This window comes from Enhydra lutris, unplaced genomic scaffold, assembly GCF_002288905.1.
Source record: "Enhydra lutris kenyoni isolate GAN:26980312 unplaced genomic scaffold, ASM228890v2 scaffoldscaffold90, whole genome shotgun sequence".
In the NCBI taxonomy this organism is placed as follows: Eukaryota; Metazoa; Chordata; class Mammalia; order Carnivora; family Mustelidae; genus Enhydra; species Enhydra lutris.
The window spans coordinates 6,858,807-6,927,878 of NW_019154174.1; the positions used below are offsets into that span (position 1 = coordinate 6,858,807).

The following is a 69,072-nucleotide window of genomic DNA, read 5'->3' on the forward strand; positions in this document are numbered from 1 at the left end:
GAGACCTTCATCTGACAGGTGGTGCCCTTATATAAAGAGAAAGACACTAGAGCTCACTTTCTCTTCATCTCTCTCTCTCTCCCTTTCTCCCTCCCACTACCTCTCTCTTTCTATCTCTCTCTCCCTTTTTCTCATCTCTCCTTCTCCTCCCCCTCCTTCCCTCTCTCTCTCCATTTCTCCATCTTTCCCCTTTCCCTCTCTCCTCCACTTCCCCCTCCTCTACCTCCTTCCCTCCTCCTACTCCCCCCTTCATCCTCCACTTCTTCTCCTTCTCCTCCTTTCCCTTCCCCTTCTTCTCTTTCTTCTTCTACTTCTTCTCTCCCTCTCTCCTTATGAAGACAGAGCAAGAATGCAATTATCTGCTAGCCAGAAAGAGAGCTCTCACCAGAAACCCATCTTGATCTTGAAATTTTCAGTCTCCAGAACTCTGATAAAATAAATTTCTGTTGTCTGGACCACCCAGTCTATCATATTTGTTAGATATTTGATCTGTACATGTAGAGGAGCCTGAGCAGTCTGAGCAGACAAAAACAGGTGATTGTGACTTTGTAACTAAAGTATCTATATAGAGGGCTACTTTGGGGGTAATAATTTTTTTTTCGGCTTAGTACACTTTCTATTTATTTTTATTTTTTTCTCTTAAGGGAACACATTTTAAAAATTATATTCAGTTAGTCACTGTATAGTTCACCATTAGTCCTTGATGTAGTGTTCAGTGATTCATTAGTTGTGTACAACACCCAGTGCTCATCACAACATGTGCCCTTCTCAATATTCATCACCCGGCTACCCCATTCCCCCCTCTTCTGAAACCCTCAGTTCGTTTCCTGGAGTCCATAGTCTCTCATGGTTTCTCTCCATCTCTGATTTTTCCTTCTTCAGTTTTCCCTCCCTCCCCCTATGGTCCTCTGTGCTATTACTTATGTTCCACATATGAGTGAAATCATATGATAATTGTCTTTCTCTGCTTGACTTACTTCACATAGCATAATCCCTTCCAGTTCCATCCACGTTGATGCAAATGGTGGGTATTCATCTTTCCTGATGGCTGAGTAATATTCTATTGTATATATGGACCACAACTTCTTTATCCATTCATCTGTTGAAGGGCATATCAGCTCCTTCCACAGTTTGACTATTGTGGACATTGCTGCTCTGAATATTGGGGTGCATATACCCTTCTTTTCACTATGTCTGTATCTTTGGGGTAAATCCCTAGTAGTGCAATTGCTGGGTAGTAGGGTAGTTCTATTCTTAACATCTTGAGAAACCTCCCTACTGTTTTCCATAGTTACTGTACCAGCTTGCATTCCCACCAACAGTGTAAGAGGGTTCCTCTTTCTCCACATCCTCGCCATTACTTGATGTTTCCTGTCTTATTTATTTTAGGCATTCTGACTGATGTGAAGTGACATCTCATTCACCTGAGATGGTTCTGATTTGAACTTTTTTGATGGCTAGTGATGTTAAACATTTTTTTATGTGTCTGTTCGCCATTTGTATGTCTTCTTTGGAGAAGTGTCTGCTCATGTCTTCTGCCCATTTTTTTGATTTGATAATGTGTTTTTTGGGTGTTGAGTTTGAGAAGTTCTTTATATATCTTGGATACAGCCCTTTGTCTGTAGTGCCATTTGCAAATATTGTCTTTCATTATGTAGGTTGCCTCTTTGTTTTGTTGATGGTTTCCTTTGCTTTGCAGAAGCTTTTTCTCTTGATGAAGTCCCAAAAGTTCATTTTCACTTTTGTTTCCCTTCCCTTTGGAGATGTGTCTTGAAAGAAGTTGTGTGGCTGATGCTGACCACAACATAGGCAGTATGTTCTACCTATGTTCTTCTCTAGGATTTTGATGGATTCCTGTCTCACACTGAGGTCTTTCATCCATTTAGAGTTTATCTTTGTGGATGGTGTAAGAGAATAGTCGAGTTTCATTCTTCTACATGTGGCTATCCAGTTTTCCCAGCACCATTTGTTGAAAAGACTGTCTTATTTCCATTGGAGACTCTTTCCTGCTTTGTTAAATATAAGTTGACCATAGAGTTGAAGATCCATTTCTGGGCACTCTATCCTGTTCGATTGATCTATGTGTCTGGTTTTGTGTGAACACCATGTTGTCTTGATTATTACAGCTTTGTAATATATCTTGAAGTCAGACAACATGATGACCTAGCTTTGGTTTTATTTGTCAACATTTCCTTGGTGATTCAGGCTTTTTTCTGGTTCCAGACAAATTTTAGGATTGTTTGATCCAGCTCTGTGAAAAAAGGTCAATGGTATTTTGATAGAGATTGCATTGAATATGTAGATTGCTCTGAGAAGCATAGACATTTTAATAATGTTTATTCTTCCAATCCATGAGCATGGAATGCTTTTCCATTTCCTTTTGCCTTCTTCAATTTCTTTCATAAGTATTCTGTAGTTTCTAGAGTACAGATCCTTTACCTCCTTGGTTAGGTTTGTTCCTAGGTATCTTATGATTTTGGTGCAATTGTAAATGGGATCGATTCCTTAATTGCTGTTTCTTCAGTCACTCTGTTAGTGTATAGAAATGCAACTGATATTTGTGCACTGATTTTGTATCTTGCCACGTTGCTGAATTGCTGTATGAATTCTAGCAATTTGGGGGTGGAGTCTTTTGGGTTTTCCACATAAAGTATCATGTCATCTGCAAAGAGAGAGAGTGTGACTTCTTCTTTGCCAATTTGAATGCATTTTATTTCTTTTTGTTGTTTGATTGCTGAGGCTAGGACTTCTAGTACTATGTTTAACAATAATGGTGAGATGGGCATTCCTGTCATGTTCCTGACCTTAAGGGAAAAGCTGTCAGTTTTTCCCCATTGAGAATGATATTTGCTGTGGGCTTTTCATAGATGGCTTTTATGATGTTGAGGTATATTGCCTCTATCCCTATATCTAAAGAGTTTCAATCAGGAATGCATGCTGTATTTTGTCAAATGTTTTTTTCTGCATCAATTGAGAGGACCACGTGGTGCTTGTCTCTTCTTTCATTGATTTGTTCTATCACATTGATTGAATTGTGAATGTTGAACCATCCTTGCAACCCAGGGATAAATCCCACCTGGTCTTGGTATATAACCCTTTTGATGTACTCTTGGATCCTATTAGCTAGGATCCTGTTGAGAATTTTAGCAACCATATTCATCAGGGATATTGGTCTGTAATTCCCTTTTTGATTGGGTCTTTGCCTGCTTTTGGGATCAGGGTAATGCTGGCCTCATAGAAAAAATTTGGAAGTTTTCGTTCAGTTTCTATTTTTTGAAACAGTGTCAGGAGTATAGATATTACTTCTTCTTCTTTGAATGTTTTGTAGAATTCTCCAAGGAATCCGTCAGGTCCTGGACTCTTATTTTTGGGGAGGTTTTTGATCACTGCTTCAATCTCGTTACCAGATATTGGTCTATTCAAGTTGTCAATTTCTTCCTGTTTCAGTCTGGGAAGTTTATAGGTTTCCAGGAATGCATCCATTTCCTCTAGGTTGCTAACCTTATCAGCATATGGCTGTTGATAATAATTTCTGGTGATTGTTTCTATTCCCTTGGTGTTAGTCATGATCTCTTCCCTTTCATTCATGATTTTATTAATTTGGATCCTTTCTATTTTCTTTTGAATAAGTCTGGCCAGTGGTTTATTGATCTTATTAATTCTTTCAAAGAACCAACTTCTAGTTTCATTGATGTGTTCTACTATATTTCTGGTTTCTACTTCCTTGATCTCTATTCTAATCTTAGTTATTTCCCTTCTTGTGCATGGGTTAGGTTTAATTTGTTGTTATTCCACAGTTCTTTAAGGTGTAAAGAGAGTTTGTGTATTTGGGATTTTTCCATTTTTTTGAGTGAGGCTTGGTTGGCTATGTATCTCCCCCTTAGGACCACCTTTGGAGCATCCCATAATTTTTGGACCAATGTGTTTTCTTTCTCATTGGTTTCCATGAATTGTTTAAGTTCTTCTTTGATTTCCTGGTTGACCCAAACATTCTTGAGCAGGATGGTCTTTAGCTTCCAAGTGTTTGAATTTCTTCCAAACTTTTTCTTGTGATTGAGTTTCAGTTTGAAAGCATTGTGGTCTGAGAATATGCAAGGGATAATCTCAATCTTTTAGTATCAGTTGAGCCCTGATTTGTGATCCAGCATGTGTCTATTCTGGAGAATGTTCCACATGCATTCGAGAAGAATGAGTATTCTGTTACTTTAGGGTGGAATGTTATGTATATATCTATGAGGTCCATCTGCTCCAGTGTGTCATTCAAGCTCTTGTTTCTTTATTGATTTTCTGCTTAGATGATCTATCTGTTGCTGAGAGTGGAGTATTAAGGTCTCCTACAATTAACATACTATTATTATCAATATGTCTCTTTATTTTGGTTAACAGTTGGCTTGTAGTTGGCTGCTCCCATGTTGGGGGCATAGATATTTACAATTGTTAGGTCTTCTTGTTGGATAGACCATTTAGAATGACATAATGTCCTTCTGTATCTCTGACTACAGTCTTTAGCTTAAAATCTAGTTTGTCTGATATGAGAATTACTACTCAGCTTTCTTTTGAAGTCAGTTGGCATGAGAGATGGCTCTCTGTCCCTTCACTTTCAGTCTGGATGTATCTTTAGGTTCAAAAACAAGTCTCTTGTAGACAGCATATGGATGGGTCCTGTCTTTTCATCCGATCTGCAACCCTGTGCCATTTCATGGGAGCATTTAGGCCATTCATGTTGAGAATGCTTATTGATAGATATGATTTTATTGTCATCATGTTGCCTGTGAGGCCCTTGTTTGTATAGACTGTCTCTGTAAATTTCTGATCTGTATCACTCTTGACGTCTTTCCCCTTTTTTAAAACTCCCCTAATATTTCTTGCAGGGCGAGCAAGTGGTCACATATTCTTTCAGTTTTTGCTGGTCTTGGAAGCTCTTTATGTCTCCATCCATTCTAAATGACAGCCCTGCCAGGTGAAGTATTCTTGGCTGCATGTTCATCTTATTTAGCACCTTGAATATGTCTTGCCAGCTCTTTCTGGCTTGCCAGGTTTCTGTGGACAGATCTGATGTTATTCTGATGTTCTTCCCTCTGTACATAAGGATTCTCTTCCCCCTAACTGCCCTTAAGATGGTTTCCCTGGTTTTAAGATTTGTGAATTTCACTATAACATGCCTGGGCATTGGTCTGCTCTCCTTGATCTTGGGAAGTGTTCTCTCTGCCTCTAGGACACAAATGCTCATTTCATTTCCCAGATCAGGGAAGTTCTCAGCTAGGATTTGGTCAAATATATCTTCTACTCCTCTCTCTCCATCCACCCCCTTAGGGATAATTAGGGATAATTCCCACATCGGAATGTTTTGTGGAATCATTTATTTCTCTAATTCTGTTTTCATGGATTCTAAGCTACTTGTTGCAAGCCTTCTCCTGATTCTTCTTTTCTATCAGTTTGTCTTCTAGGTGACTAATTCTTTATTCTGCCTCATTTATCCTAGCTGTTAGAGTATTTAGATTAGATTGGATCTCATTGATAGTATTTTTAAGTTCTGCCAGATCAGCTCTCACTTCTGCCTTTAGAATCTATATTGCCATTAATGGTTTTCTCCAACCTTGCTATTGTCTGCATAACTGTTACCCTGAAGTCTATATCCAACATCTTGCTTGTATCCATATCCATTATTTCTGTGGCAGGGGTCACAGTCTGAATTTTTCCTGTGTTGGGAGTTCCTCCTCTTAGTCATTCTGTTGAGGAGTGGTTGAGGGAATGTACAGAATCCAGATTATTGACCACAATTGAAGCAAGATGCACCCATTTTATAGTGACCTTAGGGTTCTCAGCCTCTTGATCTTTCAGTCTGTCTTCTGGGGGAGGAGCCTGCTGTGCTGGTACCCAGGTAACCCTGTTTGGGCAGAGTTGCTCTGCCCCCTGTGGGTGGGGGATGGACTCAGTGAAACCTGGTTTTTTTGGGGCTTTTGTTCTCTGGAGTCTCTCCCTGGAGCTTTCCATGTATCTTCCAAGAGTCAGAGCAGGGGTGACTATAACCAAACTTCTATCTCAGAATAGAGAGATCACAGTCTGTTTTTCAGTGAGCCCTGTAGGCCACACTGCCTCTATTTTGTCTGTCCTGCTCAAAACCTCAGCGTCCTACAATGTGTGCCCCACAGCAGTACTCCCAGTCCTTGCTTCCAGGTTCAGGTAAGTCTCTAGCCTTTATGCTTCTAAAACCACCAGCCACCCCCAGTTTGTACACACACCCCCTCAGCTCCAGGTTTCAGTTTGGGGGCTTCCCTAAAGTCCTTTACCCACCACTACTGGTCTGCAAGCCTGTGCCCAGTCCCCAGTGGCAGGAGACTTTTGCACTCCAGCACAAGAACATATCATACATGGCAGGACATTCTCTTTATCAGTTATGGAACCTCTAGGAACTTAGGGTCTGTGGTTAGCTCAGAGAGCTGACACTGGTGGAGAGAGGTAGATGAGTTGTGTTGGTGGGACCCGTGGGGTCCAGGAGAGAAGTGTGGGATTCTTTGGTGGCAGGTATCCTGAGCTATGGGTGCTGGAATTCCAATCCTGGCATCTTCCAGCTAACCCTAGGGAGAAACAGGGAGCCCTCTGGGTCAGAACTTTGCTCAGAGATGATAACAGGAGTGAGGGCTACTTCTCTTTCATGAAGCTTCTCCATCCTCAAGTTCTTCACAGTCATGGCCCAAATGGAGGCTCTGTCACTCCTCACCTCCCTTCCAACTCTGAGCAACTGCAGCACAAGGGCTAAAGCAGGAGGAGAGATGCAGTATGTTCAGGACTTGGAACAGCATGTGGGGGGAGACAGGCTCCATGAGTATTTCCCAGAAATCAGAGATTCTTAAGCCATGAGTTCTAGCCCTTAACCTAGGACCTACCTCAGACATTCCCAGAAATCTTCATACCACTAAGATTAAAATCAGACAGAAGGTAAGGTGGAGAGGGGAGTGTCCTACTACATTAGAGGAGGCTGTCTTATTCCTGGACTTCTTTGCCCCTTCTCCCTCTCCCACCCTCCATGAATAGCTGGGATCAGGAAAATCCCTGAGCCCCCCTCTTTGTATGTTTTAGATCTGAATCTAAATGATTCAGATTCTGAATCATTTGCTTCTTCTGAATGATCGCCTAGTCTTTACCCCTGCCCAAGGATTCACCTGAAGTTCATAGCCCTGGGAACTTCAACCCTGCCCAAGGATTCACCTGAAGTTCATAGCCCTGGGAACTTCAACCCTGCACCTGGAGTGAGTTATTTTCTGGTCCTCCTCCCCACTCTCCTCCCCGAAACACCAAGCTAGAAATCTAGATTGGGATGTGAAATCTCCTGATTTAAATGTTGGCTCCATTGTGTAAATATGCACGTAGGCGCACACACACACACACACACACACACACACACACACACACACACAGTGCTTAGGCCAGAGACAGCAAATTTCACTGTGTGTTTTGAATTTTACTCTGTGTGTGTGTTTATTTAAACAATTATTCTTGGGGCGCCTGGGTGGCTCAGTGGGTTAAAGCCTCTGCCTTCGGCTCGGGTCATGGTCCCAGGGTCCTGGGATCAAGTCCCACATCAGGCTCTCTGCTCAGCAGGGAGCCTGCTTCCCTCGTCTCTCTGCCTGCCTCTCTGCCTACTTGTGACCTCTGTCTGCCAAATAAATAAATAAAATCTTTTAAAAAATAAATAAATAATTATTCTTCTTGTAGTAAAAACCATTTAAAATAAACACTGATGTATTTTAATTTCTCCATAGATGAGGGATAAATGGATAACAGTCATCATATGAATTTAATGTTTTTTAAAAGATTTATTTATTTTAGAGGGGCTGGGGAGGGGCAGTGGGAAAGTGAAAGAGAAACTCAATCAGACTCCCTGCTGAGTGCAGAGCCCAATGTGGGTCTCCATCTCACAACCCAGAGATCAGACCTGAGTCAAAACCAAGAGTTGTACACTTAACTGACTGTACCAACCAGACACCCCAACTTTAATCTTTTTAGGATTATAAAAGCAATACACACACTAAAAAAAAAAAAATTAAACATTACCTAAAGGAGGAGATAAGAGATTTACTAGCACATAGCAATTTGAGAGGAGATGGAGCCCAGCAATACTTGCCTTAATGTGAGAAATTAGCTTCCAAAGATTTGCAAACAAATCTCCCAGGCCTAACTCTACCATATACCTAATATTTGTATGTAATTACAGATTTTGTAGCACATGTAATAGAGCTTTGAAGAAGGAAAGACCCAACACAGGTAAGCAGTATAAACAGGACCCTATCATAACAACTACTTACTGAGTGCCAATTATGCATGTGCTGGGGACTCAGGCCTTCAACTCAGACCCTAGCTTGTGCTCTTTGAAGTGCCATTGATGGAAAACATAGCAAGAATCCTTCCCTTCATCAAGGGAAGTCCCCATGCCCATCCCCATGTTGCTCCCAGCTTGAGGAGACAGGTAGTGTTAATCAGATGTTACCTCAGTGAAGCCTCTCAGACTTGGTCCTGGTGAAGTTCTTTCTCCACTGCCAGGATTGTCCATTCCGTGTTGTTAATGGTCCTGAGTCCATCTCCTTCATGACACCAAGCTACCCCAGGACAAGGGCTGCTTGCTCATTTCTGTAACTTTATGGAGGAGCTAGCACACAAGCTGGCATGGTGCTTTCCTTGACTGATACTACTAGCGAAAATGCTCCAGACTTGAAGGATATAGGAGAGCTGGGGTTTAGAGTCACCCCTTTGACCCAGGTACATTATGAACATGATCCCATGGGATCCTCAACACAATGTTGTGAGGTAGCCATCATCATTCCTGTATTATACATGAAGAAACTGAAGATCAGAAGAGGTAGACCTGTCCAAGCTCACATAGCTAGGAAGAGATAGACCTGGACATTCTGTTAGAAGCTGAGAGAGGGGTTGCTCCATATTCCTTTCCTTTACTCCTATTATACCTAAGTACAATTCTAGGTACAGCAAACCTGATAAAAGGAGGCAAAATTTGGGGATAGTGTGCTACATGCATGGGGCTAATGGTGGAAGGATGGTTACGCAAGGGTGGGCATTAAGCCTCCTCCAACCTCATAAAGACTAGTCTGGGCTTCTCCCAGGAGCACAGGCAGTTATGGGAAGGAAAAAGAAGTCCCTCACATCTTGGACTCTGGTCTGGGCATAGATTATGTAGTGCTTTGGGAAGCCTCCCTCTGGCTTCTGTAAGTTTTACCAATAAAAGTGCATTTATTTAGGAAGCTCTCTCCAATGCCCAAGCAAAAGAGCCACAGTCAGTTCTCAATGTGAACTTTATGAGATGCACAAGTGAAACTTTACCACCTTTTCTCTGTGGAGGGATCTGACAAAGGATCTGCGGCCCCACACAGAAGGGATTAGAGTAGGGAAAGGGGCAGATGGCAAACCTTGGGCCTTTTGTTACTGCCTAGAAATGTCACAACAGACAGGTCTCCTGGTCCTTTGCTTTGGCTCTGGGCCCACCAGCCCTAGCTTTACTCCATAAAGACTGTCCTTTCACAGGGTCACATACCCCAGAGTTCACATAGCATTCCCAGGTACAAATTCTCTGGTCCTTCTGCCAGAACCCAGCCTTCCTTTTGATCCCCTCTGGAGGTTAGGTACCCCCCACAAACTGTGTTCCTCACAGGAGTGCCTCACATCTGGTTCCACTCCTCTGGGAGGAGGCAGTTGTTACTCTTGGAATGATTAATCCCATCATTCCTTAGGCCCGTAAAGGGATCTGGTTAGCAGCTGCCAAAGGTCTCCTACATCTGGAAGCAGCTGGGCCAGTAAAGGATAGCTCCTACTATGCAAAACCCTCCCTCCAGCTGGGGTTCTGTCTCTGGGGCCTCAAAAAACAGGGTTAAACCTTCTTTTGGGGGAAGGCTCTTTGAAGGCTCTACTGTTCTAATTCTTCCAGCCTGGCTTTCCCTGATTCAGTTCATGAATCAACAGCCCTAGAGGAGCAGAAAGAAGATTTACTTAGAGATGCTCAGGCTCCTTGAGGACTGGACCAAAGTTAGAACTGAAGTTTGGGTTGAAACTGAAGTCAGGGATATTGGCAGGGGCAGCTGCCCTGCTGCATCTGTTGGTGCTGGCCCAGGTTGGAGCTGCTGGTAAATGCCACATTGCAGACAAACATAGGGCTTCTCATCACTGTGGGCCAGCTGGTGGATGAGCCGGTGGGAACTCCGGGTGAAGCTCTTGCCACACTCACTGCAAGTGTAAGGCTTATGGCTTGTGTGAGTATGTTGGTGCTGAAGCAGATCTGAACTGTCTACAAAACTCTTGCTGCAACAGGAGCATTTATAGGGCATCTGGCCTGTGTGCGAGCTCTGGTGTTTAAGGAGCATGGAGCTGTGGTAGAAGCTTTTGCCACATTCTGAGCAGGCATAGGGTTGTTCACCCAAGTGGATGCACTGGTGCTCAATGATTTGGGTGTGCTCACCAAGGCCACGACAATGCTTAGTCATTTATGAGTATGCTGGTGCCATAGGCAGTATGAGCTATTGGTGAACTTCTTGCCACATTCACTGCAATTACAAGGAGTCTCCCCAGTGTGTGAATTCTGGTACTTGAGCATATAAAAGCTGTGCCCAAAGCTGGCACCACACCAGGCACAGCAGTAAGGGCTGCACATCCCTGTGTGAGTGCTGGATCTACAAAAAATTAGAGCTAAGACTGAAGCTCTTACTGCAGTCCCCATAGCAGTAGGGCTTCTTGCCCCTGTGTGTGAGCTGGAGCTGGATTAGAATGGACCTAATGCTGAAAGTCTTATCACACTCAGCAGATATGGGGCTATTCACTGATGTGCTTTGTTGGTGTTTACCCAGGTTGAAGCTGCAGCCAAAAGCCTCCCTGTACTCCAGGAGCTTATGGAACTTGTAGGGCTGGAGGCCTGAGTGGGAAACCACGGTGTTGCACAGGGTTGGAGCTGAGGCTGAAGCAATGGCCAGACTCTGGGCGGAGGTATAGTCTCTGACCAGTGTGTACCTGGTAGCGCTTAACTAGATCTGAGCCATGTTGGAAACTTTTGTCACACTCCGAACAACTGTAGGGATTCTTACCTGCGTGGCTGCTTTTGATGTGTAGGAGAGAAGGTTAGGGTTCAAAGCTGATGGCCAAGAAAGAATTCTTGAAACATGTCTGGTGCAAAAAGGTAGTTTTATTTAAAGCACAGGGACATGACCTGTGAGCAGAAAGAGCTGCCATGGGGTCATGAGGAGTGGCCCATTATATACTTTCAAATTGGGAGAGGGTTAGGGCTAGTGTAAGCCTCCCAGGTATTTTGGAAACAAGGATTCCAGGATCCTGAGGGGGCTAGCTATTACTAGGAAAGATCATTACTGTTTAGTAGAAACTTAGACATGAGGCCCTTCAGATGTGTATCAGTGGGTCATATGCTTGGGGGATGATTGCTAACATGTATCCCAGGGGACAGAGCTAAAGGAATTTTTATATGTTAAAATAGATTTACAGGATCCTAGGCAAGGGGGTGGGGGGTGGTGGAGCTAGGATTGTCTTTTGCCCTTAGCAAAGTATTAACACTGAGGCAGTTGAGTCCCTAGAGGAATGTCACTTTGCCTCTTTCAAGGACTTGTCAGTGGGCTGTAGGTATTAAGAAAGTTTAACAATTTCTCTTCCGCTTGTTTCCCACATCACTTTTGTGGTGAAAGAGGTCAGGGAAGTAGGCTACGGTCAGTCCACTTCCCAGCACTCCAAGGCTTTGGGGAATGCAAGAGAGTTGGTCCTGTTAAAGGCTTCCTCCCTGGGCCAGAGCCTGACCTACATCGGTATTTCCGGATCAGCAGTATTTCCCAGGAGGTTGGCTGTCGCATGCACACGGTGGGGGGCGGGGTGCGCTCTTGTGGAACTCCGCTAACGAGGGCGCAGAGCTCTGGGCTCCCCAGGATACTGATGTCCAATTCCCCTATAACTCCGCACCCTCTGGGCTCTCCCTTGCCCACTTCTGGCGACGTGTACTACAGCGCAGTGAAGAAAGATCTGTTTCCTAGAAACCAGCCACTCAGTTCAAAAGTTGAGGGTCACCGGGAGACATTCCCCACCTGAGATGGGGTGGGGTGGGGACCGGGTCCAGCACCGGAACCGGAAATGCCCAATAGCCTGTGCCGCTCTAGGAAGTGGCAGCGACCGGTCTCGGTAGGTTTAACCCTCTCATTCACCTAACTGAGCAAGAGCTTCCCATCTGCCGCCGCTGTCAGGAGCTTCATACTTTGGGCCTGGCTTCCGAGTCTGAGCCCGTCAGTGCGGATTTCGGTGGCCGGGCCATCACTGTGGGGCAGGGAAGCGAGCTGGAAGGAAAAGGCGGTCGCTGTTGTGAACACGCCGGGTGGTGGTGGTGGTGGGGGGTGGTTGGAGTAGCCATGCCACCTGGAGCAGCACGGTACTGAGTCTCCATGTCGGATGTCCGGGTTCTCCAAAGGAACCAGCCCACTGCGAGCCCCCTGAATTTCTCCTCTGTTCTAAAGCAGGCGTGCTAAGCAAGGCGCCGACCACATATCTCAGCGTACACCACATGCGCCTCTTGGGTTCATTCAGCGATTAGATAACCACTACTCTCTACGTGCCTTCCGCGACTGTCTAGAGTACCGGGATCGAGAACTACAACTTCCAACTTGCAAAATAACTGCGGTGGCGCTACTTAAAAAGCGTCAGAGAGGAGGTGCCTGGCCACGCCCCTCTCCTCCAGTTCCGCTCCTTTGGACCAGCGGCGAGGAGGGGGGCGGAGCCTTAGGCTTGAGCCAAGATGGCGGCTGCGAAACCGACCCTCACGGACTCGCTCTCGTTCTGCCTCGCGCAGCTCACGGCGGCGGCCGGGGAGGGTCTAGGTGGGGGAAAGGACACAGCTACCAACGAGACACCCTTGGGCCGTGCGCTCTTAGCCCTCCGCACGCGCCACGTCAAGGCTGCAGGGGGAATCGAGCGCTTCCGGGCGCGCGGCGGGCTCCGCCCCCTTCTCGCTCTGCTACGGCGAGCGGCTGCAGCGGGTCCCGCCCCGTCCCAGGCTGGCCCCGGCTCCGCCCCCTCGTCCGTCGAGTCAGCGACTTCTGCTGGCTCCGCCCCCTCGCCGGGCCCTGCCCCCTCCGCTGTGGCGTCGTCGGCGCCCTCGCCACCAGCGCGCCTGCGCAAGACTCTGGACTTGGCGCTCAGCATCTTAGCCAACTGCTGTACGGAAGGGGCGTGCCGGGCTGAAGTGCGCAGACTCGGAGGCATTCTCCCTTTGGGTAAGTGCTCCGCCCTCATTTCCTAGAAGGATTCCACGCATTGCAACTTCTTTCTCTGGGACTGGGCGGAGTTTTGAGTTCTTTGTGTTGTAGCTGGAAAGAATGTACTTTCTGACCGGGCAACACCCGTACCTCTCAAACCCTCAAGCCTCCTTTATAGATTACACCTGAACCTGACCAGATCAGATAATTACAGCCATGACCTGGGTATTGATTGCTTCCTCGAATCTGGGCCAGTGGAGACCAAGGGGTTATGTGGGGACTTCTAGGTGATTTATGAGGTTTATAGCAGACACTTAATGCCTAATAGGTGGCCCTGTAGAGGGCTACCATTTCACGAACTTGGGCCGGAAAGTGTCATGTTTCTTTGCAGTGAGAATTCATTGTAAAATGGAATAATAGCTACCTCACAAAATTGAAGTAGGGAGAAAATGAAATAGACAATGCAGGCATTCTAAGAATGGACTGGGCACTTTGAGTTATTAAAAACTAGTACAATAAGAACAAATCCTAACGAAAGATAACAAGCGGGGCCCCTGGGTGGTTCAGTCGGCCCGCCTTCCGCTCAGGTCATGATCCGAGTCCTGGGGTCGAGTCCCGCATGGGCTTTCTGCTCAGCAGGGTGTCTGCTACTCCCTCTGTCTGCTGCTTCCCCTGCTTGTGCTCGCCCTATCTCTCTCTCTCTCCAATAAATAAAATCTTAAAAAAAAAAAGGCTTTTCTGTTTACCAGCTAAGTTGGCGCCTCCTAGTGGCAATGTTGGGAACACAGTTTACACTCTGCTGACGAAATCTTAATTTTTTTGATAAAATGAAACTTTAACATATTTTATACTGGCCTAAAGTGCATTTGGGCCATAACAAGAGGCCTGGCACATTAATAAGTCCTCAATAAATTACTGGTTTTGTTATTAGCATGTGATGCACATCATCAGTCGCTGTTCAACATTTTAAATATCTCCTTAGTCCATCTGCATTCATCCTTCTCCCATCATGTGCTCAGGGACTGGTGCCCATGTTATGGGCTGTGCTGGTAGCTGACTTGGTTTAGGCCACTCTCCTTTCTCACCTTAACAATTGGGACAGCCTCCTTGCTGCTTCCCTTGCCTTATTCTTTCTCTATAATCCGTTCTTCTCAATCTGGTTACCAGATTGCATCACAGCACTACTATTCTTAAAATCCTGTGTGGTTCCCAGTGCCCTCATATTCAAGTCCTGCCTGATCCCTTGGCCTGGTATTTGAGGCCCAGCACAGACAATGGATCTCAATTGTGGGCCTTTGCAAAGGCTGCTTCCAAATCTGAAATGCCCTGTAACATCCCCATCCACCGTCTTCCTAACAAGTATCGACCCATTTAACCTTTCAGACCTATTAAGTATTAGCTTCTTCCAGAGGCCCTCCCTGACCATCTCAGGTCACATTCTTGAGGTCATTAATGAGAGAGACAAGAAGAGGTAGGACCCTCAAGAGGCCAAATTCTCTTGCAGTGACTATTCTTCAATGTGTGAAGACAGACAGCATCCAGAACCGAACAGCCCGGGCTCTGGGGAACTTAGCCATGGAACCTGAGAGCTGTGGGGACATCCATTCTGCTGGTGAGAAGGCTATGAGTGTGGCGTTAGCTAGGGCTTGGGGTGGCAGAGGGGCTTGGTTATCTCCTTGCTTACTCTGTCATCCTCTTCCCTCTCCAGGTGCTGTTCCTCTGCTCGTTGAGAGCCTGACAGCCTGCCAGGACTCACAATGCCTGCAGAGTGTGGTGCGTGCCCTCCGCAACCTGGCGGACTCACCCCAGCACCGCCTGGCCCTGGCACAGCGGGGAGCAGTACGCCCTCTGGCTGAGCTTCTGGCCGCTGCCCCAGACCCTGCGCTGACCTTGGCCTTAGTCCGTGCACTCTTGGAGCTGAGTCGAGGTTGCTCCCGGGCCTGTGCTGAGCAGCTAAGTCTGGGTGGGGGGCTAGGACCACTGGTCAGTTTGGCCTCCCACCCCAAAAAGGCAGTACGAGAGGCAACTATCCTGATCCTTGCCAACCTGTGTGCCCAAGGCCTTGTACGGCCTGCACTGGGCAATGCTGGTGGTGTGGAGGTACTACTGGGTGAGCTCCGGCGGCGCAGGGGGCCTAATGGAGCTGGCCCAGCCTCCCAGCAGCCCCTGGTGCGGGCTGTGTGCCTGCTGTGCCGGGAGGCCATCAACCGGGCCCGGCTGCGGGATGCAGGTGGTTTGGAGCTATTGATGGGTCTGCTGCGGGACCCTCGTGCCAGTGACTGGCACCCTCGTGTCGTGGCTGCCCTTGTGGGCTTCCTGTATGATACTGGAGCCCTGGGCAGGCTACAAGCTCTGGGACTTGTACCGCTCTTGGCTGGGCAGCTGTGTGGCGATGCTGGTGATGAGGAAGAAGAGGGAAGAGAAGCTGCTTCTTGGGACTTCCCTGAGGAGCGGACCCCTGAGCGGGCAGAGGCTGGAAGCTTCCGAAGCCTAAGGTGAGTCTCCACCTGATTGCTGAGGATGGAGGGCTCTGGCTCTCTTCACTACCCTCATCCCCCACTCTGTCTCAGTAGGACTCTTATTGACTCATTCTCCCTGGATAAGACCACCGGGTCTACCTTTGGCCTTGGCTCTACCCCAGCACTTCTGAACTTTGGACCCAGACAGGTTCACTGGGCCTTTTTTGTTTTCTGTTTGCCCCTCGCTAGAATATAAATTCTAGGAGGATGGGGACTTTAGTTTTGTTCATTGTTTGTGCCCAGTACGTAATACTGGGCTTGGCACATAATTGGCACATAGGCATCAGTAATTGCTAAATGAGTTGGGTGGTTTTTTGCCCCCATTTCTCTTTCTTTCCTATATCCCCTTGGCCCCACTTCTTCTTCCTGGCTTCAGGCACCTGTTTTTGCATGACAGCTCTTTTGTCCCTGCTCCATTACCTTGGCTCTGGGTTCAGTCTCTCCTTTCTCCCTCTGCAGGTCGTGGCTGATCTCTGAGGGCTATGCCGCAGGCCCGGGAGACATCTCTCCTGACTGGTCCCCTGAGCGATGTCCCCCGCCTCCACCACCCCCAGAGCCAGCTGAGCCAACCAGCCCCACCCTGGGTCCAACCTCACTGCGGACGCCTCGCATGCCACGCACACCAGGGCGGAGCCCTGCAGCCACCTCTGAGGAGCCTTGGGGCCGTGAGGGGCCAGCGCTGCTGCTACTGTCGCGATTCTCCCAGGCTCCCGACCCAAGTGGGGCATTGGTGACCGGCCCAGCCCTGTGTGGCCTGCTGGCCTATGTGACAGGCTCGCCAGGCCCACCGAGCCCACGTGCACTGCGCATCCTGGCGCGCCTTACCTGCAACCCTGCCTGTCTCGAGGCCTTCGTGCGCAGCTATGGTGCTGCACTGCTGCGTGCCTGGCTTGTGTTAGGCGTTGCCCCAGATGACTGGCCCACACTGCGTGCCCGGCCGGCTCGACGCCAGCACCGGGAGCTGGGTGTGTCTCCCATAAGAGGTCCCATCCCCCTCTAGTTCTGGACTGAGAACCTCACCTTGCTACTCATGGCTCTCACTGCCTTCTCCAGCCTACCATCAACTTCAGTCACCACATGGGAGGAGGACAGGGACTTCCAGGATGCAAAGTTCTGCCCCATCCTCTGCCCAAGTCTTGGGGCCCAGATACCCCAACACCAGGTGTAGCCCCAACAATTTAGAATTGTGCTTGTCTGTATTTCTTTACCTAATCTGCTCTTGGTTCTGCATTGTCCTGATTGCCTTCCCACTGGGCATACTGATTTGAAAACCCACAGCTGAGGCCCCATGTCCTCCCAGGCCTCCCACTCCTCCCAGCACTGCAAGGGAATGCCCTATCCGGTGTTCCGACTGCACTTCCTGACCATCACACTTTGTTCTTGTCCTTGACCTCTATTTCCTAGCATCTGGACCCTTTCCCTCCAGGGCCTGCAGTCATCCCCTCTTCCGTTCCCTAAGGTTTTTGCCAGAGTTGGGACATCAACTCTCAAGCTGATCTGCTCTGTTCATCTCCGCAGGAGAGATGTTGCTGCAGAACTTGACCGTACAGGCTGAATCACCCTTTGGAGTGGGTGCCCTCACTCACCTGCTGCTCTCTGGAAGCCCTGAGGATCGTGTGGCCTGTGCACTGACCCTGCCCTTCATCTGTCGGTGAGGAGGATGTGGGTGTCTCATAGGGGTCAGGGGAGCAAAGTTACTATTCTGCAGTGTCACCCTTTTTCACCTTTCTTCCCAAAGGAAACCCTCTCTGTGGCGCCGGCTACTTTTGGACCAGGGTGGCCTCCGGCTCCTCCTCTCGGCACTAACTCGGCCAGCTCCACATCCACTGTTCCTCTTCTTTGCTGCAGACTCCCTTTCCTGCCTCCAAAGCCTGGTGTCTCCCACTGTGACTCCAGCCCTTCCATCTCCAATCCCCCTGGACCTAGATTCCCCATCCCCTTGCCTCTATGAACCTCTGCTGGGCCCAGCCCCCATCCTAGCCCCTGACCTGCACTTCCTACTGGACTCAGGCCTACGGCTCCCTGCCCAGCGAGCTGCCTCAGCTACTGCCTCACCTTTCTTCCGGGCTCTGCTAGCTGGCAGCTTTGCCGAAGCCCAGATGGACCTGGTGCCACTTCGAGGCCTGTCACCCAGTGCAGCCTGGCCTATCCTGCATCACTTGCATGGTTGCCGGGGCTGTGGGGCTGCCCTGGGGCCAATTCCCCCACCAGGCCAGCCCCTGCTGGGCTCAGAGGCTGAGGAGGCACTGGAGGCTGCTGGCCGTTTCTTGCTGCCTGGGCTGGAGGAGGAGCTGGAAGAGGCTGTGGGCCATATCCACCTTGGACCCCATGGTGGCCCAGAGTCCGTGGGTGAGGTATTCCGCTTGGGCCGGCCCCGGTTGGTTGCCCATTGTGCCCGCTGGACCCTGGGGCCAGGGCAGTGCCCGCGGAAGCGGGCCTTGGCCTTAGTGGGGCTTGTGGAGGCAGCAGGAGAGGAGGCAGGGCCCCTGACTGAGGCTTTACTGGCTGTGGTGATGGGGGTTGAAATGGGGGGCAAGGGTTCCAGCTTAGACTGTTGATGTCCCCTGGGAGGGGATCCAAGGATGAGTTGGCTGTGGAGGAGGACTTCTTCAGAGCAGCATGAGAGGAGGCCGAGCAGAAGTTACCACCAAGGATTGATGAGAGAATGGAACTATACCCCAGGACAGCGGTCTGAAGACGCAGGAGTGAGAAGCCAAGGCCACAGTTGGAGTATGGAGTATGAAGATGGAGTATGAAGTATGGAGTTGAGTATGAAGTTGGAGTTCATGTTGGAGTATGAAGCCCACAGAAGGAGAACAGCCCAGGGCCTCAGGCACCTGGCCTGGCCCAGCCTTCCAGAGTTGAGATTAAAAACTTTGGAGTTGGATACTCATATTGTGTGGTGTCTCTGCTTACTTTCCTGTGGCACTCCCCCTACCCGCCCCCCCCAATCCACCAGGATCTTGTTCAGGTTGCTGTATCTCAATACAGGCCACCCCTGGCATGTAGGAGTTTAATAAGTAAGTTCCCGGAGTCCTGGGATAGAATAGAGTATGTGGGGAGAGGCCTGCTTCCTGCTCATGCAACTTCATTGCTCAGACAAATACCCACCTAGACACACAGACTCTCGTCAGGGATGAAGGGGCTGGGCTGAGGGAATGCAGTAAGTGTGGGAATGTATGTCCAAGGCCTTGGCATTACTGTTAACTGAGTGTCTTTCACCCATCTTGAGCCTTCAGAGTCTGGGTCTGTTTTCATCTCTTGGGCCAAGTAGCCTTCTGCTATTGGCCTAAGGGAAGACCTGCTGTATTCCTGGAGTCCCTAAGGCAGGTCCTGTCTTAATTTCACTCAGAGAGAGCCAGAGCCCTGGGTGCATTCAGGCAAGGGAAGGGCTTATGCTGTGCTTTGGTCTCTCAGGATAGGGTCTATCTATCACCTGGTTTCCAGATCACTAACCACTCCGGTGGCAGCCTGACTGAGGAGTGTGCCTGAACTGGGCTGCCTGTTAGCTTCTGGGGAGCTAAGGTTGACTCTTGCTGTCTCTGTGCTTCTGTGTCCAGCTCTCTGTCCTCAGGCTGTGCATCAGAATCACCCAGAGAGCTTTTTAAAAAATGTTGATGTCTAGGCACTTCCTCAATGAATTGGATTGAGGGGAGGATGCCCTGGGCATCAGTATTTTTAAGAAGCTTCCCAGGTCGGTTTAATCTGCTGCTGGCCTGAGGGCCACAGTCCAGTACTCTTGTGGATTGAGACCCACAGTCCAGTGGCTGCAACATTATTGTGTCTGTCCATACGTCTCTAAGTGTTCATTTCCACTTTGACTTCTCAGGGTCCCAGGCCAGGGAAAGTTCCTTTGTGACTGGAGTCTGTGTCTTTAGTGTCTGTGTTCACCAGTATCTCAGGAAAGGGCTCTTAGAACAGGTCTGGGTTACCTCAGTGTCGGGGAAGGAAGGGCTTTGTCTTGAAGGCTGGCTGTGGTCTGGCTGCCTGGGCATGTTTCCCCTGAGTCTTCACCGGGTTTGGGCCTGAGTTCAGTTTACCCATGTCTATATGTCTGTTTCCAAGTCTGAAAGAGAAGGTCCTGGCTTAGAGGGTGGGACGGTTCCTTGTGTCTATCTGTCTCTATTTCTGAGCGATTTGTTTCTGGTATATATGCCCTTTGGGATCTCTGTTCATGTCACTGTTAGGGTCTCTAACGGAAGGTCTCTGAACCTGTTGCCTGAACCTTAGAACCATCACTCCTGTCCTCAACCCAAAAATTCTGTCTGGAGCAAGTCTCTCAAGAATGGCCTGAGTGGACAGGACTCTATTTAGGACTCAGGTTGCTAGCTTTGGGACGCGTTTGCTTGGGGTCCTCAGTTTGTGTCTAAGAGTCTCACTGAACAGAGGATTCCGAGCTTGGTCTAGGAGAGCCACTTCTCTGACTTTGGCTCTGGCCGCCCCAGCTCCCGGCAGCTGAGGCCAAGGCTGGGGTGTGGCTGCCTCCGCGGCAGACAAGCGGGCTGGGCCTGGGTGGGCCGTGGACCTCCTTCCCTTACACGCCCCCATCCCGAGTTCTCCCGTTCTTTGCACCCCCGCCCCCCCCAAGCCCCATCCCAGCGGGTCCCGGCTTCCTTACATGGTCACGGCCGGGCCTCCAACTCCCGGACGTCCCCCCCGCCCCCCGCCCCCACCGGACACAGCCCCCGCCCTGCTCGCCCCGCGCGGTGCGCCCGCGCCCCGCCATGGAGGACCTGGGTGAGTGGGGCTCGGATCCCCTTGTCCCCAGCTCCTCACCGCCATCCGGACCCGGCTTCCCCATGCTGGAAACCCCTCGCACTCCCCGCATCTTCCCATCCCCGCCTCCTGTCTTCTTGATTCTGGTCTCTGCCTGCGCCTCCTTTCCGACTCCACGTCCCCCTTCCTGCCTCTCCCTTCCTGCCTTTTCCTGGACTGGCCGCTCCCTCCCTTCTTCCCTCGCTCAGCTCCTCCATCACTAGCTGCCAACGAATGGGCAGGGAGATGCAGCGCCCACCAGTGGGCACCTGGGCTCAGGGGCGCTGGGAAAGGAGGGGTTAAAGGGGTCTGGGGTCCGGGCACTGGGAAAGTAGACAGGAAGGGAGAATATGACATCACATTCTGGAGAAGAAAACAGGTCCATCTCAGGGTTTGGGGAAGAAAAGAATTATGCACCCCTAAATATGGTAAGGGTCGGGTCTTTGGGGGACAGAAAGAAAATGGATGAGGGCCAAGATGCCAGGGAGAGGTTAAGGGTTACACTGTGGTACTCAGAGATAAGTAAAGGAGCAGGGAGTTCTAGGTTCTGGGAAGGAAAGGGTATAAAGGATCTAGATCTGGGAAAGAGAGTTGGGGGTGGGGGTGTCTTGGGGGAGGAAGGAGGACCCAGGCATCTCCTCCTTCTGGTCTGTTGAAAACGGATGGAAGGCTGTGCTCTCCAGGCTAGAGAAGGGGTTCAGGCACCCTGCGATAGGGGGTGCTGCTCAGCAGGGGTAACCGGCACTGTGGAAAATACGCCAATCAGAAAGCAGGTCCCAGCAGACCTGCCAATGAGGAGAATAGGGTGGGAGCCAGTGCCTGGATGCGGGCCAGGGCTGGGCGGGCCTGTTTAGGTGCAGGACAGGGCAGGAATTAGTGGGCAGAAAGAGCATCCAATCAGAAAGTTGGGTGCCAGGCATACAGCCAGTTGAGCAATTTGGGGTGAAGCCAGATTTGGCTTGAGTAACGAGTCAATTTTGACTGCATCAGGGAAGATGCAGAGAATAAAAGAATCAGGCAGCTTTTGTGTAGGACTCCCAAGATGAGCCATTTGGGATGTTTTGGCCATAAATATTCCTTGCTGCCCTTCTACTTCTCTGCCTTGGTCTGGCCTGTGTTTTTCCATCTGATTTCTGACTTCTGCTCTTAATACTGGCTTCTGCCCTCCTTAACTACAGCCTACTTGGAACCCTTACCCTCTAATCTCTTAAGGCCCTGTGTCTGTTCTAACCTTAACCTCTCAACTGCTCACCCTGGTGGCCTGTTCCCTGCAGATGCCCTGCTGTCTGACCTGGAGACCACCACCTCACACATGCCAAGGTCAGGGGTTCCAAAAGAGCGGTCCCCAGAGCCTCTCACAGCTCCCCTGCCCTATGGCCACCAACCACAGGTGAGATCAAATACTAAGAATTGGGGTAACACTAGGGCCAAGCTTGGCTAAGGCTAGAGGGATTTTGGCTTGAGTGGGGCAAAGTACAGGCCTATCATCCCACACATGTGTCCTCTCTGTAGACAGGGTCTGGGGAGTCTTCCGGAGCCTCTGGGGACAAGGACCATCTATACAGGTGAGGGGCCTGGGAACTGGGAAGATGGGGAATCCAACTGAGACTCAGGTAAGGAGGCTTGGATTCTCCACCCCTGAACACAGACTCCCACCCTGTTTTGCAGTACGGTTTGCAAGCCTCGGTCCCCAAAGCCTGCGGCCCCTCCGGCCCCTCCATTCTCCTCTTCCAGCGGTGTCTTGGGCACAGGGCTCTGTGAGCTAGACCGGTTGCTTCAGGAACTTAATGCTACCCAGTTCAACATCACAGGTACCAGGTTACAGAGATAGGCCTTGATGGGATGGGGAAAGGGCAGGAAAGGGCAGAGATTGGGGGTATACTCTTCACAGGGTAGCAGCTAAAGGGACACGAGTCTCAACTGGGAGGGGGTAGAGTATAGTTCCATGTCCAGTGCCCTTCTTTCCTCTCTGCAGATGAAATAATGTCTCAGTTCCCATCAAGCAAGGAGACTGCAGGGGAACAGAAGGAGGACCAATGTGAGGACAAGAAAAGGCCCAGCCTGTGAGTTTGACACAGCTGGCAGAGCTGGGAGAGATGTGATGGATACCTGAGTTACTGGAGGGTAGCATTCATTACTCTGGGGGACTCTGAGCTGATACAGACTGTGTTCTTCACAGCCCTCCCAGCCCATCTCCTGTTCTCCCAAAGCCTTCAGCAACCTCCGCCACCCTGGAGTTGGATAGACTGATGGCTTCGCTGTCTGATTTCCGTGTCCAAAACCATGTGAATCAGGTGGGGTGTGGCCCAGTGTGGATTTGTGGCTTCCCAACCCCTTTTAGGACCTTCCACATCTGCTGCTTTGCTGACTCAACTGTCGTGTCCTCTTTGCTGCAGCTTCCAGCATCTGGGTCAACCCAGCCACCAGTGCCAAGCTCTGTGAATGAGGACTCCCCATCCTCACCAGGGCCGGCCAGCAAGGGCAGCCTAGACACCATGCTGGGGCTGCTGCAGTCTGATCTCAGCCGCCGTGGTGTTCCTACCCAGACCAAGGGTCTCTGTGGCTCCTGCAATAAACCTATTGCTGGGCAAGTAAGTGGGGCCCTGTGAGTAGGAAGGTAGAGACCCATGGACCTATCCTTATGGAGAGCCAGACTTTGTGCTGTTCCCTTTTACTAAATGACTCTGGGAAGTATTACCTGGGTATTATCTGGGTATTACCGTTGTTCATATTTTATAGATGAGGAGACTAAAGCTCTGAGTCACACAGCATGTAGGTGGCAGGGTGAGAATTCCGACTCAGTTACCCTTTATTGTGGTTCTACTGTGTGTGGGCACTGTATTAGCTCCTTTATAAACCTCCATCTCACTTAGTCTTCACAAAAGTCTTACTGGTGCCACCCACCATCTCTCGGGCACCAACAAGGACAGTTTCTCCTCCACTAGCATCTGGTTTGTGAGCTCTTATTCTTGGCTTATGGACTGAGTAGATGTTATTGATGACAACTGTGCCCAGTGGTTGACCTAGATCCTCCTGCTATATCTGGTGCCCTGCTTCCATTCCAAAACTTCCAATCTTAGCAAAGCAGGGTGGCATTATGACCCTTGTGGGCCCTAGGCACGTTCATCTTCATGGGCCCCTTCCTCCATTAAAAAAAAAATTTTTTTAAATTGTGCTTTATGACTGTGTTGGTGTAAAGATGAATATATTAATATTATACATCAAATCATTTTCTTCTAGCTCATTTTTGTCTTCTGACTTTAAAAGTAATTGCAGCATTTTCATGGGCTCCTAAAATTATTGAGGGCCCTAGGCACTGTGCTGCTGGAAGCCCTGGGTTGAATCTCTGTCACTTACAGACTGACTCGAACATTAGGTTCTTCAGCCTGACCTCTCAGGGAGGGAGGGGAGAAATGAGCTAAGGGAGTCAAATTGTAAAAAGAGAAAAAGAAAAAGGAAAACTTGAAATGTGCCATGTCAACCGTGGCTCACTGGGCACATAGCAACCCGAGGGCTACTCTGACCCAGGCCTTCCCCCCAAATCCAGGTGGTGACTGCGCTGGGCCGGGCTTGGCACCCTGAGCACTTCATTTGCGGTGGCTGTTCCATGGCCCTGGGAGGCAGCAGCTTCTTTGAAAAGGACGGAGCCCCCTTCTGCCCTGAATGCTACTTTGAGCGCTTTTCCCCACGATGTGGCCTCTGCAATCAACCCATCAGACACGTGAGCCCCGCCTTTCCCAGAGCACCCCCACCCATGCCCAGCCCCTTCGCCTCACCCAAGGCCCTTTGGACTCCGCCCACTCTCTCTGACTTCCAAGGTCCTTCTTGGGTCTCCAGCACCTCAAACGCCTACTTAAACCCGTTTCCATAAGTATCATGATGGGAGAGGGAGGGTAGAAGGGATGGAGGGCCACACTGAGTGTCCCCGTTCATTCTCCACAGAAGATGGTTACTGCCTTGGGCACCCACTGGCACCCGGAGCATTTCTGCTGCGTCAGTTGTGGGGAGCCCTTCGGAGATGAGGGTGAGAGCTTAGCTCCAGTCTCGAAAGATACCCATCTGCTCAATATCCCGCCTCGCCCACTTTGGTCCAGCCTACTACAACGTTCCAAGTCTTCTGGCCCCACCCTCTCGCCCCCGCGCGTGCCCATTCTGTCCCCTCCCACTCGGCCTCCACCCTAGATCGGATCCCTCCTTCTCTACTGCTCGTTCTGACTGCCCCTAATCTGGCCCCACAGTCTCAGATCTCTCAAGTCTTGGGGGCAGCCCGCAGTTTTTTTTCTTTCTGCTCGGTTTCCGCCCCTAGGTTTCCATGAGCGAGAGGGCCGCCCCTACTGCCGCCGGGACTTCCTGCAGCTGTTCGCCCCGCGCTGCCAGGGCTGTCAAGGCCCCATTCTGGATAACTACATCTCCGCGCTCAGCGCACTATGGCACCCGGACTGCTTCGTCTGCAGGGTGCGCTGCTGCGCGAGGTTGGGGGGGATGGGGAGAGGAGGGGAGCTGGACCAAAGGGAGCCCAGCTTGGAGCCTGGGGCGGGGCGATTGATTCAGGTATTCAAGGCAAGGTGCCTCACGTCGCGGGTGGGGTTGTGGGCAGTGGGGTTCCCACGTTGGGTTATTAAGCTCCTAAAGCTAATTATTTGGTCTGGGGGTTGGCGGCTGACCTAGCCTATCGCTACCGCCCTCCCCCAGGAATGCTTCGCACCCTTCTCCGGAGGTAGCTTTTTCGAGCACGAGGGCCGCCCGCTGTGCGAGAACCATTTCCACGCGCGGCGTGGTTCGTTGTGCGCCACGTGTGGCCTCCCCGTGACCGGCCGTTGCGTGTCAGCCCTGGGCCGTCGCTTCCACCCAGACCACTTCACCTGCACCTTCTGCCTGCGCCCACTCACCAAGGGCTCCTTCCAGGAGCGCGCCGGCAAGCCGTACTGCCAACCCTGCTTCGTCAAGCTCTTCGGCTAACCGCCTGCGGGCCTATGACCCCACGCTTCCCCCAAAAGACCCCACGGCCTCGGCCAAGCTCTTTGAGCCTGGGGTCTCTCCCCAGCCCACCCTGGGAAGCCCCACCCACTGGAGAGACCCGCCCCTGAGGTACTCTGTTCTATACTCTTCAGTTCTCTATGGTCAAATTCAGAAAAGGGCCCGCCAATTTCAAGACCACGTACGTGGGTCCTGCACTGTAAAGCAACCTACCTGAGGTCTTCACTTTATCCCCACCCTTGAGGGAGCCCCCTGACTGGAGGCGGACCCTTGCAAGTCCCACTAATGAGAGGACAGGCCAGGACATACCTGCTCCCCGCACCCTCACTGTTCTGTGCACTTTTTTTTTTCTACCTACATAAAAACACATGCCACATGACGCTGGTGCGGTGTCTCTGTGTGCGGGAAAGCCTTGGGCGGTGATGCCTTGCCTCTCTCCTGCTGGCTCTGGCTGCAGCTGGTTCTAGGTCCCTGCCCTGTGGCCTCAGGGGGACCTGTAGCCTCAGCCTTTGCGAGCTGTCCCTCACACATCAAATGAGCCTGCACTGGATTGTACAGAAAGTAGGGAGCCAGAACAGGAGGTCAAACTGGGCCCCACGGAAACTTCCCACCCTCATTCCCCACTTCTTCAGCAACCTGTATCCTTGAAATAAACATTAATGTGTCTCCAACCCCCATCTCCCACTCCCTCCCACCCTTGTCACCTTGTCTAATTTTCAGATTTTCCTCCCCTCCTGAAAAGACCCTCCGAAATGGGGCTCCATGCAGAAGTGCCAATTTATGGCCACTCTCTGTATCTGGGCACTAAGGCACAGCTTCGCTCTTACTTGTACTAACTCATAGCCTCTCCCCTAAGCAGAGGATGACACTTGGGGTGGTCAGAGTCGTGACCAAAGTCAACACTAGGGGCTGTATGAGCCAGAAGGAGGCTTTTAACTCAGACTGGGAGTCCAGTAAGTCTTCCTGGAGGAGGGAACACCTGAGCTAAGCCCCAGCAGAAATGGCTAGGCCAGGGATTTTTAGATGTGGAGTTTAGGCTCCATCTGAACTCAGGACCCAGAGCCTTTTTGAGCCTCTGAACCTTCACTTTGGACCCTGCAGTACCCTAAGGAGAGGGCTGGGATTCTTGAGTCCAAAGTGCAGGAGATTTTGAAGCTGGAAATGATGGATTCTCAGAGACCCTTCCTACTTGAGGAGGAATAGCTAGCCAAGGAGAGCATGTGTGAGTAAGACAAATGTGAGGTGTTCTCTGTCCTCATCTTGGCCTGACCCCCCCCCCACCCAGATTCTTTCCTCTTTGAAGCTCCTCTCCCTAGGTCTTCCCAGGCTTCCTGCTCTCCTCCCACATATTCTCCCTGGAGAAATTTGTTTCCTGGCTTGTAACCACCTTCCTGTCTTGAGGATGCCCCAACTGGCCATCTAGTCTCGATTCATTCATTTCACCAAGTATTTATTGAGTATGTACTATGCCAGGCTCTCTATCAGGTGCTGGGGAGACCACAGGGAACCAAGCAGACGTATTTCTTGACCTGGTGGAGCTGAAGTCTAGTAGAGGAGACAAATGACAAGTGCACTGATGACATCACATGTGCTGAGCTAACGGAGACTTTCCCGATGGCCTAAAGAAAGCTCACTCTTTCTCCTTGTTTCCATCCATAGCACTTCCCTAGTCCTTCATAGCACTTACTACTATTGCAAATAGGTGTTTATCTGTTGCTTATTTATGTCTGTTTCTGAAACTGGAATGCAAGCTCCTGAGAGTTTGTCTGTCAGATTACATGTTTGTTTCGCTGACCATTGTCTCTCCGGTGTCTAGAATGCTATCTGGCCGGCTGTAGGTGCTCAGTGAATGTTTATTAATAGAAGGAAGGAATGAGGAAGAAAGGAAAGGAAGGAGAGTGAGAAGGGGGAAAAATAGAGAACTAAGTTAGAGAAAGAGAGGAAGGGATTACTTTTAACCAGATAGTCTCTGTGAATATGTAACATCTAAGTTGAGACTTGGAAGGTTGAGGAAAGAAAACAGCCAGGCAAACAGCATAAGCAGAGCATTCTGGGCAGAGGAAACAGCAAGTGCAAAGGCCAGAATGTAGCAAGGGGCTGGGCATATTGAACAAAAGGAAAGAAGGCCGGTAGGCCTGGATTAGGGCGAGTAAGGGGGAGAGTAGTAGGAGATGAGGTCAAAGAGGAAATAGGTGCTACATCACAAAGGGTTTTGCAGGCCACAAAGAGGGCATATTGATTTTAAGTGCTTGTAACCCCAATGTGTCCTCTGACACTTGGACCTGGATTTCTCTCAGGTACTTCAAATTTATCATCCCCTGAAGCAGAAGCTGTAGATGTGCCGCCCATATCCACTGAGCCCGTCAGGGAAGTCAAGCAGACAGTTCCCAGACACCCAGTCTCCCCAGCTGAGTCTCCTCAGCTGCTCCCTGAGGTTCTGTCTGAGGGTGCTCTCTGGGGAAACAAGTGTGCTCCTGCACCCAGCACACCTGAAGTGGGAGGGGGAGGTTCTGTAACGTCAGAGACAGGAATTGGTGAATAAATACTCCTGCTTCCTGGCTCTGAGGGCGTCAATTCTGAGGTACATTCTCCAAGTGTCTCAAAGAATCCCCACTGAGATTGTTCATTCACAGTGGCAACCTTTTAATCAAAATGCCCCTTTATTGGCTTTTCTTCTTTCTTTGTCTCACTTTCCCTCACTTCCTCCTCAGGAAAGTCCTTGCACCCAATTCTCATCTTCGGATCTGCTTTGAAAGGACCCAACTAAGGCATTCCTTAAATATATTCCCCTAAATATTGTTTTCTGTTCTTCATCTCAGGCATGAACCTAACTTGTCATAATCAGACATCCAAGTCTGGTCAATTCTTCTAGAAAGACAGAGGTACTGATATTTATCAATACTCTCCCTTCTTCCGTTCAGCCCTGTGCTGAGCAATGGGACTCCAGGGATGAGTCAGGTCATTTCCTGCTTGTGGGTAATCCCTAGTCTGTTGGGAAGGCAGACCTGGACCCAGAGGAGGACAACACAATGTGCTCATAACTGTATCAGAAAAGTCAGAGAAGCCTTTCTTGAAGAGCCGACATGAGCTGGGTACTGAAGGTTACCTTCTGTGAGGTAGGGGTGGGCCATTTGGGAGGCAGGGAGGCACTCTAAGCAGAATGCACAGCTAAGGCAAAAGTTTGGGTGTGTGAAAATATAGGGCCTGGGCAGGGCAAGGGAGTTGGAGGGAAATGTGATATCACCCCAGGTTTGGTGTGGAGGAGCAAGGAGGAAGAGTGGGCAGGAGTCAGGGGATGGCAGGCCTTGAACATGAGGCTGAAAAGCTCCTACTTCCTTTAGTATGATGGGGGGCTAGGAAGGGTTTCTGAGCAGGGGAGTGACACTGTCAGAGTTCCATTTGAAAATGATCCCTCTGGATTAGTAAATACAAGGAGACTGACTCAGCCACGCTCCCTAGGTCAAGGTTGAAGGGTAAGCATGGATGAAAGGAGTAATTTTGAGCCTGGGTTACTGGGGACAGTGTGGGGGCTAAGGCCCAGGAAGGAATGCTCCTGAACTTGAAAGCTGTCTGTTCCACAGGACCAGTTTTCGGCCTTGATGAGACCTGATTCAGCTAAACAAAGCTGGGGAGGGGGAACAAGAGCTAGGGGACTTGTCGGCTCACTGACCTTGAGGTAACCATTAATCCCTCCTGTGAGGAAATCCACTGGCTGGTCCCTTGAGAGACAGATCATAGGCAGAATGGAGGAACACACAGAGACAGGCTCCGTACCAGGACTGGGAAACCAGAGGGTCTTAATTAACAACTCTGCTGACATCCTGGTCATTGCTGCTTATTTCCTGCTGGTCATTGGTGTCGGCTTGTGGGTGAGAAGTTGGGGTGCCGCTGGCGGTCAGGCTTCTGGGGTCTGGAATGAAAGTCTCAGGGAGACCCCATGTTCAGCAGGGGTGGGATGCCTGGATCTTTGAGGAAGAAACCTGGGGCTGGGAGCAAGCAAATCTTTTGATAGCCTCAGGAAGGCCCAGCCAATACTCATTCCTTGTCTTCCCACCTTTGAATAGGGTTAGCTGAAGGGATCAGTGGATCTCCATCAGGGACAGCATTCTAAATGAGGTCTCTGTTCCCCTATCCACACAGTATCTGACCAGAAGCCCATCCATATCCGAGGCCCCAGGAAGAGTCAGGCGGCATTCAGTCACACTCAAGCTTGTGTAGTTGGGCACTAGGTTAGGGCCTGGGTTGCTCTAGGTGCCTCCGAGGAGGTTGGGGGAGGGGGTTGGGTGGGAATCATCAAGAGAGCCCAGGGCTGGTTAATCTTCAGCCTGAAACAAGGCTGAGGAATGTGTTGAGAAGGCTAATGAGGTCCAAAGATGTGCTCCGAACCCACATCTCCTCCCCAACTCTTGTCTCTCAGTCCATGTGCAGAACCAACAGAGGCACCATTGGCGGCTACTTCCTGGCAGGACGAAGCATGGTGTGGTGGCCGGTGAGAGAGGCTGTGCTGTGGAGTGGGAGGAGGCCTAGAGAAGCAGCCTAGCTCACCCCCACCTCTGGCCACCTAGGTCGGGGCCTCGCTCTTTGCCAGCAACATCGGCAGTGGCCACTTTGTGGGCCTCGCAGGCACTGGAGCTGCAAGCGGTTTGGCTGTGGCTGGATTTGAGTGGAATGTGAGACCCCCTTTCTGCCAATAACCCCTGTGAGAACTCCTGGAACTGTCACACCTGGGGAGGCTCCAAGCAGGGGGGATGTAAGGCTGGAGGTGGGACTTTCCAGTGGTGGGGTGTGGTTGGGCTTCGAGTGAGTCACACGTCCAGCTTGCAGGCGGCGGGGGGGCGGGTGTTGGAGGTGACGACTTTCAGGGTTTGCTCCTGACTTGTTGTGTAAGCTGGGACCAGCCACTACCCTCTGTGGCCTTGATTTTCTCCTTTCTGAAGTGGGGTGAACAGCCTCAAAGATAGTGAAGTGCCTGTTCTGATTCTCTCTGAAGCTGTGAGGATCTCTGGGCCAAATTAAAGTCCCTTGCAGAAGTGGGAAGGAGATAAAGCTCTGGGACTGAGGCTTGTCTTTGAGGGTTGGGGAGATCAGGACTTCCTGGAGGAGGAGGTCTCTGCACTGAGTCTTGAGGGACAGAAGGTTTTGTTGGGTGGAGGCAGCCCTTCCTGGCAGAGGCTGTGGTCAGGCTGAGGGGTCTGTGGTTGGATTCCAGTGCTGGCGGGTGAAGGGATAGGGACCACCTTGGGAGGGACTGGCCAGGGGTCATGGCCTGGGAGGACTAGGAGGGATCTAGTTAAGGGCCCATGGAGCTGTCAAGACTCTGTCCCTTAATACCCCGGGTATACCCTTGGGTCCCCAGTGAAACCTTTCCTTGGTATAACACGTTCGGAAAGAGGTGTCTTACACCCTTCAGGGGTGAGGGTGAACTCATGGCAGGCTCTCAGTCATCCTCAGCTGTCAGCTGTGCCCGCAGGCGCTGTTCGTGGTGCTGTTACTGGGCTGGGTCTTCGCACCAGTGTACCTGACCGCGGGCGTCATTACCATGCCGCAGTATCTGCGCAAGCGCTTCGGAGGCCATCGTATCCGCCTCTACCTGTCAATGCTCTCGCTTTTTCTGTACATCTTCACCAAGATTTCGGTGCGCATTCATGGAGGGCGGGGGAGGGCCCTGGAAGGGAGGGACCACCGAGTGGGGGTCTCTAGAAAGCCCTGGAGGGGGCGGGACAAAGGAGAAATCCCTTGTAAGAACCAAGACTGAAGCACGGTCTGGAAGAAATAGGTTTGGGGGCCGTGGCCACAATGGGTGAGACCTGGGAAGGGCAGACCATCGGAAAATAAGAGAACCTTTGAAACGTGGCCACATAGGGTCGTGGTCTGGGCATGAGGTAGACCTGGGTCCCTGCCTGGATCCCTGGGTCCTGACCTGTGCTATCACTCCTTCTCCCAAGGTGGACATGTTCTCCGGGGCAGTATTCATTCAACAGGCTCTGGGCTGGAACATCTATGCCTCAGTTATCGCTCTTCTGGGCATCACCATGATCTACACTGTGACAGGTGGCTGTGGCAGGGGCTTAGGGATGGAGTGGGCTTGAAGATATGCTGGGAGCGTCACTGAAGCAAGCACATTCTGCTCACTAATTCCTGCCTCCTGATGCCCGGGTACATGAGCCTGGAGAATGGGCCATTTCTTTGAAATTTGCTCTCCAGGAAGGAGCACATCTTTCAAACCCGCAGAAAGACACCATATGTGCTGGGGGCATCCTATTTGGGCTGTCTCCACTGACTCAGGCCCCGTTGCAGGAGGGCTGGCGGCACTGATGTACACGGATACCGTGCAGACCTTCGTCATTCTTGGGGGGGCCTTCATCCTCATGGGTTACGGTACGGAGCTCAGCCAGTGGGGGAAGGGCACAGAGGTTGCGAGTCACAGAGCTCTCAACCTGGGAGCAGAGACATTGCACGTCTCCAGCATATGGGTCCTAGGGAGGGCCTTGGCACACGCGCTGGGTCCCCTGACAGCCTTGCCCTCACAGCCTTCCACGAGGTGGGCGGGTATTCGGGGCTTTTCGACAAATACTTGGGAGCAATGACGTCGCTGACGGTTTCTGAGGATCCGGCGGTGGGCAACATCTCAAGTTCCTGCTATCGACCCCGGCCTGACTCCTACCACCTGCTCCGGGACCCTGTGACAGGGGACCTGCCATGGCCAGCACTGCTCCTGGGTCTTACCATCGTCTCAGGCTGGTACTGGTGCAGCGACCAGGTGCGGGGTCAGGGCTTGGGCCGGCAAGGAAGCTGGGGAAGAACCAGAAACCACTGTGGGCAGAGCTGAGATGGGTGGAACCGGAACCCAACTCAAAGACCCGGTTGAGTGGTCAGGAACCTGGCCGGGATGGGGCTAAACCAGACCCAGTGGAATCCAAAGACTCTGGTTCTGAGTGAAGGTGAATTGCCAGCACCACTGAGCCAGAGGCAGGCCTGAATTAGAGCAGCGAGTAGAGACAAGGCCTGAGAGGGCGAGGTATGCAGGATTGGATGCAGGGAGTTGAACAGCCCTTGCCGCAGGTCATCGTGCAGCGCTGTCTGGCCGGGAAGAGTCTGACCCACATCAAGGCGGGCTGCATACTGTGCGGCTACTTGAAGCTAATGCCCATGTTCCTCATGGTCATGCCAGGCATGATCAGCCGCATTCTTTATCCAGGTAATGTCTGCAACCCCGCCCCCACCAAGAGTCCTGTGCCCCATCCAGCCCCCTGTGTACGGTAACAGGTGCCTATTTCCCGTTTCCATTACTGTCCTTTGATTTGGAAATCCCATCAACCCAGGCCCACCTCCCACCAGAGGTCCTATCTCTCTTCCACTAGGATTTCCTTTCCCCACTTTAGGGATCTGAGTTCCCAGACCAGGTCCCGTCCTAGCCACATTGTGCCCTCTTTCCTGCAGACGAGGTGGCATGCGTGGTGCCTGAAGTGTGTAAACGCGTGTGTGGTACCGAGGTGGGCTGCTCCAACATCGCCTACCCGCGGCTTGTTGTGAAGCTCATGCCCAATGGTAAGAGCTGGCCAGCTGCAGAGACTGCCACTGGGAGGAGTCACCCCGTGCCAAGTCTGCACCCTCCCGGGGATGGCTGGGGACTCACAGCTCCCATCGGCCTGCAGGTCTGCGCGGACTCATGCTGGCGGTCATGCTGGCCGCGCTCATGTCCTCGCTGGCTTCCATCTTTAACAGCAGCAGCACGCTTTTCACCATGGACATCTACACGCGCCTGCGGCCCCATGCAGGCGATCGCGAGCTGCTGCTAGTAGGACGGTGCGGCCTGGGTTCCCCCCAAGATCCTGCCCTACCAAACAGCCATGGGGTGGGGGCAGGGAACCCTCACAGGATTACGGGGAACTGGGGAATCCTGTGAAATCTCCCGACGGCCACCCACTGCAGGCTCTGGGTGGTGTTCATCGTGGCGGTATCCGTGGCCTGGCTACCCGTGGTGCAGGCAGCGCAGGGCGGGCAGCTCTTTGACTACATTCAGGCAGTCTCCAGCTACCTGGCGCCACCTGTGTCTGCCATCTTTGTGCTGGCGCTCTTTGTGCCCCGTGTCAATGAGAAGGTGAGTCTGTGTGTAGGTGGTGAACTTGGGGGCAGAACCTGGACAGAAGAGGCTGACATTCTCTCCCCTGGCAGGGTGCCTTCTGGGGACTGATTGGGGGGCCTGCTTATGGGTCTGGCACGACTTATTCCTGAGTTCTCCTTTGGCTCGGGCAGCTGTGTGCAGCCCTCAGCGTGCCCGGCGCTCCTCTGCGGCATGCACTACCTCTACTTTGCCATCGTGCTCTTCATCTGCTCTGGCCTCCTCACCATTGTAGTCTCACTGTGCACAGCACCCATCCCACGCAAGCACGTAAGTGCTGGCCTCTGGAAGGGCACCAAATATGCACCATGTGAGTCAGTGCAGCCCTCTCCACCCCCTAGTCTGCCAATCCACTTCCAGGAATGCCCAGTGAGGAGGACCTGGATTTCTACACTGAGGGTCCATGAGGGTAGACTGGGAATCCAGTTGGAAGATGCATTTGCAAAGCAAGCACAACATTTTACTTAAATGACATTTATTTGAGGTGTTCTGGGTGGGCTTTAAGACTGTGGGGGAGGTGATGACCTCCCAAAGTCCTTGCAGTGGCCCCCAGGACTCAAACCACAGATCTGATTGGTGGCTAAGAGGGACAGAACACTATCCTGAAGGCCCACAAGAGGGTTTGGTCTTGTGCTGCTGCAGGGCAGGAGCCCCAGGGCAGGGCTGACTGGGGGCCAGGACAGATGAGCTGCGCAGAGGGATGGGCAGGGCTGCACAGGTGAAGTGGGGGAAAGGCAGCAGGAGGAAACTACATGCACAAATACCCACAGGAAGGAACACTGTTAGCAGGACTAGAAGACTAGAGTCTATAAAGGACTACAATTTGAGTGTAGACAGGGACGGGGGGCAATGAAGCAAAGGGTAACCAGGGCCAAGAGCTTTTAACACATAGCTGAAGAGCTTAGCTTTAGTCTGAGGGCAAAGGGCAGCCCTGGCAGGCTGGATTTGCTGAACTGAGTCTGAACATGTGTACAGGGTGGACAGAGGGAGCTAAGGTGTCTTAGGTGTCCAGGTAGACAAGAGACCTCAGGGTCGGGGGCGGGGGCGGGGGGGGACCAGCACTCTCACTTGGTCCCTGCTCCCTTCCCCAGCTCCACCGCCTGGTTTTCAGTCTGCGGCACAGCAAGGAGGAGCGAGAGGACCTGGATGCTGATGAGCTGGAAGGTCCAGCCTCACCCCCTACACAGAATGGGTGTCCGGAGCATGCTGTGGGGATGGAGGGTAAGGCACTCCTCCAGGAGGTGGGGCCAGGGACTAGGGGAGCCAGGTTCCTTCAAACTAACTGTCCCGTGTCCATTCTTCCTAGAGACCCAGTCCCCAGCACCAGGCCTGTTCCGCAGGTGCCTGCTCTGGTTCTGTGGAATGAGTGGGGGTGGGGCGGGTAGTCCCCCAGCCCCTACCCAGGAGGCAGCGGCCGCAGCCAGGCGGCTGGAGGACATCAGCGAGGACTCGAACTGGGCCCGTGTGGTCAACTTCAATGCCCTGCTCATGATGGCTGTGGCCACGTTCTTCTGGGGCTTTTATGCCTGAGGCCAACTCTGCCGGACACCATGAGCTACAGCCAGGGCAGAGCACGGCCTCACAATGAATGGGGGTGAGGCGCCTTGCAGTGGTGAGAAGGGAGTAGGGCAGAAGCGGGAGAGGGTAGGCCCTGGCGGGAGGGGGTAGGCCCTGGTTCCCCTTCTCTCCACCTTGTCTCTTCCTGGGGCCCCGTCCATCTGACTGGCAGTTACAGCCCATGAGACCTTGGCCGAACTGCCACAGCAGTTCCCCTAAGCAAAAATAAAGCTGCTGTTCCCACATCCTGCTATGGCCAAAGTGTGCTTGCTCTAGGCTCCTATCCTGGGACCTGGGTCTCCATTTGGGCTGCTCACAAGATCTTCTTTTCCGGAGAGAGTAGCCAGGTGGCCCTCCACTCATCCACCTCTAGCTGGTGCTTCTCAGTCTTCCAGCCTGCATCCTGCAATCCTGGGGAGAGGTCATAATCAGGGTGCCACTGGGACTGCTGGGGAGAAGACTCTAGGGAGTCGGGGGAGAGCGGTAAGGAGCAGCACAGGCCAGGTGCATGCTGTGTGTACTGCCCAGGCTCCACTTGCCTCTGCTGGGCCATTTCTGGCACAAAATGAGGCTAAAACTTCATCTGGCTGTAGCGAGAATTCACTGACTTAGCACATGGGAAAGAGCTGGAATGGAGTAGGTGCTAAATGTAAGATCATCATCAGTCATTTGTGAGCAAACCTCCCCACCCCACGCCCCCAGTTCTTCAATGCCAACTGGAATTATAGAGATTGTCAATACTGACACAGCCTCAGTATCCCTAACCTCCCCATACTGCAGACAAGGAAACAGGTTAGGCAGGGTCTCTGGGGGAGAAGGCCTCAGAGGCCAAAGAGCCATGGAGCTTAAGGATGTTACCTTTCAAGAATTTTGGGAATAGCTTGTCCAACACTTGGTGTGTCTCTCTGACAATGACCCAGCTCTCCTTCTCAGGACCTGGAGGAGGGTGCAGAACGAGAAGCTGTCAGGTCCCCAAGTGGAACACAGTCCTTCTTCTCTGAGTCGTCAGCAGTCTAGACCGCGAGGTGCTTACCTGCCCGTACTTGGTTCCTCAGTTCTGTCAGTTCTCTCGGGAGGGGCCCCTCTCCCTGCAGGGCTTCAAGCACCAGTCCGTGTATGGCAGCCCTCAGGATGGTTTCAGGGCCTGCCATCTGGCTCAGAACAACTTGCACCCGGCCTGGAGAAACCCAGGGACAGACTGGTATTAGGGAAGGGCCACCTCCCCAAACACTCTCAAACCTACCATCCTGCTTCATCCCTGTCTTGAGGTGTTGGCCTGGCATAGATGGAGGCTATCTTTCACCCTTTCCCTTTCATCTTCATCTCCTGTTGTCCCAATGTTCTGGCCGAACCAAAATGCCCAATTTCCAAATACAGCTTTATAGGAGGCCACTGAGGTGGGTTTATTTTGCACGTCTAGTGAGAATAAGCACCTTTTAGCACACAACACACACAACAACCAGCAGACCAGTAAACCTCAGCATTTGTTTCCTCAACAGGTAACTCAGGATGGGAGAGAAAAGTTCTCCAGGGATAAGCAAAGGTCATAATCTTATTTGAGTACTTTACAATATATAAAGTGCTTTACAAAATCGCCTTATCTGATTCTCATAAAAACATGCAGACAATAAGGCAGGCATTGTTAGCCTCATTTTACCCAGCGACAAAGTGAATTTCATTGGGGCATGCAGCTATAATTTGAATGCACCAAGTCTTAGTCTAGAGCTCCCTCCAAGACACCGGGCAGCCTCTAAATTGTCCAGGGCTTGAGGCTTTGGAGCTGATGGAATGAGACCCCAGAAGGGTGAGTCTAGGGCTGGAAGAGCACAGCACACTTACTTTGTGACTTGTCCCAGTGAAGGAGGTAGGGTTCTTGGTGTCCCTCAACCAGCTGTTGTAGCTCAAAGACACTGAAGGAAAGAAGAGAGTGGAGTGGGGGAGGAGAAAGCAAAAATAGGATTAACCATCCAGTCAGCTGAACTGTCCTTACTTCATCTGTCTCTTACCACTTCTTCATCTCTCTCAGCCATTACCCATGCATGCGACATCCATCCTTCCTTTTTTTCCCTATGTCTAACAAATGTATCCCTTATATCTACTCAGTGTCACACCCCTGCTGCCCCCAAGTCTGATTAGTGGCAATAAGGGACCTAGAATAGAGAGGTGAGGCCCGGTCAGGGGAGGCCAGTGTGTAACTGGAATAAAGAGCATGTGTGGGGAGTGGGGGTGGCAGCGGGGGTGGATGGGAGACACTGGGCCACTTACCTGGAGATCAAGCGGTGTAGGGGGACCCCCAGGGATAGAGACAGAGATGGCCAAAAACCTGTGGGAAGTTGGGAGTCAGGATGCCCAGACAGGGAGAGACTGGGAGACACAGTACTTAAGACCAAGAGGTTGTGTCACCTGTCCACAGTGGCTCCATCTGATTAGCTGAGGTAGGCCCAAGTACCTCTCCCCTCTGAAGGAAGTGCTTCAGGACCAGCCGGAGCCGGCCTTCATTCAAGGTCTCTAGGACAAGGGCTCGGACTGCCCGGTAGTTGGCGTAGATGTGAAGGGCGGTGAGGAAGAAGAACCAACCGAGGCTGAAGCTGGGTGGGAGAGTAGGGTGGTCAACAGGGGTGGAGGCCCAGCGGGGAACCTCCTCCCTGCCCTTGATCCCGGCTTACCCAGGGCCAGCTGACACCAGGGGAAGCATCAAGAGGCTGACCAGGAGCCCTGCCAGGTTTACCAGTGTCTCCTAGAAAATGGCAGAAGGGCTGGGAGTTGGAGAGCTTCTTTCCAGGCCAGGCTAAATATCCTTGAGTACCTTTCATTACCTTTTTCCCTGCTGCAGTTCCTCCCAGGGCTCCCTACACTGATGAGGATGCCTAGTCAGTTTTTAATGAGTGAGTGGTCATTTAAGATACCAGCTGCTTCTGTGTCTAGGTGGATACAATGCCCTTGGAACATGTCTTCTTTGTTTTGCAAGAGTCCTCTGACTCTCTATAGAGTACCTCTATACTCAGCAAGTGAATGTCCTTGGAATGAGGAAGTTCTTAAATTTAGTGGTTTAAAAAGACTGATCCCCCTCAGCCCCTAGGTATACAAAAACATTTGCAAAGGGTTTAAGGGAACCACTCAGGAAGAAAGGCACAAGATCCAAACCTCTTCCCTTGAGAATCAGTTATCAGAACCCTCTAATGTCCTGAGATGGCCTGACTGAGCTCACCCAAGGGGAACAGACACCAGGCCACCTGTCCCCAACTCATCATAAGGGAGGAAGAGTCTGGATTGGTGGCTCCTGACTCCTGGAGTTGAAGGGAGAGCTGGTTCTGGCATGAAGCAGGTCTGAGGCTGAGAGAGCTCTTCCTACCCAGCTGTCCTGACAAAGGGGTGGGCTGTGGAAATAAAAGCTGTGGTTGTGATGGGAAATAGATTAGAGGTCTTGCTTGCACAAGAGCAGGAAGACCACCTCTCCCTCAGGTGGAAAGACTCATTTCCAGCAGCCACATTAAGTGGCAACAAAGCAACATCAACAGAAATCAGGGGCCTGCTGTAGGACTGAGCACATCTCCTGTGTTGCCCCTGTGATGTGTTCCTGCTTCTGCAAGCTGAGGGAGCCCCTGGGCTTGGAAAATATAGCCTGGGGGTATGAGGAGGGTTGGGGTTTGGAAAGAGAAGAGGTGAGAGAGAGAGCAGGCATACAGCTGGGAGATCCTAAAATTCAAGTCCTGGGTTGTACTTATTTCTCCCTTCCTGACAACCTATGGAAGAGATAATGGGAAGAATTTATCCAACCATTTCCTGACAGAAGGGATGTGCACAAAGGTATTCAAGAGGACTGAACGTCTTTCTGACTTATTTCCTCCTTTGTAGAATGGCAACAATGAGTCCCTCCTGTATTAATGAGTTCAAATGAAATACTTGGCACACAGCGCTTAATAAGTATTAGCTTGTGTTTACAGCTTAACACCTAATATTGTTCAAAGGAGTTAATTTTAAATTTAAAACAACTTCTATTTAGAAACTGAGCAAAACAATTTAAGAGAAGGACAGAGTGTAGGACTGGACAGAACAGAGGTTTCTAAATTCCTTCAGTGTCAAAGCTCTGTGACACTTCTGACTAACCAGTCCTCATTTTCCTCTTCTGTAAAACAGGAATAATAACAGTATCTGCCTCCTGGGGCTGGTGTGAGTTAAACAATGCAATACATATAAGCAGCTAGCACAGGAGCCTGGGAGGATCCCACACCTGTAGAGTTCAGCCTTAACGGTCCCCACCTTTACTCCAGGATGCCCTGGTCAGGTGACGGGCTGGGTCAGAAAGGCCTACGAAACTGTCATGTGGATACCTCTGGCCAATGACCCCAGCCCCCCTCACATGCTGAGCACTTTTTGACCCCCCAAGTGCTTTGACATATGGGGTCTCATGTGGTCAGACATCTACCTCAGAGGCTAGGGCTATGGCCCAGAGAGGGTGAAGGCCAGGGCGAGGGCCCACTCTTGGCCACACAGGCACTGGGAAGGAGCTGAGATGATCAGCTTGGACTTTTTGCCACTAGTACTCATGCCCTCAATCTGACTGCCTAAGTTAGTCAGAGTTGGGAGCATGACATTTCGTCCCATGTGTGTATCTCCCACCCCTACCCTTAGGAGCACTCAGGTGCTTCTCTCCATACTCCCAGATCACGGCCTGGCCTGCCTCCAACCCCAGTTCCAGCTGCTCACCTGGCTGCTGTCCTTGGCGGACACATCAGCCATGTTGTTTCTCCTGGCCTGGTGCATGGTCAGGGCAGCCCGAGTGGCCCCACCAGCCACGCTCACAATGCACTAGGTGGGGAAAGGGAGAAGGAAAGTCAGAAAGGCCACATGCTGTGGCAACAAAGGCACTTCTGTGGCTGTTTGAGAAAACCAGGCATCAGGTGACCAAACAGCAAAACCCTGAATGCTGTCCTCGGTATCTTGTTCTCATCCCCACACTTCCACTAGGTCCACACCCCCTCTTAGTCCTGGAGAAAACTAAAATTCTGCCTGTCATACGTCCCTGTGGCCTAGTCCCAAGGAACTCCATTTCTTTCCCCAGAGTAGAGGCCCAAAGACTGTTCTTAGTCCACAACTTCTACTTTGACTATACCTGCCTCTTTGCTAAGCTCCCAGGTCCAGCCTGGTTTCCAGCTTTATGCTTCCTCTCTGCCTGTAACCTATTCCACCCTCCTTCTGTTCCAGCGGAGGCCTAGTCAAGTCTTCCAGGCCACTTCAAAACCCACAGTGATGGCCTTGACCTCCCATGGTACCCAGACCTCCTCAATCCCTGAGATCTAGGATGGTAGAACTCATCAATGAGGGTCAATGATCACTGACATCCATTTCGCACTTATCAAATCTCTTTTCGATGCCTGAGACAGATTTAGTGCTGTGATATAATTCAGATAGAATCCTTGCTCTCATGAAGTCTATAAATCAAAAGACAATAAATAAACAAGTAGTCAGGCAGGCAGAGGAAATAATTTGTTCAAAGGTAAGAGGAATGTGGTACGAAATGAGGCTGGATTGACCAGATCATGTGGAATCCTGCAGATCTTGTTAAGGTCTTTATCCTAGGAGCAATGAGGGCAGGGAGATGACCTGATGTAGGATCACGGGCTGCTCTGAGAAGTAATGAAGAGAGGTGAGAATGGAAGCAAGGAGACTACCTAGGAAGCAACCAAGGTTTTTTCAGCAGCAAGGAACCAACCACCAGATGGAAGTTCAACTGAAGGTAACAGTGGGCGGGAAGGAGAAGGCCTGGATGACAGCCAGGCTTCTTACTGGTGTACCTGGGGTATGGAGGTATTAGTCACTGAGACCAGAACTCTAGAGAGGGTGAGAGGTGGTCAGGGGAAGTTCATGGCCCTATTCTACTCCTTTATATGACAGATGAAGAGACCGAGGCGCCAAAGGCAGAATATAGTGCATAATTTGAAACAGATGGCAGAGGTCCCAATCATGGGTCTACAGCTACAGCACTAGTTTTCTCTGGTGTTTCCTGCCCCGGAGTTGGAGGGGGTGCTCAGGGCACTGGGCTACATGTAATCCACCACAAATAACTGCTGTCTCTGAAATGTCACTAGTGCCCTGTGGAGAAGCACTGCCCTGAAGTAATTCTGAACAGACAGATGGGCTTTTTAGATGGATCTTACATGTCTTCTTGAGTCACTGCTCTGTGCCAGATACTTAACACTGTGGTGAAGACAGATTAAGCTCTTTACTGAACTATGCCTCAGTTTCCTCACCTGGATGTGGCCAACCTGAAGGAATTGTGAGGGTGAGCAGCCTGGCAGAGAGGAAGAGCTCGCATTCACCCCATGTGACCCTCCAGCCTTACAACCACTTCACGCTGTCCTGCCCCTGGACCTCGACCCACACTCTTCTTTCTGCTTAAAAACATCCACCCTTCACCTTAAACTCATTCTTCAGGACCCAGGCCTAGGGAAGAGGCCCATCTCTTGACTCGGCTGGGATCCCTGCTCAACCCTCTCGTAGGCCCCTACACTTCTCATCTGGAATACCTGTAGCTACAATGTTATAAACTTTTGTTTAATTATGTGCGGCTTTCTTCCAAGAAAAAAATGGGAGGGCCTATATTTTATGCCCAACATGCAGTAGGCACTCAAATATTTTACCCAGAAAATGAAAGATAGCCAGAGAGCTGGTCCCAAGATGTTGACACTGGAGCACCCTTTCTATCTTTCGGCTCAGAGTTCCTCACCAATCTTGTGGTTTCAGACATTGTCTTATATGTGAGGAACTATGTGGCTGGAGGAGAATCAGAAAATAAGGTTGAGTATGAGCAGAAAACTCTGAAGTTTTTCACTTTTCTACAAGTGCTTTGAACACAGGGCCCAGGCTGGTCTCAAGTAAGCTCAGATACAGCACCAGCAAGGCAGGTATGGGGGGCCCGAGAGGTGGATACCTTGGCCAGGTTGCTGGTACAGACGATCACGGTGAAAAAGATTGGATATATGGGAGCTATAATCTCGAGGAACATGGCTACATCGTTGAGGATATCAGCAAAAAGCCTGGGGGGGAGGGATCAGAGGTTAGAGATCAGAAGTTAAGAGACCTCCATAATAGCTTTCCTCCCCTGTCTTCAGCCCCTCCTTACCTCCACTGCTTGGCATTGCAGTCCAGTTTAGTCCTGTTGGGGAAGAGAGGTTGGTTTGCAATTTGAATTTAAGGAGAAAACACAACCCATGGGCAATGCAGGCCATCCTTAGGCTGAGGTTAAGGTCTGAAGGGCTCGGCAAAATCCATACTCCATGAAGACATCTGTCCCAACACCCTGTCACTGCTGCCTGAAATACCATTAGCTGCGAGAGAACCTTCAGAGGTCACTTAATGTTTCCCCTTTACTACATCCCCATGATGCATGAGGGAAAAGAACTAATTGTCTTGTGGCTGCTCCCCACCCTCTGGCCTCCTCGGGGAGAAGCCATCCCTGGGTCCCTCTGCCATCTCCCCACCCCTTCCTCCCACTTGATCAAGAGTACCCAGCAAGAAGTCCACATATTTTGGACTGGTAAGCAACTACATTTAGTGTAACCCCCACAGGTTACAGACCAGTAGCCCAGAGAAGACACATAACTTCCCTCAGATCATATGGAAAGCGGGGGCCAAGAAAAAAAATATAATGGCCAGGGGCAAGAGGGAGGCTCTGACATCCAGGCCGAGGATAATTCTATCACCAAGAGGATGGATGCCTCTTCTGCCAGGCAGAGGGACTCCCTGGCCCATGCACAAACACCTGGGGACCTCTTTTCCAATAGTCTGGTAGCAGGGGGTGCTGTAGCCCCAGACCAAGCGCAGAATTTACAGCATTCCCTGTCCCTTACTTTGAAACCTCCTGGAGGGAAAAGGAGGATTCCAAGGTTGGGTATGGGGCACACAGTAGAAACTCTTGAGGGAACAAATGGCAAAAGCAGAACCAGAACACGTGGGCTTAGTCTAGGGCTCTGCCCAATAAAGTAGCCTGATACTATTAGTTATAAGCTGTGCAACTTGGAAGTGATTCCTTTTAGGTCTGCTAAAATGTACACATTCAATCCTTCTCTACACAAAATTGTTCTAAGGATTAGAGTGATAAGCAGACAGCCTGTGAGGCACAGAGCTGTTAGCAACAGCTAACACTTATTAGTGTTAATAATTGTTATTATTATGCTTATAATGAGCCACAACATGCTATGCACTTTGCATAAACTATCTCACTGAACACCTTGTAGGTAGTATCTGCCTACAATTAACTGGAGATACTAAATTACTCCTCAATACTGACATGAGGAGGAAGAAGGCAGCACAAGATCCTTAATTCCTTCTAGATAGATGGTAATGCTCATTCTGTGTGAGACAGGGATCCTGATGACCTGCCCGTCTAGTCCCCATTAGCTTCTGGAGTAAAAGCATTCCTTTTGAATTAAGCATTTTCCTGTCCAGCCTTCTTTTTCAACAAGCAAAGAGAGGATACTTAGAGCCCTTTGGCTGATTTTTTCCATGGTGGGCAGCAAATTAATGCTCTGAAGGCAGATGTGATCATAGCAATGGTTCTGTGGCTTCATTGCTGGGGTGAGCCACCTGGACCGGGTACTTACTAAGGACTCCTTAGCTCTGATGAAATAACTGCTAAATCTCCCCTCCCCTGGAGACTGGTAGGAGAGAGGAGGAGCTGAAAGTACAAACTAGGATGAGATAAATGTGACCCCCGTCTGGGGAGAGTGGCCAGACCAAGAAGATAAACTCACCCCTTCCACCAGGCAAAGAGGATGCGGCCCAGCATGCCAGTTGAATCTGGGGGGAGAGAGGCACTGGTAAGGAACAAGGAAGAGCCTTGGGGGCTGTTGGGCCTGGCAGACCCTGGCACTGAAATGGCTGATTCACCTTGCGTCACCGCTCTTAGGAACTCAGTTTGGCACCATAAATATTGGATAGTCAGAGCTGTAGGATGGGGTCAGAAGTGTCTAGACTTAGCAGGTCCTCATTATGTACCCAAGAGAACTATGTGCCCATGCACACCAAGAGACATGGACCAGAAATACTTTGCAGCATCGTTCACAAACAGTCAAAGACTGGGAATAACGCAAATGCTCATCAACAGGAGAATGCATAGATAGATTCTGTTATAGTCTCTTAGTGCCATATTAGACAGCAGCAAAAATCTAATGTACAACTACTCATATCAAAATGGATGAATCCTACTATTATAATACTGCATGAAAAAACAAGCCATGAAGACTAGATACCTTTCATAAGGTATATACCTTTCATAAAGCTCTAAAACTAAACAATCCAGTGTTTAGGTATATATATCCAAACGGCAAAACAATAAAAAAAAAAAAAAAAAGAAAGGAAAAGCAGGAAATCCTGTGTGGAAAGTTCAGAGGTTATTGTTGATATTCTAGCTCTTAGGTTGGGCAACAGGTTCACATGTGGTCATTAGAGTATCAGTTAGAAAAAAAGGATGTGAATTACAGTTTGATGGCAGACAGCTGGGGTGTGAGGCAGCGGGGAGAGGCCTTCTCAGACTAGTCAGAGAAGTCTCCAGGAATCAGCTAGACCCTCATTTGCACAACACATGCCTACTGGCTACTTACTTTGTGCCAGGCATTATAGGAGGTAAGGGGATACTGTGACCCAGAAAATCATGATTCCAGACCCAAAATACAGTGTAAAAATAAACAGCAGTCAGTACGAGAAACACTGATTTAGACCAAGGATCAGTTAACTGCTGTCCACAGTCTTCCACGCCCTGTTTTAGAAATAAAGTTTTATTGGAACATAGCTGTGCTCATTCATTTACAGACTGTCCACGGCTGTTTTTGTGAGACAATGGCAGAATCAGTTGCTGTGACTGAAACAATACAGCTTGCAAAGCATAAAATATTTACCATCTGGTCCTTTACAGAAGTTTTGCCACCCCATGATTAAAACCCCTTATATTGAAAGTAGCATTAAGTTCAGCAGGGGGATCACAAAGGACTGTTTTAGGACCAAACAACTAACTCAGAAAGCCTCACACAGTAGACACTGGAAAGGAAAGATACAGTGGGCAGAGGACTCCTAACTTGTTTGAACTTGAGCGCGTGGACCCTTAAGGGAATCCAAGAAGGGAAACTAGGTTGTAGGGAGGGTTGGGAGTATCCTACGCATATAAAGGTGGTGACAGGCTGACCTTCCCCATTCTCCACTGGAAAGAGCAGTTCTTACCCCTTGCCCCAACCTCTACCCTTGGGCAGTAAGGCCTTCTATCTAGACAGTTTATGCAACTCTGGGCCTGAGGCACACCAGTAAACACGCTGCTGGACACCTGAAATCTTTACTCCTTTCAATCTTCACCACAATCCTATGAACTTCTAAGAGATCCTCCCTTTCACAGATGAAGTAACAAGCTCAGAGAAATTGGTCAACAAAAATAGGACATTCTGTGAGAAAATCTGGAGGTCCAGCTCTTCTGCAAGTACCTGAAGACATGGCAACACCAAGCCCGTCTTCCCTTACCACCACAACTGGCTGGGGTTGAGCAGTGGCTACCTCAGAGGCATACGTACAACACATTTCTCAACCTGGCCTGCTCTGTTTCTCTATTTCTGTCCCTTGTATGTCCCTGGAAGTAATATCTACCAGGTGGCTTTATAGGCTTCCTCCATCACCCACTTGACCCTCTTTCTTTCAACTATATTTTATTCTCCACAAAAAATTTGTTTCACTTAAGATTCTTGTATTGGCTCAACTTAGTAACTCTGAACATGCCAAGATTACTCTTACTTACTGGCAGTTCACTGGGCCAGACTCTACTTTTCTTCCCTCTGACTGCACACTCATATCCAATACAGTGTATGTTTTGCATACAAGGGCCACTGGGTAGAAAGGGGACCTAGTCTATCTTTCATCAGCAGCCCGCAGTCCTTGTCAGAATCTGGAAGTTGGCACTAGGACGCAACAATGACACATAGCCTCCCTGTGTCTGAAAGTCAACACTGGCCACTAGACTAGGAAACTTAATTCCCACTTGCTCTTCTTTGCCTCACTTACAACTAGCTGAGCTATATGATCTAGAAACTTTTGAGCAGTAGTAAGGAATCAGCTGTCCACAAACTGTCTAGGCTCCACTCTAAATCCCACTGGCAAGAATGTAGTAATGAAGAGTGGGACACAGGAGTCAGTCGGTCTGGGTCCAAATCCTGGCCCTACATAAACTTAGGCAAGGTATGAAACCTCTCTGAAAAAGGTATTAAAAATGCTATCTACCTAATATGGCTGCTGTAGAGATTAAGTTACATATTACACGTAAGTGTACAAGATTCCTGGCATACAGTGGTAGGCTGTCAAAATATTAGCTGCTAGTAGTAGTATTATTATTAGTTATGACAATTAATACCACGTTCCACTAAGAGACCTGTAATTGAAAATGACTTCAAAAAATTCCAAGGGAGTTTTTTATATAAAGCTCTGCATACAAATTTCCCAGGTCTGATGGAAATGAGTTTGTAAATTCTTTTCTAGTTAAGGCTTCTTTTAATATCAACAATAGGCTTTAAAAAGTAGTTACTTTTTCCTACCTTAAAGTAATCTTATTTTTTTTTTCATAACTTGAACATACATATGGGCAACATGTCTGTGATAAGACTAGGGTGCTTAGAAATGACATGGAAAACATCAATTACTAATCCATGGTCCTCCTGCATTCCAAACACTCAGCCAACAGGAGATCGAAAGGTTCAAATTAAGCACAGTTTGGTGCTATGAAAATGAATCTGGAACTAAACTCCTGGGTTCAAATCCATGCCCTACAATTTACTGGCTCTGATCCTGGTCAAATTACTTTTTCGTGCCTCAGTTTCCTTACCCACAGAATGGGTATAATAACAATACCTATCTCAGAGCTACTGTGAAGCCAGCATATTTAAAGACTAGTAGATAATAAACAGTTTGTATGAACTATTATTATTAAAAGAAGAGACAGCTAGGACAACAAGCCACAGAGAAAGGCTACTTTCAAGAGGTGACTCACATTGGGCCAGCTTGCTCAGTCTTAATAAGGATGTAAGCAGGAACCTCCAGATCTTCCAAAAGATCCATGGAGACTCATCAGAGATGTGGCCAGACTCATGCTAGAAGCAGAAAGAGCCTTCACTGTGGGTCTGATTTAAGTTCCCACCAGGAAAAGTAACGAAAGACAAAGGACAGTGGAGAGAGCCATACATCCTCCTGATGTGGAACCCATGGCAGTTTCCCTTTTCTTCTCTACCTCACTCTTTAAGTGGCCTGGTACCACACTGTATGTTCTATTTTTCATTAGCAGTTTTTCAAGAAGTTGTACACATGCACCAGAGGTTACTATAGTTACTATTTACAGCATCATCCAGTATCCCAGAGGTTCTAAAACGCCTTTTGTCTTTCCCAGAACCTCCTCCTTCCTACTCAGCACTAACTACAAAACTGTTTTTTTCTAGAACTGAGCAATTTCCCACATTTCAAGCAGCTGGTCCTTTTATTCAATAACTGCATTCTTATGTAATGCTCCACAAAAAGCCTAGGGGTAAAGGAGAGGGGATGATTAACTTAGGGATTTGAGCTCCTGATGATTTAGAGACTCTGAACAGTATGAGGAACAGATGGCGGCTGCAAGGCTGGCGCTCAGGATGAGGATATTCTGGCAACTAATTAATCGTTGAATAAAACCAACAAAAATACGTTTAGGGACTAGAGTTGGCTCCTAGATCCAATCAGGAACGAGTCCATACATATACACACCACAGCCCAGAACTACAGGCCAGAACACTGGGACAGGGGACAGAAGGGGTTGGACTTCCCATTTGGAGGAAAAAGAGGCCAGTGAGATGGGCTGGCAGCAGCGACAGGTGAGGTTCCAGGGGCCCAGCTCACCTTTCACCAACCAGGTGGCAGTGGCAGCTGAAACAGAAGCTTTTGCGTTCCCCACCCCTATGCCCAGCAAGACTGCATGGGTAGCCAGGGAGCCTGAGAGGCTGGAAGCAAAGGCCTGGAGAAGAAAAAAGGCGGGGTGAGGACCGTGCGCAGGGGCACGGAGGTCTAAGTTTTATTACCAGCTCTCACAGATGTGTGACCAGAAACATGTCGCAGTCCCGCTCTGAGCCTCAGTCTCCAAGCTCTCAATGGAGCGAGGTGGCCCGCACTGCCTCCCTCACCCGTGGCTCTCTGCTGCCCCCTACCCCAGTTGGCCAGGCTGACCTGAACGGAATCCCATAGCTGGTAGGGCAGATAGTCCCGGCTGACGCTATCGGGGAAGCCCTGCGGCAGGAACACGGCCATGAGACGGGAGAGAGATGGTGAAGCAGTCCCGGGTGTACCCGCTCCGCCGCCATCCCGTCCTTGGGGTTTTGCTGTGAAGGGCCCAGAGAACCCCCACCAGCGCCACCCCCAAGCCTCCCACTGCAAGCGCCCGTCGGCGGCGGCGAGGCAGCCCCGGGCCGTCCCGGAACCGAACTGTTCCGAGCACAGCTGGGACTCTAGATTCGCGCCGTTCGCCATTTCAGAACTCTTCCTTCAGGGCCTCTGCACGCGAAACGTGGCAGAACTACATTTCCGGCTTGGCTACGGCGGCTGTAGAGGTGCAATCTTTCTTCGCGAAGATGCCACCGGCCTCTGCGTCCCCCTTTGTCCAGCCCAGGGTACCACAATTCCTCCTGGGGCTTCTTGGCCCCGCTGTGGACACGCCAGGGCTGCTCTCTGCTTTTGTTCTCTGTAGCGTTTGTTGCTGGACCTCGGGAGCAATGGGAGCCCTTTAGCTGCCCAGTCCTGGAGATAACTGCATTCCTGGAATCTGCAACTTTCAGCTAGGGGCAGAAGGAAGAGGGGAACCGTTGTGTTTGAGACCCAGTACCACGACAGGATTTTTAAATTTTGGGCAAGTCAATGCCCTTCCCGGGGCCTTAGATGCTGCCTTTATTTTGAGAGCAGGGACTATATATTACTCCTTATTTTATCCCCAGCACCTAACACATAATAGGTGTTTAAAAGATACAATGAATGAATAAACAAACCAACGAATGCATGGTGAGAAGGTGGACTAAATGATCCCTGAGGTCCTGGGCCTTACCCAAAACTGCAAGAGTGGGATTTCTTTTCTTTCTTTTTAAAAAATTTTAAATTCTATTTAGTTAACATGCACTGTATTAGTTTCAGAGGTAGAATTTAGTGATTCATCAGTTGCATATAACACCCAGTGCTCATTCTATCAAGTGCCCTGCTTAATGCCCATCACCCAGTTACCCTGTCCGGTCACCACCACCCCTCCAGCAACCCTCAGTTTGTTTCTAGAGCTAAGAGTCTCTTATGGTTTGCCTCCCTCTCTGTTTTCATCTTGTTTTTCCTGGAAGACTATTATTTCTGAAAGGATCCTTAGGACATCTGAGGAATGAGAAAATCAAGGGATTGCGGTTAGTAGTCTCAGAAAATAAGAAATAGGCAAGAAGTTCTTGTGTGTTTATTGGTGGAAAGGGTCCATGAAACTGGGGTAAGAGTCTAAAGAGATTGTTTCTCTCTCTCCCAACTTATACCCCCACTTTGTCCGCTTAACTCATCCCTTTTTCTCTTTCCCTCTCTCCCTTTCTCTTTCCATCTAGTGTAATGTACTGATTCCAAAGTAGAAATTTGACCAAAGCGCCCTTTATTTTATCCGAAAATAAAACATCCTGGTTTCTTAGCCTGGCTTTCTTGGACTCCCACAGTCTGACTCCCTGGTTTAAACTTCTGATTCTCTCAAACTATCACCTTCTCCTAGACCTCAGCCTGGAACACCCTTCTACCCCGCCTCACCTTATCTGAGACCTACACAGAGTCTCTCTGATGCTAAGATAGACCTGGGTTACTTCATTATTATTTTTTTACGTTTTGAGTTTTGTGTTAGAGTGAAAAATTGAAGGGTTACAAATGTGTAATACTTTATTTATTTATTTATTTATTTATTTATGTTTTTATTTAAATTTCAGTTAGTTAACATAAAGTGTAATGTTAGTTTCAGGTATACAATTCAGTGATTCAACACTTCCATACAACACCCAGTGCCCATCACAACAAGGGCACTGCTTAATCCCCATCACCTACGTCACCATCCCCCTACCCACCTCTCCTCTGGTAACAATCAGTTTGTTCTCTATAGTTCAGAGTCTGTTTCTTGGTTTGCCTCTCTATATCCTATTTTTCTCCTATGCTCATTTGTTTTGTTTCTGAAGTTCCAGGCGTTTGTTTTTCTCTGACTGATTTATTTCACTTAGCCTAATACTCTAGCTTCATCCATGTATTTGCAGATGGCAAGATTTCATTCTTTTTAATGGCTGAGTAATATTCTACTGTCTGTGTTTTATGTATAATATATAAAAATTAATAAATATGTATGTATATATTGCATCTTCTTTATCCATTCATCAGTCAATAAACACTTGGACTGTTTCCATAGTTTTTGGCTATTGGAGATAATGCTGCTTTAAATATTGGGGTGCATGTATCCTTTTAATTAGTATTTTTGTATTCTTTGGGTAAATACCTAGTGGTGCAATTGCTGGATCATAGGGTAGTTCTATATAGAACTTTTTGAGGAAACTTCATACTAACAAATGTGTAATATTTTAAATGTTAGTCTCTGAATGCATTGAACTCTGAAGCCAACCTGTACAAATGAATTCCATCAGAGGTCCTTAGTTTGAACCCACGTTCTTTCACTTAGTATCTGTGAGATCTTGGGCAAGTTTCCTATCTTTCTGTTCTTATTTCTTCACATATAAAATGGCAATAATACTAGACCTACAACAGTAGGTTTGGATTGAGGGTTAAATGAGTCACATGTGTAAAGCTTTTAAATTATGTTTGGCACACAGGGCATGCTTTTTAAGTGTTGACCATTATTTGGAGTTAATGTCAAGTATTCAAATATGGGATTTTTTGCTCCATATGAGGCAAATGGCCCTCATGACTAGCATCACCATATAAGTTATTATCCAGATCAGAATTTGTGAGCATCTCATTAGAGGAGGCACTTTTTAAAAAATTATTTTTATTAACATGTAATGTATTATTTGCTCCAGGGGTACAGGTCTGTGAATCATCAGGCTTACACATTTCACAGCACTCACCATAGCACGTACCCTCCCCAGTGTCCATAACCCAGCCACCCTATCTCTACCCCTCCACCCCCCAGCAACCCTCAGTTTGTTTTGTGAGATTGAGAGTCTGTTATGGTTTGTCTCCCTCCCAATCCCATCTTGTTTCATTTCTTCCTTCCCTACCCCTCACAACCTCCCGCCCCACCTCTCAAATTCCTCATATCAGAGAGATCATATGATAATTGTCTTTCTCTGATTGACTTATTTCCCTCAGCATAATACCCTCTAGTTCCATCCACGTTGTTGCAAATGGCAAGATTTCATTTCTTTTGATGGCTGCATAGTATTCCATTGTATATATGTACCACTTCTTTATCCATTCATCTGTTGATGGACATTTTGGTTCTTTCCATAGTTTGGCTATTGCAGACATTCTGCTGTAAACATTCAGGTGCACGTGCCCTTTGGATCACTACATTTGTATCTTTAAGGTAAATACCCAGGAGTGTGATTACTGGGTCATAGGGTAGCTCTATTTTTAACTTTTTGAGGAACCTTCATGCTGTTTTCCAGAGTGGCTGCACCAGCTTGCATTCCCGCCAGCAGTGTAGGAGGGTTCCCCTTTCTCTGCATCCTCGCCAACATCTGTTATTTCCTGACTGTTAATTTCAGCCATTCTGACTGGTGTGCGGTGGTATCATTGTGGTCCTGATTTGTATTTCCCTGATGCCAAGTGATGTGGAGCACTTTTTCATGTGTCTGTTGGCCATCTGGATGTCTTCTTTGCAGAAATGTCTGTTCACGTCCTCTGCCCATTTCTTGAGTGGATTATTTATTCTTTGGTGTTGAGTTTGAGAAGTTCTTTATAGGTTTTGGATACTAGCTCTTTCTCTGATATGTCATTTGAGAATATATTCTCCCATTCTGTCAGTTGTCTTTTGGTTTTGTTGACTGTTTCCTTTGCTGTGCAAAAGCTTTTGATCTTGATGAAGTCCCAAGTTCAGTTTTGCCCTTGATTCCCTTGCCTTTAGTGATGTTTCTAAGAAGAAGTTGCTGTGGCTGAGGTCGAAGAGGATGCTACCTGTGTTCTCTAGAGGAGGCACTTTTAACTGTTACATTGGGGAAACAGTCTGGAGCTGTTCTGGGCAAATTGGTATATATTATCACACTAATTCTGAACCTCTCAGCTTTACTGCCCACCACTAATTATCCACATTGGTTTCTCCTGCTCAGAGACCATGGCAGCTCTTGTTCACTGTAGCACTTATTTAGCCCTTAGCATATGCTTTCTGGAGCCAGTTTATATTTGCTTTTATTCGGTACCTATGTCCTGTCTTTCCAACTGAACTGTGAGGACAAGGACTCATCATCCACTTCTTTCAGAAGTGTCCAGATCAATGGCTTGACAAAGAGATTCCCCTTTTCCTATCCCCGTGAAACCTCTTGGTAGTCTGCATTCAACAGTATACCAAACACTGGACAGAATATTCCAAGCTGCTTGTCTCCTTGACTTTACCCTCATTGATCCCCACACTTCCACTCCTGTCCCCTTACAGTCCACTCTCCATGAAGTTTAAAGATCCTCTGTTTAAACTTCAGTGCCTTCCTATTACTTTTGTGGAAGGAGGTTTTTCCTCACACTTGGAAATGAAACACAAACTTCTTGTCATGGCCCAGAAAGCTCTGTAGATTGGATCTTGCCCTATCTCTCAGATGTTGCCCTTACCATTCATCCTCTTATTCCTCGCACTAGAACATAAACTCCGGGAAGACAGGAATTTTGTCTTTGGCACTGAATATATTCCTAGTGCCCTGTTCCAGTTCCTGGTGCAAGGTAGGTTCCAAATATCAATTTGTGGAATGAATGAATTTATTTTCTCAATAGCCCTTGTAAATAGTTATTATTTTTTCCCTTCTTTGCAAACAAGGAAACTGAAACTTATGTATGTGAAGTGACTTCACCAAGGTCACAGAGCTGAAAAGTGGCAAAAGCATTCATTTATTTATTCATTCAACAAATATTTAGTGAACAGATGCTAGGCCTAGTTCTTCTAGGCATTGAGGCAGGATTCAAATTTGTGGCTAATGATTTTAGGACAACACAATCTTCTTTCTACCTTTTAAATTTTGTATTCTTTGCAAGAATTATAAAAATAATAGAAGGGTGCATTCTTTCTGTGAAATAATTCAATCAATAATATAGATAGATAAGATCAAGTTCTCCCTTGACATTTATTCCTTTTTCCATTTCCCAACAAATATAAGTCAGTCCCCAGAAGTGAACATTGTTTACTATTCTAGACACACAGATACCCAGAGAAAGAGAGAGAGAGAGAGAGTGTTTTATGTTTAATCCCTACTCCTACAGGGTAGTCTGCTCTAACTATGGTTCAGTTAACATTATCTTAAAGATTTTTTAAAATGTATTTGTCAGAGAGAGAGAGAGTGAGAAAGAGCGCATAAGCAGGGGGAGCAGCAGGCAGAGGGAGAAAAAGGTTCGCTACTGAGCAAGGAGCCCAATGTGGGGCTTGATCCCAGGACACTGGGATCATGACCTGAGTCAAAGGCAGGTGCTTAACTGAGCCACTCAGGCATCCCTTTTTAACAGTATCTTCAATATCTTTTCATATCAGTACATAAATATCTACCTCATTTATTTTAATAACTGCATGTCATGCAACAGTATGAATGTGCCATTATTTCTTTAATGACTTCCCATATTAATGAGTGTTTGAGTTTTTCTGCCTTTTCATTATTATTATGGCAAATTCCTTGTACAGGCCTTTCTGTGCATTGAATATGAATAATTCTTTAGAGTTCAAAGCAGAATCATTGGGTTGAAGCATATATATATATTTTAATTTGAACAAGTACTGCCAAATTATCCTTCTAAAAAACTTTACCAATTTACACTCCTGCTAACAGTGCATGAAACTGCTTGTCATAATCAGGATATATCTATTTCTGTTGTCCAAAAAATTTCCCTTGGGCAGCTTTGCATTTTAATCTCCACTCGTGTTTGGATCTGCTGTCACTATAGATTATTTTTGCCTATTCAAGAATTTCATAGATATAGAATTATATTGTATATAGTATTTCATGTCTGGCTTCTTTTTTAAAAAAATTCAATTTCGGTGTAGTTAACATACTATGTTATATTAAGTTTCAGCTGTACAAAATAGTGACTCAATAATTCCGTATATTACTCAGTGCTCATCAGGATAAATGTACTCTTAATTCCCTTCACCTGTTTCAGTCCCCCTACCTCACTACTTCATGTCTTTTTTATTTCTCTGTTTCTTCCTTTTAATTGTATGTCTGTCTTCTTTCGCTCTTCCTAATTATTCTGAGATTCATCCATGTTGTCATGAATACCATTAGACTGTTCCTTTTTACTGCTGAGTAGTATATAATTGAGTGAATATACCACAATCTGTATATCTATTCAGTGGTTATTGGACATTTGGGTTTTTCCCATTTTTTAATTATTATGAATAATAATGTGAACATTTGTATTTGCATGCAAGTATTTTTGTAGACATGTATGTTCATTTCTCAAGGACTCTACCTAAGAGCAAAATTGATGAGTCATGTGGTAAGTGCATTTTGAACTTTATAAAAAAATTGCCAGGTTGTTTTCCAAAGTGGTTGGAAGTCCCACTTTTACAGTCTCACTAGCACTGTATCATAATTCTATTCATCCCATATACTCATCAACATTTAATCTGTCTTTTTAAAATTTTAGTCATTGTAGTGGCCATGTAGTGGTATCACCCTGTAGCTCTAATCTGTATTTCCCTGAAAAGTAATAATGTTGAATGTCTTTGCATATGCTTATTGGCTATTTGTATATCTTCTTTTTGAAATGTCTATATTAGTCTTTCAGCAATTTAGAAGACTAGATTGTCTTATTATCTATAAGGGTTTGTCATAAATTCTGTATACATGTTCCTTGTTAGGTTGTATTACAATTTTTTCTCCTAGTGGTAACAAATATTTTCTACCCTCGATAAATGAAAACATATTAATGCAAAAGTCTGTACACAAATATTTATAGAAGCTCTATTCATGCTTGCCCCAAACTGCAAATAATCCAGATGTCCTTCAGGGGGTGAATAAACAAACTGTAGTGTATGCATGTGATGTATACTCAGCAATGAAAAAGAACAACTTACTGCTACTTGCAACAACTTGCATGAACTTTAAGGGCATTATTCTCAGTGAAAGAAACCACTCTCAAATTTATATACTGTATAATTCCATTATAGGACATCCTCAAAAACACTAAATTGTTGTGATAGGGAAGAGACCAGTGGTTGGCAAGGTTTAGGTATGGGAGTGGGGGTCATTACAAGGGGTAGCATAGAGGAGTTTTAGGGGTGATAGAAATATTCTATGTCATAATTGTGGTAGTGGTTATATGAATCTATGTAATAAAATTCAGGAATGTACACAAAGGGAAATCAATTTTGTTGTATGTTAATTAAGAACATGTTATAAACAAAAAAGAAAATCAACAAAGCCTGTATAAGTATGTAGGTACCTATGAATGTTGGTTTTTCAATGGAGAAAGATGTGGCAGGAAATAAATATATCTTTAATACTGGCTACTTTGTTGGAGGAGGAAACAAAAATGACCAACTTTTTCAGTGTACATTTTTGTACTGTTTTGAAACAATTGTTTCAAAACACTTACTTCAATTAGCATTTAGTGATTTCAAAATTTGAAAAACATCTACTAAAAATGGATATTAGGAAAATATTTAAAAAGAAAAAAGTATTTCTGCTTATTTAAATACCTGATGATATGGTAGAGAACAAGAAAAATGTGTTTCTATTCTTTTTTTTTTAAATTTATTTATTTATTTTAGAGAAAGAAAGAGTGAGTGAGAGTGGGGGGAGGGGCAGAGGGAGAGAATCTTTTTTTTTCTTTTCTTTTTTTTTGTTTAAACATTTTTTTAAATTTATTTTCAGCATAACAGTATTCATTGTTGTTGCACCACACCCAGTGCTCCATGCAGTTTTAAAAATTTTTAAATTTTTTAAATTACTTTTCAGTGTACTAGAATTCATTGTTTATGCAACACACCCAGGACTCCGTGCAATACGTGCCCTCCACAATACCCACCACCAGGCTGGCCCAACTTCCCACCCCCTGCCCCTTCAAAACCCTCAGATTGTTTTTCAGAGTCCATAGTCTCTCATGGTTCATCTCTCCCTCCAATTTCCCTCAACTGAGAAGGAGAGAATCTTAAGCAGATTTCCTGCTGAGTATGAAGCCCAATGGGGGACTCATCTCACAACCCTGAGAACATGACCTGAAGCCAAGAGCTGGACACTCAACCAACTAAACCATCTAGGCATCCCAAATGTGTCTCCTTTCTTATGGGGCACAGTCTGGTAGAGTCCAGTTTTCCACATCCTACAAGTGTCTCAGTCACAAAATGTGGCTTCAATTAGTCTCTGCCCAATAGAATTTTTTTATAAGGATAAATACCTTAATACATACTTGAAACAGTGCCTGACACACATGATTAATGTAGCTGCTATAATATATCATCTATGAATTGGAGAATAATTGCCATGGAAATATATATATATATTTATATTTATATTTATATTTATATTTATATTTATATAATGGAATATTATTCAGCCATAAAAGAGAATGAAATCTTGCCATTTGCGACATGGATGGAGCTAGAGAATATAAGTGGAATGAAGCAAATAAGTCAGTCAGAGAAAGATACTATATGCTCTCACTCATATGAGGAATTTAGGAAAGAAAACAAACAAGCATGGGAAAGGGAGACAGAGACAGAGAAGAGAGGGAGAGAGGCCAGCCAACAAACAGACTCTTGACTATTGAGAACAAACTGATGGTTACCAGAGGGAAAGTGGGTAGGGGGTGGGTGAAACAGGTGATGGGGATTATGCACTTGGAATGATGAGCACAGGGTGACATATGGGATTGTGGAATCCCTACATTGTACACCTGAAACTAATATAACACTGAATGTTAAGTATACTGGAGTTAGAATGAAAAGAAGTGTCTGCCATGTAATAGGCAGTCAGTTAATATTAGTTTTGTTGGCCTGAATTTTAGTTTTGGAGCGCGGGTACTGCGATGTGGGGTAGATGGCAAGGATCTGTCCTGGGTTTGGTTTTCTGGGCCTCCCCACTTATCTGTCTTTCTTGGCCTTTCTATCTTTTAACTTCAGGGAAACGTCTCCCTCCGTCTCATCCCCTGGTTGACTTATCACCCTCCTTCAGGACCTAGATGCAGGGCGTTTCCCTCTTAGGCAGATACTTGACTCCTTGCCTACATTTAGTTAAGTATGCCTACATACTCTGGAAAGTGTGGGTGAGACATACATAGCACTGGTGGACCTGCAGGTGAGCCAGCCTGGGAGAAATGTGATCTCAGAGCAGGGCATGATTTGAAAGGTGTTGGAGAGGGGGTCCTGCAAGGCACCAGAGATCTTTAAGGGGAATGAGGGAATTGGGGGGAAATACCCAACAATGAGGAAAAATGATACTTAAATTCTATCTTTCTCTAACTTAGGCAGATGGCTCTTCTTCAGGCCAATAAGGATCTCATTTCTACAGGAATGAAGGAATTTAATGTTCTGCTGAATCAGCAGGTAAGCCCAGGCACTGTCTCAAAGGACAGGCAGAGACTCTTGGCAGATGGGTGAGGGGAGAGAAGGGAGAATAATTTAGAGCTGGGAGAGCAATGGTGCAGTTGATGGAAATCAGAGAAAGGAGGATGTTGGAGTTTGTGAGTTATTTCTGAATCACACTGGTGACTACATTCTCCCTTGCTTTCCCCTCACTCTGCAGGTCTTCCCTAATCCTCCTATACCTGAAGAAGCCATGGTGACTATGGTGGATGACTGGGTGAACTTCTACATCAACTATTACAGGAAGCAGATGGCAGGGGAGCAGCAAGAGCAGGAGAGGGCTCTACAGGAACTTGAGCAAGAGCTAAGAACTCTGTCTGCCCCTTTTCTGACCAAGTATAGGGCATTCTTGAAGTCCTTTTGAGCACCTAAATCACTCACTGCCTTTCTCCTAGCCCGAATACCCAGGCCTGCATCTCTAAGAAACCCTTAAATCCTGCCTCTGTGTTCTTCAAGTGCTCGGGCTCTGCTCCTTCATGGTGTTATTCTACCCTGACACCTCAATAAAGACCAAATTGGTTTGCTGGTCTTCCTGGCTCTTCTGTTCTTTTTCAGTTGCTGGTCCCTGACTTGTGGAGGCAGCTGGTTCCTTTTCCTTTAGCTCTGCTTCCTAGATATACTCTCGGGTGTTTAATTTTTTTAGAGCAGAGGTTAGCAGCCTTAAGTAGCCACTGGGCAGTATTAAAATAGTCTAAAGGAGAGGCCAGAAAGGCAGGGACTAAAGAGAAAGTGCTGCAGGGAGGAGTCATTAAAAAAAAAGAAGGAAAGGAAATAAAAAAGCTTTCTAGAAATTGTGGCCATGTGGAATTCTTGTCTAGAAGAAAGTTGTTGAAGACTTCCAGTCTTGTTCACCCTATGCTAGGTGGAATCAAGAGCCCACTGACCTCAATTTTCCAATTCCTTGCCCTTAGCCCCAGCTTGAACAAAGTTCTAGGAACTCATGGCTCTAATATTACAGAATACCTCCCTGCAGCATTGTTGTGATTTAGAGTTGGAAAGGATCTTGGGAACCATTCAATACATCCCTTATTTTTCAGGTAGGAAAACCTTTGGCTCTAAATCCTCAGCCTCAGCTCTCAGGTTTGAGAAGCAGAGATTCCTTCCTGCCTCTGAGGCCCCAACCATTTCGCATTGTTCCCTGGCTTAGACTTCTTTTCTCTTCAGCCTCTAAACCCTGTAAACCTCTTCATTGTGAAGAGCCTCAGAGGTGCCCAGCACCAGTGAGCAGGGGAGGAGGGATAGAGGTGGGAAGAGGCAGGAAAAGCCAGTCTAGGGGGTTGGGCACACAAATCAGAGGCTGGCCAAAGCCTTTGCTGCTGGGCTGGCAGGAGGAGAGCAAGGAGCACTCCCTGTCATTTCCTGTTTTCTCTTCAGCCAGAAAGATTTGGTGGTGAGAGGGGTTGTTTTCTCATTCCAATCTCTAGCAAATCTTCCCTTCAGATCTGTGCACTCTTACCTCCGACTTTGGATTTGGTTTGGGGGCCTCATTAGTCTAGTTCAGGTGATGTGGGAAACAAAGGCAGAAGAAAAATTATGATATTTCCTTACTACCTACAGCCCATTGACAAGTCCTTAAAACAGAGAGAGTGGCATTCCCCTAGGCATTCAACTGCCTCGATGTTGACACTTTGAGAAGGGCAAAAGGCAATTCTAGCCCTATCCCCTCCTTCCCCCATCCTATAAGTCCACATTAACATATAAAATTCCTTTAGAAATTTCTCTCTAAATCCCTGAAGATACATGTTGGCAGTCTTCCTCCAAGCATATGGCCCACCAATATGCATCTGAAGGGTGTCATGACTGAGGTTTTATTAGCTGGTAATAAATGACTTTCCCCCAACATTAGCTAGCTCCCTCAAGGTCCTGGAAACCTTGCTTCCAAAATTCCTTATAGACTTGTGCTATCCCCAAACCCCTCCCAACTTGAAAGCATATAATGGGCCACTTCTGACCCCATTGCAGTTCTTTCTGACCACGGGTCCTGTCCCTGTGCTTTTATAAAATCACCTTTTTTGCACCAAAGTTGTCTCAAGAATTCTTTCTATGCTGTCAGCTTTGAACCCTAACATTGTCCTTCCAACATCACAGGGTCCAAAGGGAACAAGCCCAGTACCCGCAGCCATCCTTCCAAACTTAGGGTGTAAGGATGTCAGGACCCATCAAGGGAGTTGAAGGCGTCCTGGGAATCAGGTGGTGAGCACCTCTGAGGTGATGTTGGTGGTCCAGGTGGAGGCCAGGGCCTTCCCACTCAGGAAATTTCAGCCTGTTAATGGGATCCAGGGCCTGATCAGTTGGGGTTGGGACAGTGGTCATACCATCATCACCTTTGCAGAAAGACCTGCACTACTGTGCATCAGTGGAGGAGAGATACTGAGGAGCCATATGAAAAAAGTATTAGATTTACTCTGTTGCTGTATGAAGATGAAAATAATGGTCAGAAGCCATTTTGGCTCAATTAATGATGATAAATTTTCCATAAATAAACTCTCTAATTGCGGGGGTTGCTAGCTAGCCATTTCTCAAATGCTCAAAGGATGATGGTCAATTATCAGGTATGCTGTGGTGGAATGGGTAATTCAACATTTAAATTCTATTCCAGTCATTCCATAAGCTTGAAATTTAGAAGTTGCAAATCCTTTTTTTATTTTTTAAGGACAGAAACCTGTTAAAACTGCATTGCATGTCCTTACATTCCTATCACCTTAGCATCTGGTTGTAAATTTAAGGCATAAAATTTGGAATGACTTTTCAGAGCTGTGAATCATCAGGATCTGATGGTGCATAATAATACAATTAAGATTACTGGGCCAATGAGTATCCCAAATCCATTACTATTCCTGCAGAAAAATGAAACAAAATTAATAAGAAAAATAATGTTTCTTTTGCTTTGACAGCATTACATGAATTAATGGTGGAAGTAAGATTATAAACAGAAGAATGAAATTTTACGGCAATAACCCTGCTTTTATCCTAACCCTAACATTGACCTTGATCCTGGGGCTGCCTGAAATTTAACCCCACCTTTAATATCACCTGACCCAGGGGATGGCTTTGAACTTTAACTTCACACTTAACCTCACCCTGACCCTGACTCCAAGTCGTACTTGACCTTGGTCCTGACCATGAAAGACACCCTTACTCTCCCAAATATCCCTGATCCTCATGCTAACCTCTCTCATTTAATTTTTTCTTTTTTTTCCGGACCTTATTTATTTATTTGTTTATTTATTTTTAAAAGATTTTATTTATTTATTTGACAGATAGAGATCACAAGTAGGCAGAGAGGCAGGCAGAGAGAGAGAGTAGGAAGCAGGCTCCCTGCTGAGCAGAGAGCCCTATGTGGGGATCGATACCAGGACCCTGGGACCATGACCTGAGCCAAAGGCAGAGGCTTTAACCAACTGAGCCACCCAGGCGCCCCAGGACTTTATTTATTTGAGAGACAGAAAGCATGCACAAGGAGGCAGAGCAGGCAGAGGGAGAGGGAGAAGCAGGCTCCCCATATAGCAGAGAGTTGGATGTTGTTCTTGATCCCAGGACCCTGCCCTCACATTGATCCTGATGCCTAAATAAGCCCTGAAATTACCTGACCCTAATTTTCACCCTGATTCTGACCCTGACTCTCAACTTGGATCTTGTTTTTATCCTTACCCTGCAATACGTACCCTGAAATTGAACTTCATGATGACCTTACCCTAACCATGACATGACTCTAAACTCTCAATATGTTGCTGACCCTGTGACCATGACCATGACCTTCACAGACCCTTAATAAGGCTCTGGCATTCAGGCCGACTTTGATTCTGAACTCAACACTTAACTTGACCTTCACCTGACCCTGATCATCAACCTGACACTGATGTGTTGATTTTGATCCTGAAGCTGATCCTGACACTATTACCACCAAGACCCTGACACGGACCTTAACTATCAAACTTTCCTGATGTTGACTTTCACCCAGACACTGACCCTGTCCCTTGACCTGATCCTTTCCCTTACTTGAACCTGCCTCTCACCAAGACCCTGACTATGAACATGAAATAGACTCAACCCCACTATATCCCTATACTCATTAATCCTGACCATGACATTCATCCTCTCTCTGATCCTATCACCAAGAATCATGTTTAAACCGACCCTCACCCAAACACTGACTTTGACCCTCAGGCTTAGCTGTCTCAGACCCTCATCTTCAACTTCACTGTACACCTGATCCATTTTCTTCAATTTCACCATATACTTGACTTTTATTCCACCTTCAACCTAAATCTAAGCCAATACTGATATTCAGATTTACACTGAGACCTTCACACTCCCCCTAACACTGATCCCCAGGCTGATCATTACTCTGAAACTCGTACTCAACCTGACCATCTTGATTCTGACCCTGAATTGAACTCTGAATCTAACCCTCACTCTGTCCTTGAACCTCATCTTCCCACTCTCCGTGCCTATGACTTTCAACTGACTTTGACCCTGATGTGATCCCAACAATGACTCTATACTCCCCATCCCTCAAAATTTAAACTGAGTTTAGTCTTTGACCAGAAACTAATATTGACCCTGATTCTGATTACTCTGACTCTAGATTGGTATTCTGACCAGGCACTAACTCTGAAGTAGACTTTTACTCTGACACACATAATCACATGACCCTAAACCTTACTTTGACTCATGCCTGACCCTGTGTGTGACTTAGATTCTGACCCTCACTTCATACACTGCATGACTCTGACCCTCACCTTGACCCTGAACTGCTTCCTCAAACTCACTGTGACTATAACATTGACTTGAAGTTTTTATTTTTATTTATTTATTTGGCAGAGACACAGTGAAAGACGGAACACAAGCAGGGGAAGTGGGAGAGGGTGAAGCACGCTTCCAGCTGAGTAGGGAGCCTGATGCAGGGCTCAATCCCAGGACCCCGGGATCACAACTCAAGCCGAATGCCTAACCTGAGCAGGTGCCTAATGACTGAGCCACCCAGGCACCTCTATAACATTGACTTGATATTCAACCTAATGTTGACTGGGCTTGTGACTTTCTTATGATCCTTATCATACTCTGATGCTGATCCTATTGTAACCTTCACCCTGTCCCTGAATTTCACACTGACACTGAACCTCTATGTCTCTCTTACCCTTATTGTATGCTCATACTCACCTTGACCATCACATTTTTCATCACCATGACCATCACCATGACCCTTAGTTTGATCTAGATATTGATCATGACCATGATTCTAACCCTGAGGTATATACTCACTGTCACCTTGACTCTGACTCTCATTCTGACACTACCTCTATTCTACACCCAAACCTTACTCTGATGCTCACTCTTACATTATGTCTGATCATGACACTCACCCTGACTCTGATCCTAATTCTCATTTAGAAGCTCTGGTCATGTTTACCCTGACCCTCACTTTCACCTTTACTTTCAATTTCATCTGTATTCTGATTTTGAAGCTATCCCTACGCTAGCATTCAATTTGACGCTCTACCCTGTCCCTGAATCTAACCTCACTTGACCCTTCCTTGACCCTGACTCTGATGTTCATACTCCACTTACCCTGACTTGACCATGACCTCCCTGACCCTGCTCTCACCCTGACTCTATTATGACCCTTACACATACCTTCATGATGTCCATGAAAGAGTCTTGAATCTGAAACTCATGCTGGACCTGAACCAGACCATCAGACTGATCCTGACATTCATCCTTCCTCACCCAGACCTGGCTGGCACTGCACCGTGATTCTTATGCTGAAACTGACCCTGACTCTCATCCTGAGCATGACTCTGAATATTTGCCTCATATTCCTGACTTCTCATCTTCACTCTGACACCAACTACCATTCTGATCCTCACAGTGACTCTCAACCTTACCTTGAGCATGACCCTTACTTTGAACATGATCCAGCAATTTGTTTTGGCCTTCACCCTGAGCTTGACACTGATCTTCACCCTTAAACTTACCTGATTCTGACCTTCCTCCTGACAGTGAACCTGACATCATACTCTGAATCATACCTTGATCCTTACTCTAGAAATAACTGTTTATAAACCTTACCATGTTCCTGAACCTGACTCTAATGTGATCATCACCCTCATACTTAATCTTACACTCTGAACTTCACATAATCTGTTAACTTAACTAAAACCTCACCTTGACACACAAATGACCCTGATTTTCACTATGTCCATGAATATAACTCTGACCCTGATCATTAACCTCATCCTCACCAAGATATGGCAATTCATGTTGACCATTACCCTGACTCTGATCCTAACTATGAATTTTAGCTTCATTTTATTCATACTTTAAACCCAACCTTCACCCTCACTCTCACCCTGACACGATTCTGACCCTTATCATGAATCTGACCTTGACCTGACACTTCCCCTAATTCAATTCTGACACTCATTTCACCCAGAATCCACTGACTATGACAATGACCGTATCTCTGACACTGTTACTCACCATGATTGGACCCCAGTGCTCACTCTGCTACCGACTCACATTCTCATCCATGCTTATATAGGAATCCCTCACATTGACCATGACTCTGACACTGACTCTCACACTGACCCTTACAATGACAATATATCAGAATCGGACCCTGATCCTGCTTCTGACCCTCCTCCTTACCCTGAACTTTACTTGACACTCACTCTGTCCCCCTATACTCTTCCATACCCTTACCATTATGAAATGCTGACCTTTATTGTGACCATCACCCTGATTCTGATCCTGAAGCTCATCCTGACATTGATTCTAATTTTCATCTTCACCCTGATCTTAAAACTGTACCTCACACTGACCCTGACAACGACTATCATCCTGACCTTTATTATCACTCCACCTTGATTCTGACCATAACAATCATGCTGGATCTTAAACTTGGTCCTCACCTAAGTACTATCTGATTCTTGTCTTCACCTTTAAACTTCAAGGTGACTTTCACCAGACCAGGACCTTGAGCATCACCCTGACCCTGACTCTTACTCTGATCTCTGAGTCTGATTATCCTCTTCCTACTTAACTTGTCCTTGATCTACCCTCACCTTGATTTTAACCCTGACTTTTACTCCCAATTTTATACTCACCATGACCTTTACCCTGGCTGGGACTTTGACTCTGACTCTGAATCCTACCCTGAACCTGACTTACATGTGGCTTCTATCCTTACCTATGCTGACCCTGATTATTTGAACCTTATTCTGAACCTGACTTTTGCCCTGGTGCTACACGTACTCTGACCTTTACTCTCACCATGACCTTCAATCTGAATATTACCATAAGAACCTGGCCCTGAACCTAATTCTTGCCATCCCTAACACTTTGTATTAATCATGTTTTACAATTTTCTGTACTTTATGATACTTTGAATTGGAGTTTTGCAGACCTGAGAGAGACTGTCCTTTCCTGGGCTAGCTAACTCCTATAGATAGCAAATGACTTCCCTTGTAGCATGCCTTTGATATGCAACCTACCAATCCAAAGTCCATACCTCCCAACTACCTCCTTCACCCGGTTTTCTCTTCCTTTCTTTTTTTTTTAAGTTTTTATTTATTTTTTAAATTTATTTTCAGTGTTCCGGAATTCATTGTTTATGCACCACACCCACTGCTCCATGCAGTACATGCCCTCCATAGTACCCACCACCAGGCTCACCCAACCTCCCACCACCTGCCCCTCCAAAATCCTCAGATTGTTTTTCAGAGTCCATAGTCTCTCTTGGTTTGTCTCCCCCTCCAATTTCTCCCAACTGCCTTCTCCTCTCCATCTCCCCATGTCCTTCCGTGTTATTTCTTATGCTCCAAAAATAAGTGAAACCATATGATAATGGACTCTCTCTGCTTGACTTGTTTCACTCAGCATAATCCCTTCCAGTCCCACCCATGTTGATACAAAAATTGGGTATTCATCCTTTCTGATGGAGGCTTAATACTCCATAGTGTATATGGACAACATCTTCCTTATCCATTCATCTGTTGAAGGGCTTCTTGATTCTTTCCACAGTTTGGCGACTGTGGCCATTGCTGCTATGAACATTGGGGTACAGATGGTCCTTCTTTTCACTACATCTGTATCTTTGGGGTAAATACCCAGTAGTGCAATTGCAGGGTCATAGGGAAGTTCTATTTTTAATTTCTTAAGGAATTGCCACACTGTTTTCCAAAGTGGCTACACCAACTTGCATTCCTACCAACAATGTAAGAGGGTTCCCCTTTCTCCACATCCTCTCCAACACACGTTGTTTACTGTCTTGTTAATTTTGGCTATTCTAACTGGTGTCAGGTGGTATCTTGATGTGGTTTTGATTTGAATCTCCCCGATGGCTAGTGATGATGAACCATTTTCACTTGTCTGTTAGTCATTTGTATATCTTCATTGGAGAAGTGTCTGTTTATGTCTTCTGCCCATTTTTTGACATGATTATCTGTGTTTTTTTTTTAAAGATTTTATTTATTTATTTGACAGACAGAGCTCACAAGTAGGCAGAGAGGCAGGCAGAGAGAGAGAGAGAGAGAGAGGAGGAAGCAGGCTCCCTGTGGAGCAGAGAGCCTGATGTGGGACTCGATCCCAGGACCCTGAGATCATGACCTGAGCCAAAGGCAGAGGCTTAACCCACAGAGCCACCCAGGCACCCCATGATTATCTGTTTTGTATGTGTTGAGTTTGAGGAGTTCTTTATAGATCCTGTATATCAACCCTTTGTCAGTATTGTCATTTGCGAATATCTTCTCCCATTCCGTGGGTTGTCTCTTTGTTTTGTTGACTGTTTCCTTTGCTGTGCAGAAGCTTTTGATCTTGATGAAGTCCCAAAAATTCATTTTTGTTTTTGTTTCCTTTGCCTTTGGAGACATATCTTAAAGGAGTTGCTGTGGCTGATGTTAAAGAGGTTACTACCTATGTTCTCCTCTAGGATTCTGATGGATTCCTGCCACACGTTGAGGTCTTTTATCCATTTCGAGTTTATCTTTGTGTGTGGTGTAAGAGAATGGTTGAGTTTCATTCTTCTACACATAGCTGTCCAATTTTTTCAGCACCATTTATTGAAGAGACTGTCTTTTTTCCACTGGATATTTTTTCCTGCTTTGTTGAAGATTATTTGGCCATATCTGGCTTTCTACTCTGTTCCACTGGTTTATGTGTCTGTTTTTATGCCAGTACCATGCTGTCTTGGTGATCACAACTTTGTAGTAAAGCTCTTCACCGAGTTTTCTAAGGGATCTTAGATTCTTGGCGGGTATTCCTCTGCCTTAATCATCCCAGGGCCAGGTATCAGATAACCTGAGACAGCCCTTATGCCTCAGAACCCACTGAAATATTTCAAACTAGCCAATGCTTAGCTTGCTTACCCTTTCTGACCCATGCCTTTCCATGAAAACCATAATAAAGCTATGATTTGCCTTCACTCTGTTTCCTGACTAACCCCAGTGCTTCCCCATGTTGCTCTGTGTGACATTCCATGCTCCTTCCTCTTGTGAGCTGCTAGTCACAAAATATCTTTTTTTTTAAGATTTTATTTATTTGCCAGATATATATAGAGAGGGACACAAGCAGTGGGTGCAGCAGCAGAGGGAGAAGCAGTCTCCCCACTGAGTAGGGATCCCCATGTGGCTTTCGATCCCAGGACCCTGGGATCATGATCCAAGCCCAAGAAAACCACTTAACTGACTGAACCACCCAGGCATCCCAAGGCAGGCTTACATTTTTATTTTTATTTTAACATATAACATATTATTTGTTTCAGGGGTACAGGTCTGTGATTCCTCAGTTTTACACAATTCACAGCACTCCCCATAGTAAATATACCCTCCAATGTCCATCATGCAGCCACCCCATCCCTCCCACCCCACTCCCCTCCAACAACCCTCAGTTTGTTTCCCCAGATTAAGAGTCTCTTATGGTTTGTCTCCCTCTCTGGTTTCATCTTGTTTCATTTTCCCCTCCCTTTCCCTATGATCCTGTCTTGTTTCTCAAATTCCTCATATCACTGAGATCATATGATAATTGTCTTTCTCTGATTGACTTATTTCACTTAGCATAATACCCTGTAGTTCCCTCCATTTCTTCGTAAATTAGTTTTTACTTTTACCATAAGCCTGATACTCTCACACTTACCCTGACTCTAGTCCTCAACCTGCCTTCAACCTTACCTAACCCTTGATATGACCCTCACTCTGAGGCTGACCCTGAACTTGACAACTATCCTGACCTTGAATTATACATTGACCCTCACCTTAACCCTCATCTTCACACTCACCCTGACCCTAAATTTGACTTGGTTACCCTCATGCTGAAACTGACCCTAGTGATGCAGGCTGGCTGCATCTGAGGACTCAGAGCGGGGGTCATTAGGACCAGCCAAAAGGGTCATTGGCCTTGTACAGGATAGAAATCAAATGCAAACTGAAAAGAAGTGAAAGCAGAGTTTATTAAAGGTATATAGGAAGTGTAGATATGGACACATATGTCCAGAAGACTTAGAAATGAAAGAAGAGTAAGTCTTATCTTTGCTTGGGGTCTGGAGATTTTAATGAGGATGGTGGTTTGGTGCATATATATTTTTAGTAATCTAGGGAAAAAGGTCAGTGTTTAGGTATTCCCCATAAGTCATTTATGTCCTGGAGGCAGGGGTCTTGATAGGTCAGTGCTCTTGGAAAACATTCATGATGACCACACCCAGTCATGCCTTAGATGTTATCTATTATGCTGGAAGATTCCAAAGAAATCATTAAGTACTTGACCTTTACAAGGAGTACATACAATATCTGTTCTATAAGGCATGTGTAAGATGGGGTTAGTTCCTAGCAAGAATTAGAAGCAGGAAAAGGAGTAAAAAGAAAAACAGTTTTTCAAGGGGTCCCTTTAATTTTTCTGTCTTACTAGGATAGCTTTTGACTGACCTTGACCCAGACACCAAACATGATGCAGACCTAATTATGTCAAATGACTCTCACTTTAACTCCTATCCTGACTCTGACCTTTAAGTTTACACAGAATATGACCCTGACCTACACCCAATACTGACTATGACTGTGTTCCTGATGTTTAACATGACTCTGGCCCTGATTCTCACACAAACACTGACTTGGATTCTTACCCTCAATGTGA

The 69,072-nt window shown here is 47.6% G+C and overlaps 5 protein-coding genes and 1 pseudogene across 8 annotated transcripts; 4 read left to right on the forward strand and 2 right to left on the reverse strand.

Moving 5' to 3' along the window:
* Nucleotides 1–10,486: 10,486 nt before the first annotated feature.
* On the reverse strand, nt 10,487–12,436 carry LOC111162205 (annotated as a pseudogene).
* Nucleotides 12,437–12,769: 333 nt separating this feature from the next.
* Nucleotides 12,770–18,645, forward strand: LOC111162249 (armadillo repeat containing 5). The gene is made up of 6 exons (XM_022526529.1): nt 12,770–13,262; nt 14,749–14,856; nt 14,953–15,739; nt 16,223–16,728; nt 17,282–17,414; nt 17,502–18,645. The coding sequence occupies exons 1-6, from the start codon at nt 12,785–12,787 to the stop codon at nt 18,319–18,321; spliced, it is 2,832 nt and encodes a 943-aa protein (XP_022382237.1). The 5' UTR covers nt 12,770–12,784; the 3' UTR covers nt 18,322–18,645.
* A 1,842-nt stretch (nt 18,646–20,487) lies between these two features.
* LOC111162269 (transforming growth factor beta-1-induced transcript 1 protein) lies at nt 20,488–25,872 on the forward strand. 2 transcript variants are annotated; one of them, XM_022526560.1, is made up of 11 exons: nt 20,488–20,500; nt 21,793–21,908; nt 22,031–22,083; nt 22,187–22,329; nt 22,494–22,581; nt 22,698–22,803; nt 22,915–23,109; nt 24,066–24,239; nt 24,461–24,542; nt 24,825–24,973; nt 25,211–25,872. In XM_022526560.1, exons 1-11 carry the CDS (start codon nt 20,488–20,490, stop codon nt 25,475–25,477), a joined length of 1,386 nt encoding a protein of 461 aa, XP_022382268.1. In that variant the 3' UTR covers nt 25,478–25,872. The 2 variants fall into 2 exon arrangements, with proteins under 2 accessions (XP_022382268.1, XP_022382269.1); XM_022526561.1 differs by lacking the exon at nt 20,488–20,500 and having other exon boundaries at nt 21,790–21,908; nt 22,698–22,812.
* Nucleotides 25,873–29,238: 3,366 nt separating this feature from the next.
* On the forward strand, nt 29,239–35,154 carry LOC111162184 (sodium/glucose cotransporter 2-like). The gene is given in 15 exon segments (XM_022526408.1): nt 29,239–29,364; nt 29,913–29,984; nt 30,061–30,165; nt 30,966–31,130; nt 31,441–31,546; nt 31,793–31,873; nt 32,026–32,255; nt 32,558–32,693; nt 32,936–33,043; nt 33,151–33,301; nt 33,428–33,596; nt 33,671–33,691; nt 33,693–33,887; nt 34,709–34,838; nt 34,924–35,154. Coding segments are annotated over 15 exon segments (2,019 nt in total). The 3' UTR covers nt 35,148–35,154.
* A 325-nt stretch (nt 35,155–35,479) lies between these two features.
* Nucleotides 35,480–48,704, reverse strand: LOC111162185 (RUS1 family protein C16orf58-like). Of its 3 annotated transcripts, none has more exons than XM_022526410.1 (13): nt 48,393–48,704; nt 47,194–47,293; nt 43,928–43,973; nt 42,298–42,330; nt 42,106–42,211; nt 39,882–39,983; nt 37,841–37,911; nt 37,578–37,762; nt 37,440–37,497; nt 37,014–37,084; nt 36,208–36,351; nt 36,033–36,110; nt 35,480–35,585 (listed from the first exon to the last, which is right to left on the reverse strand). In XM_022526410.1, exons 1-13 carry the CDS (start codon nt 48,690–48,692, stop codon nt 35,488–35,490), a joined length of 1,392 nt encoding a protein of 463 aa, XP_022382118.1. In that variant the 5' UTR covers nt 48,693–48,704; the 3' UTR covers nt 35,480–35,487. The 3 variants fall into 3 exon arrangements, with proteins under 3 accessions (XP_022382118.1, XP_022382117.1, XP_022382119.1); XM_022526409.1 differs by lacking the exon at nt 47,194–47,293 and adding an exon at nt 48,069–48,183; XM_022526411.1 differs by lacking the exons at nt 39,882–39,983; nt 47,194–47,293 and adding an exon at nt 48,069–48,183.
* Nucleotides 48,705–57,831: 9,127 nt separating this feature from the next.
* On the forward strand, nt 57,832–58,309 carry LOC111162206 (alpha hemoglobin stabilizing protein). The gene is made up of 2 exons (XM_022526435.1): nt 57,832–57,906; nt 58,106–58,309. Exons 1-2 carry the CDS (start codon nt 57,832–57,834, stop codon nt 58,307–58,309), a joined length of 279 nt encoding a protein of 92 aa, XP_022382143.1.
* The last annotated feature ends 10,763 nt before the right edge of the window (nt 58,310–69,072 follow it).

What these genes read in the sequence shown, in the direction of transcription:
- LOC111162206 (XM_022526435.1), top strand. Translation starts at nt 57,832, where the DNA reads ATGGCTCTTCTTCAGGCCAATAAGGATCTCATTTCTACAGGAATGAAG. An exon ending in ATGTTCTGCTGAATCAGCAG is followed by an intron (nt 57,907 to 58,105) that starts GTAAGCCCAGGC and finishes CTCACTCTGCAG; the next exon opens with GTCTTCCCTAATCCTCCTAT.
- LOC111162185 (XM_022526409.1), bottom strand. Translation starts at nt 48,692, where the DNA reads ATGGCGAACGGCGCGAATCTAGAGTCCCAGCTGTGCTCGGAACAGTTC. An exon ending in GATGGAGCCACTGTGGACAG is followed by an intron (nt 37,498 to 37,577) that starts GTGACACAACCT and finishes AACTTCCCACAG; the next exon opens with GTTTTTGGCCATCTCTGTCT. An exon ending in CTACACCGCTTGATCTCCAG is followed by an intron (nt 37,085 to 37,439) that starts GTAAGTGGCCCA and finishes TCTTTCCTTCAG; the next exon opens with TGTCTTTGAGCTACAACAGC.
- LOC111162249 (XM_022526529.1), top strand. Translation starts at nt 12,785, where the DNA reads ATGGCGGCTGCGAAACCGACCCTCACGGACTCGCTCTCGTTCTGCCTC. An exon ending in CGGAGGCATTCTCCCTTTGG is followed by an intron (nt 13,263 to 14,748) that starts GTAAGTGCTCCG and finishes ATTCTCTTGCAG; the next exon opens with TGACTATTCTTCAATGTGTG. An exon ending in TGGGGACATCCATTCTGCTG is followed by an intron (nt 14,857 to 14,952) that starts GTGAGAAGGCTA and finishes TTCCCTCTCCAG; the next exon opens with GTGCTGTTCCTCTGCTCGTT.
- LOC111162269 (XM_022526560.1), top strand. An exon ending in TACCCAGTTCAACATCACAG is followed by an intron (nt 22,330 to 22,493) that starts GTACCAGGTTAC and finishes TCCTCTCTGCAG; the next exon opens with ATGAAATAATGTCTCAGTTC. An exon ending in ATAAACCTATTGCTGGGCAA is followed by an intron (nt 23,110 to 24,065) that starts GTAAGTGGGGCC and finishes CCCCAAATCCAG; the next exon opens with GTGGTGACTGCGCTGGGCCG.